General features: G+C 39.9%; 2 long non-coding RNA genes across 2 annotated transcripts; both read left to right on the top strand.

The window, feature by feature from the left end:
- Window positions 1-14,642: 14,642 nt before the first annotated feature.
- LOC144899478 (uncharacterized) lies at window positions 14,643-53,677 on the top strand. Its single transcript, XR_013627604.1, has 3 exons — window positions 14,643-14,705; window positions 51,079-51,152; window positions 51,790-53,677. It is a non-coding gene; the product is annotated as an uncharacterized LOC144899478 (long non-coding RNA).
- Window positions 53,678-55,900: 2,223 nt separating this feature from the next.
- LOC131101338 (uncharacterized) lies at window positions 55,901-57,988 on the top strand. The gene is made up of 3 exons (XR_009119188.2): window positions 55,901-56,050; window positions 56,128-56,192; window positions 57,674-57,988. It is a non-coding gene; the product is annotated as an uncharacterized LOC131101338 (long non-coding RNA).
- Window positions 57,989-59,800: the final 1,812 nt, after the last annotated feature.

The raw sequence follows: 59,800 nt of genomic DNA, 5'->3' as shown, positions 1-59,800 counted from the left end.
GTCTATATGTGCCCTGTGATTGACTGGCGACCAGTCCAGGGTGTACCCCGCCCAAAGTCAGCTGAGATAGGCTCTAGCACAGGGGTCAGCAACCCATGGCTCCAGGGCCGCATGTGGCTCTTCAGCTTCTTTGTTGTGGCTCCCTTTGCAATGCTCAAATATTTAATACCCGAATTTGTTAGGGGCCAGAGTAAACATGTTTGTCAACAAACATAAAGAGTTTATATTTAATTTACACAGATATTTATGTACATTTATATTCTATATTAGCAAGATCCGATACTAGCAAGAGTACTCAATGAACTCCGCTTTTTCTCCTCTGAAGTACTTTGATACCCCTTTTTTGCTTTTGAAAGTTTATAAGATATTGTTTATGAATTGTTTTGCGGCTCCAGTGTATTTTCTTTTAGTGAGCGAGGAGGTAAAATGGCTCTTTTGATAGGAAAGGTTGCCGACCCCTGCTCTAGCATACCCCTGCAACCCTAATGAGGATAAGCAGTAAATAAAATGGATGGGTGGATCGTAATGAACAGTCCCATAACTTAGGGAATTCCGTTTTAACACACATGGAGGTAAGAACGATTCAAACTAAGTTGGATTTGACAAACTGTAGATGTTTCATTAAATGGCAGTGGCTCCGAAGTAGTAACCGTGGCTCCTAGGAGAGGGTTTAACAGCCGACAAAAGTCGTTATCAACGATGGCAAAGGGCTGGTCATCCAGTGGCATCATCTTCATGATGAAATGATAGATTGCTTTTAGCCTTCATGTCATCTCTGGCAAACTGTTTGCACTTGTCAAATGCTGCATTAATAGGTACAAGCTTTGTTGTGATGCTGATGTTTCAGGTGGCTGATAAGGTTTGATGTGTTGAAGCGCAATGATTTCTTCCATCATTGCAGATTTGGCAAAATGTCTTTCCCTGAAAGAGCGAGACGATGGAGGCCATGTTTGTTGAAGCAAAGACAGGCTAAGGAGCGCTTGATTTGCTGATGTTACAGCAAAGTATGGGTAATCATAAGCTATTTTTGGTATGACATCATATAGAAGCCCCTACTTCAAAGGTACATCAGAAGTGTATAATTCAAAAACCTAACTATGGCAAATCTTATTGCCCATAAGGCTGGTTTTGCTTGACCAATTTATGCTAGATGAAAGACTCATATGGGGTCAAGTCCGCACTTTAGACGTGAATTGTAGCGTAGTGTCTGTCTGGTCATGAGGCTGTGGACTCCGATTGAATGAATAAAGTTATACAGCATTTAGAATATTGTATAAAAGGTTTCCTGCCTACATAACCTCCATCATGTGCCTTCAGTTGTGTTTTGATTTCAACTCCAACATGCATGTTTAATTTGAACTATTTGAACAAATGGTTATTTTTGCTTCACTGCTGCTTGTTCAAAATCAATATAACTCATAGTCATTTGTTACCTCACTTATTCTTGTGATCAATAATCACAGCCTTTGGAAATGTTGAGGAATCTCTGTTGACAATTAGCTGGGCTCATGAGGATACGAGGAAGAAGATAGATAGTCAATTACCAAGCTTCCATCCGTAATTGTGTGGGGGGTTTTCTTTGTTATAGAAGGCGATAATTGGTGCATTTATGGAATATTCAAACGCTCATAATACGGGGTTTTGTCGATTTAATGTGCTTGTGGCTTTCTGCATATTTTGGAACTTTTTTGTACAATGTTCAGTGAAGTTCCTGTATTTACTGTAGGCACGCAAACTTACCCTAACGGCCTGCAAAGTAGTTTTATAGTGCTACAAATCTGTCTTTTGATTGGACGGGTGTTACTCTTTTAAATTGTTCAAATGTAAATGATGATGCAGTGGAGTTCATTTATATAAAATGTCTCATATTTCACTGCTGCATGAAGAACGGCGGTGGTTTTCCTATTCACCTTGAGTCATACACACAGACAGGGGTTCTGCGATCCTTGTCATTATCGCATCACAATTTAGAAAATTGCTTTTACTGATTATTGCATTGAATTGCTTTTTTATTACATCGTGGCCTGTGTGCAATTTGGTTTCGTCCTGGGGTTATCGCTGTTGAAAATGAGATTATCCAAGCCTCCTTCTCAAGCTTTTGACCTTGACATTGGGTAACCTTTTTCGGATTTTACAAGCCGGAGGTCTGATTATGTTTGGGAAGAGGAATGAAACTGAAACATCCCTCCAAATAACACTTTGGATTGCTTTATCTTCCTTTTTATTATTTCTCCAACATGTGTAGCTCAGTCAGATGCTGAGGTGAGCCAACAGCCAACGCATTCTCTCGAAATCAGGCTGATTGCACATGCAAACCTCATTTAACCTCATTTCATAGTGCTGCTGGTTGATAATCAAGAGTTATGTAATGACCATGAAGTTTATAAAATGGAGATGTTCATTCATTTTGACAAAGTATCCGCTTCCATTAATCCCAACGAGGCCAGAGTTGATGCTTGGTGCTGCGTAATGGGAGAATAAGCACAGTGATGTGGCTGAATGAATGATGGGTGGGAGGGAGGGGGGCGACGGACGGAAGGATGGCCGGGCGGACGGGTGTTAACACGACATGGCTTTAAGTAGGGCGACTGCATGCGGGGGAGCTGACTTTAAAGGAGATCACTCCGATAAATACGGTTGATGAGGCTGGATGGTTGAGCGTTCCCGGCATGGGGTAAGCGAGCTGAGCCGTCACGGTGGAGATTCCGCAGCTCTGATGAACTAGAAGGGATTATGACATTAGGTTGGGGAAATGTCTTTGATTTTTTTTTTTTTGGGGGGGGGGGTGGATTTAGCACTGCATTTTGTGTTTTGGCTTGTACATCCAACTTGTAAGTCATCTTTAATGGCTTTAAAGGGGATTTTTACATGCGGCACATTGGCTTATTAGGACCCGTATGAGTCATACAGTATAAAGTCACGTATGATTAAAAGTACAGCATAAGTGGAATTTCAGACCCTTTATATTAACGCATAACTCGTCAACTTCCCAAAAACTGCTGTACTATTTATCCATTTTTTCCCCCACTTTATTACTATGATTATCATTTGGTCATAATTATTTGTAGTTCAATGATTGACTGCAACATTGACTATTATTTTTACATTATTTGATTGTTAGCTTCCCCAAAACTGCTATAAATACACAATACATATACTATGATTGTATAGTACAAATCGCTTCACGGTTGAGAGTGAAGTGGCTGGGATGAGAGTCAGCCCCTCCTGGAAAAGGGTACCATCTCCGGGTTGAGATGCTGCCCCAAGCGGAGAAGTTAAAGTACCCCAGGGCTCCTGTTCATGAGTGAAGAACGCAAGATGGACAGGCAGATTGGTGCGGCGTCTTCAGTGATGCGGATTCTGCATCGGCCCATTGTGGTGAAGAAGGAGCTGAGCCGAAAGGCAAAGTTCTCAATTTACCGGTCCATCTACTGTGCGTTCCTACCCTCACCTTTTTTCACAAGGTACAAGAAGCTGCAAATAGAAAGAAAAATAGATGACAGTTGTTACCTTGTGGCAAATTTAACACGCAGCCGAAATCTTTTCAGTGTGATGAAAAGCCCATAGTGTCACGTAAAAAAACAAAGCTATGATTTATCTACCAAAGACCGCCTTTTGGTGCACATTGATTATTTCATTAGACAAAAGTGTACATCAATAAGGCCCGAGATTGACAAAGTAATTTAAATTCCAAGAATTTACTACATCTTTGTTAATAGCTTTGCCTTTGCACTGCTTCGAGAAAAATAATCACACTCAAATGCCACGTCATCATGACAGGTCAATCGACTGGCGAATTTCGGCATTATTCACACATAATCACACGCCTCTGTTCATTACCATTCATTTGCTCGCCGTTTAATATGTGACCCACAGGCCCTCTTTAGCTACAGTGATTCCAGGCTGACACTGGGCGCTTGTGCGGCGTAATTGCTTTGCAATGGGAGCCAAGTGGGGCAGCGTGCAGCAATGCTGTAGGGTCAAATAGGGAGAGGGTCACCCAACTTGCTCAAAGAAGTAATGTGACTGCTTTATCATCAACTGTCACATAGGCAATTATTCACAAATAAAATATCTCAATTCTTATAAACGGTAATTATATGGTGTTTTATGTCATCTTTCCATAAGCGTGAGACAGTCTGAGTCTAATAAAAAATGACAGCCTCAAAATATGAAAGCCTGCAGTTTTTCAGTAGTTACATTTCTCAAAAGATTTGTGTCCTTTCACTTAGTCAACGTTTACAGGCATTCATGTATTTCACTGACATCCAATATTTACCACGTACAGTCAAAGAATTTGCAGTACAGCCAGGGATTACAAAGTGTCGCCGAGATGACTGGATATTTGCCACCTTCTTTTTGGTCTTTTAACCTTGCTGTCGCTATTGCTTTCACTCCCAGAATACCTTAATGCTGGTGGACATGCTGGCCTCAAAGTGCCCTCTGCAAAAGAAGCTGAATACCGGTGGATGTTTGGATGATATAACCAAAAACGACTCTTGCATTTAAATTCTTTGACTGTTCATACAAAACCTGTCTGGAACTGACGTCCATCCCCAAATGTTCTCAGGTGGACTTAGATCAGGGGTACAAGCACAATGGTCCAACAGAATAAGTCCTTTGTCAGGTAGGCATGGTGAACTTTGTGAAAAAGCCAGTCATTACCACACAGACAAGGACTTTTAGTCACGAGGGTTGCCCCCCTGTGACATCGCCAACTGCCATTTGACACCCCTGCACAACCTGAAGCTCCATTGTTCCGTTGAAAGAAAAAGCACCCGGATCGTCCTCCACCCTAAACCCCACATGATGGATAATATCTCAGTTGGGATCTCTTTGTCATGCCAGTAATGGTGGAAGCCATCTGAATTTTTTGAGCCATAACCCTCAGGATCTTTGAAAAAGTCTTACTTCGTCCAATGGCATGCCACGAGGCCTTGCTTATTCAGCTCAAAAGTCCGACCACGTTAAAAGAGAGAAAGCTTTTTTGCCTTTGCCATCAAGAGATCATGACAGTGTGCTGACCTGACAGAAAATGATATTGAATCCACAATTACCCCCAAATTTTGGCTTGGAAACGCTCTACTTAGAATCTCTTTAAGAACCAACAGTGCCAAATGCAAGTTCCGCACTTAAAAGTTTCAAAAGGAGTGTATTCTTGTGCAAAATAACGACTTTGTCTTGTCATGTTTTGATTTTATTTTGACTTGTTTCTCTTTTTGTCATAAAATTCAGACTAAAATGTACTTTTTCCCAAATGTCGCTTTTTACTTCAGGGTGGCTCCATGGAGAGGAGTACCTGTAGGGCACTATTTCCTTTCAAAAGTTGTTAAAGTTTGGCTCCAAAAGTTGTCTATTTGCACAATAGATGCTTACTTTGCACCCGTCCTATCATTGTTTGCTTTGACAGGCTCTGAAACAGACAAGCTGATGATGTGACTTGTGCAATATGTGTGCTTAAAGGAAAGAAATAAAATATGAGGGGACTCAACCCGCTATTTCCCCTACAGGTTATCTTTCAACAGCCCAAATTCAAAGAGAGCTCTTCTCCCTTGACATGCATCGGTGTCTCAAACAACGCTGGAAGCCTGTACAAATCCCAAATCACAGTTCCATTAAAACCTTTTGACTGGGCTTTGAAGATGGCTGATTTGTGCCACGTTTGTGAAGCAAAGTGTTTTAAGTCATGTCACAACTCTTGCAAAGAGGGGAAATAATTGAGAAGCTGCTATTTTATGTCATCGTCATCCATCTTGAACATTTGCTTTCATCAGATATCTTTGACTTTGACTGAGTTGTATTAATATTGGAATTGATACAATACATATCAGTCTTAGTTACACAGTGGAAACGGTGTGCATTTACTCAGAATTCTCAGCACAATGTACAACAGGAGATAATGGGCATGATGGCATCTCTTGTTGTTCATTGGGAAAGTTGCACTGAAAATTATATTATTTTGCCACAAATCAGCTTTACCCCTCATGCAATGCAACATATTCACATAGAGTTGATCAAGATGTTGATTGCGGACTGTGAATGTCGCTCCACTCTTCTTCAATGGCTGTGCAAATTTGCTGGATATTGACAGGAACTGTCATTCCAAAACCAACCATTATGAGTCAATGAAATATTTTCATCTATACCATTATTAGAGCCCTATAGACATTAAATAACACCCCTACAGTTATGTTTACACTCCTATTATTCTTTATTTAGCCACAATAATCACAAGAAATGGTTTAAAATCACTGGTCACTATATTGACACTTACTATGGTACCCATTATGTCATTGTATGGTCATATCACCTTGTACGTCGGTACGAGGTGCATTATTAAAAAAAAAAAAAACCTTAAACTGTATTATGGAAAGCAGGAAGTGAACAAATGTAACAGTTACTGATTGTAAAAGTACCAGATGGAGGGGTAGAATTTAATAAGCTTCTTCCTACTCCTTTTGGACATGTGGAACTGTGAACTGATTATGGGATGCACTCAATTGTAATCTGATGCATGTTCAAATGAAATAAAAACCATTACCATTACCATTACCAAAATGGTGCCAACAACTTACCACTTCCACAACGGGTGAAGGACTTCTAGATTATTTAGTTATTATGATCACTCCTGCAACACTCGCAAAACATACAATAAAGTGGCACATTGTGGAGTGACCTTTTATTGTGGCCAGCCTAAGCACGCCTGTGAGGTAGATGGATTCTCTCTGCAAAGGACAAGAGCTGAATAAGGCAGATTGTTGAAGAATATTTCCTTTTGTTTACAGAGAAAAAGTTTTAGATCATCGAGTTCATGAAAGGTGGGAGCAATAACAAGTATTGCATTTATTCTGTTTTTTGAGCGTATTGAATTTTTCGAGGGCCTTGAATGTTGATTGATTTAGTAGGTTGCTAGAATTTGTAAGCATTCTGTTTCACAAACAACATATTGAAGGACAGGTGGAACATTCTCATGTGTAAAACGTTTTTTTTTTTCACTTTTCAAAAGCAAGTTTTTGTGTTTTGCTATAATGTGATGTTTTGTGAACAATTGTTTCATGACATTGGTCACACTGAAACTTTAACTGACATACTGTGATATTTTTGTGTGTGACATTAGTCATACTTATCCAATGGGATCACTTCCTCTGTGAAGGAAATTCATGGAAGAAGAGCCATTCTGAATTCGGAGCGCTGACAATGCTACTGATTTGCATCTCGGCAAATGGGGTCTCTGTCAATAAGCCAAGAACAAAGTACAGAAGATCAGAACTGATTTGACCTAAGCACTATTGCCAAAAAAAAAAAGACAGACACATTCACAAGATTGCTTTCAAACTCACTGGTCACTTCATTTGGTACACTTGTGCAATCTATTTGTCAGGGAAGCATTGATTTAACATTATGTGTGACTGTAGTTAGCTGTGGTGTAGAACCGCTGAAGTGTGTTTCTATTTTGGTTACCTTATTTGTCTTCATAAGAAGGGTAGAATGCAAAACACCTTTCGGTATGCTGCAGTGAATTTCCCCTCCACTTCAATCTACAACCACAACAAGAGCATTTGTCCTGTACAGTAGGTGGTAATATCCACATGTATACTGCTAACACAATTGAGCATACCTCACAGTATCCAAATTGTGTCCAGGTAGTTAGTACATTTATAGTACATTTATACTGCTATGCACGCCATACACTGACTATGCACGCCATACACTGACTACCAGTCGATTGGGATCGACCAGTCGATTGGGATCGACCAGTCGATTGGGATCGACCAGTCGATTGGGATCGACCAGTCGATTGGGATCGACCAGTCGATTGGGATCGACCAGTCGATTGGGATCGACCAGTCGATTGGGATCGACCAGTCGATTGGGATCGACCAGTCGATTGGGATCGACCAGTCGATTGGGATCGACATAATCGACACTTCTGGTGTCCCAACTCTAAAAGAATCACTATCCATTCTTCAGAGAAACCAAATCACCAATGCTTTGTATGGACACTCGCTGACATCTGTCGTTTATTAACTCCATGTGATCAACCCACATTACCTTCGTGATCGACCAGTCGATCGGAATCGACGCAATCAGCACCCCTGCTCTAGAGTGTCCCAATTCTAAAAGAACCATTATCCATTCTTCACATAAACTGAGTCACCAATGTGTAGATGCTTTGTATGGGTACTCGATTCCGCATAACAGACTAGTTTGTGAAGTGCACTGTTTGGCCGTACTATAACTGAGATAGGGTAAGAAAACTGAGACTTATCTTCCACGATCATTTTAACAAAAACCTAGGTACCACTGTAAATCCAAGTATAATTTCGCTAATCATGTGTCTTGAGATGATATCCTAAAAGTGGTTTAAGACGGCTCTTCCTCTCACTCCTCGTAAAGAACCTCAACTCCAAATTACAGGCCATGTTAAAGTTCAGGAGATGGACTGATGAGCAATCAAGCTTCCAGAGTGTGGCTCGCCATCTGAGGATAGATACAATGGAATTCTGCACCATGACATTTTGAAGGCAGCGGGATTGCAACCAAATGTAGTCAGATGTGGTTGACTTTCACACCCACTGATTTCTCTGCTCAACTGCTGAAGTGGGTGGCAAAGAAAGAAGTTGGAAGGACAAGGAAGTATCCTGTCTTCTGAACCTGCAACTGTGTTCACCTCCTCACAGCAAGAGAGTAATTATAATCCTAATCTCCAACTGCCACTTCAAAGGAGGCCCTCTGACATCTGCCCATTGATATACAAATGAGTGATTGAAATGAGAGGCAAGTTCTCTTTATGAAAAAAAGATATGACAGTGTGCTGATGATATGATCCTTTTTCTCATTCATGCGTATCCAGATTAAGCAGTCGGCAATGCGATGGCTGTCAAAGCTGCCTTTTGATAACTACTTTTTTCTTCTCTTTTTACTATTTACCCATCAAAAGGGTGCAAAACATCGCCAGTAATGAGCTGCTCCTCCCTTTCCAAGCATAAAGACCCCAGCTGTCACGGCGAGCGGCACGTCCTACGCTTGTGCCTGTGCCTCCCGTATATGGAGGCTGATGTGTGGATGATAATACCATCAGGAAGATTAGTGTCTCCGCAGAGAGCAGTCTCCCCGCTGTTTGCATCGTTCCCCATCGCTTCCACTGTTTAACTCGCGTTAAAACAAAGCCTTGCTGTGGAACAGATGACTCAGATCTTGTTGCCTTTGATGTAAGACTTGACTCAGTGACACTGACATAACCAGGTCTTGCTGTGTTTGTCTGGTGTTAATTTTGCAATATGTTCAAGTTGCATGCATTTGGTGAACATACCAATTCCCTCATGCAGCCTGCTTTTGTGTTGCTTTTATTAGTTGTGCTTTTTTTCTTGGCTTCTAGTCTTTCTTTCACTTCTTGGTAATATTATAGCCCAAAGGATGGGGTCTACGTCTTTATCAGATGCCTTGCTTTTCAGTAAAGGCGCACAGAATTGAGTTTGACGTTTCAAAGACATGGAGAAACTCCATTGAGATCATAACTTAAGATACTCTCTGAATTAAGCCTATTTTTACACTGCTAACATTGAAGTTTTTTTGTTAATTTGAGTTAAATATAGTAATAGTTTTTTTTTGTATTGTTTTATTATGACATAACTTGAGAATTGGTGTAATAATTGGGATCAGGTCTGGACAATATTTCATCACATAACAAGGCACTTCTGCTTCAGATTGTGACAATAACAGAGTGAGGGATTGTGTATAGTGAATACAGGAAGTGGACAAATGTATTAGTGATTGTTGTGACATGGAAAGGGGGTAGGATTAACTAACCGTGTAACTAACTGTGCTTCTCCTACCCCTTTATGGACATGTCTAATTGTGAAACGCTAAATCTAAAATGTACTCCAATGTAGTCTTGCTGCGTGTCTGAAATAAACCAAACTCGACGATGTTAGAATTTATGTTTCCCTCAATGAACCGCAGCTGCCCAGTGCCAGCAGACTCAAAATCATCAAACGTATGTCAGACCCAAATGGGCTTCCCGTCTTTCAAAGACCAGCAGCCGCCCCTGGACTTCTACTAGAGGCTAAAACACATCGAAAAAACTAGTCAGCTAAATCTTAAATCGACTTTTTGACACATTCGCATTACATTATCAGGTCTTAAAATGCAACCGTGCAAAAGGTGTCCAGGCTGGTCCACCAATAGTCGAGACAGTTGCCATGACAATAAATGTCAGGCTGATGTTCTTATATGTGCTAAAAAATGTTATTTGAAGGTAAATTTACCACATATTGTTGCTTTAACTCTGTTCAGCTCACCGCTTCATCACCAGCTCTTTCTATTTCCTTCATTGTCCCTCCATTGTGGCGCTCTCGTGATTGATTAATCTTTTTTTACCAAGTCCTGTTTGTGTGGATGGCAGCCCCCTGCCTATACTTTAAGCCCCTGACTGCTCCCTTACCTTGCCATGCCTTATTAATGTCTCTTTCTGTGACAGCGCTTCTTCCACACAGATTAGATGTAATTAACCTTTTAAAAGACAAATGCCCACCAGCCATTAAGGCTTTCAGGAGCTGCCACCGCATTCACCTCTGCGGCTGATTCGAAATCTCTGTCTTTCATGTTTCCAACACAATTACTCCAAGCTTGATTCTTCCCCGACTCCATAACTGACATGAGAACCATCTTGACGTCACTCTCCTAGATGTTGCTCCAGCGTGCTTCTCTCACTCCTGTCTGTCTCAGCCGCTCTACCGCTGCATGAATTTTTTATACGTACCTCACATGCCAGCCCTAAGCAGCAAGGCAGACAAACGTGGCTGCAACAAGCTCGGGACCTGCAAAGAACACAAGATGATGGATAGATGAGAGACACTCCAATTTCCTGCCAAGTGATAAGCGTGCCAAAGGGTGTAATGGAGTAATTGCTAAAACCGATTGACCTCTAGAGGCTGAACACAGATCAAAACATAAACTCTGACCTCCCGGGGGTAACCTTGCGGCGGTGGCGCTCATGTCTCGCGGCACGAGAGTCAAGAAACGAGATAAAGCCTCACCGGACGTCCTAACGATGGTTATTTCATACATAATGTCGATGTATATCACTTGTGGCCCTGGTGACACATTTTGCATTTCAGCAGTCGTGAGCAGAGATTGAGACGTCAGGGTGGGGATAATTTATGTGTCCTGTGACAGGAGCTAATCATGCTACTGTCATGCAACAACATGGAGGTGACACACATCACTGCTGCAAGCTTACACGTACATTACTTACGTACGTGACCTTCAAGATGTACTCTTCATTACGGTGGAGATTCCACTAAGGCTTTGGATAAAATAAACCTTTGTGTGATTATATGTTAGCTGTTAGCATGTCTTCATTCAGGTTCAAGCAGCACAGTCGTGGCCAAAAAATGTCAATCTTGGTGCAGTTTGAACCATGAACCATGTGAAGTGGGTGGAAATGCTCAATGTTTACAAACATCCCTTGATATAAACCAAGGAAAGTGAACGCAAATGATCAGATGAGGTAGAATTGAGTCAACTGGACTTCTTTTGTAGTTGACCATCACCTCGATCTCGACAAGTGGTTCTCAACTCATTTGGACCTTCAACTTACAAGATGTGACCCGACCTTTTTGAACTCAAAACTTCTCAAATATTTTATATTTAAATGTACTGTTTGTAGTGTTGAAAATCTTCTCGAGCAGATATCTGCAGCTGAATGTTGGACTGACGGCGCATTAAAGCCCCCACTCAATGTTCCTGACATAGTTGGCCATAAACACGGTACACACCTTGTGGCAGAATGCGAGGTGCATTCACGGACTTTGAGTCCGTATTTTTTTCCCTTGGCAAAGAGTTAAAAATAACTGACCTAGACGACTGGTTAGCTTCCACACAAGTACATAAAAAGCACTTAAAGTAAAATGGTAATGGTTTTATTTCATTTGAACATGCATCACATTACAATTGAGTGCATCAAATAATCAGTTCAAAAGGAGTAGGAAGAAGCAAAGCTTATTAAATCCTACCCCTCCATCTGGTACTTTTACAATCAGTAACTGTTACATTTGTTCACCTCCTGCTTTCCATAATACAGTTTAAGGTTTTTTTTGTTTTGTTTTGTTTTTAATAGTGTACCTCGTACCGAAGTACAAGGTGATATGACCATCCAATGACATTATGTGTACCATAGTAACTGTCAATATAGTGATATATAAAGCACACCATTTAAAATAAAATAGACCCAAATATAAGTGTTTTCTAGATGGGTCACTTTTGAGACGTGAAACTTGTCAACTTTTCTGCCTGTCGCTCACACTCGAAACTCCGCCACGGCAGCAAACTACTCAAATAATATAGTTCAAGGACTGGGCAAGTTAGCCAACGACAGATGAGGCTTTATGATGCTAATTTGAAGATAATGGTGAGCAGAGTCATCAAGCAACTGTTGAGCAGATAAGAAATATGATATCCCTTTTTATTGCAATCTGTCGCCTGTTATTTCCCTAATATTGAAATTTAGAATATATATTCAGTTTATATCTGATTTATCTTTAAAATATTTAGGAAACATTATATTCAGAGTTGTCTTATATGCACATATTCCGTATGTAATATGATATTCCGTATGCTAACAGCCTAAGCATAATTGATATCAAACCAAACATGTTTAAGGTCACTGCCCACATCATGGCTTATTACACTGGGAGTGTTTCCATTAGGAGAGGCTTATGTATGCATTAAAAAACCTGCAAATGATGTGTAACTCTTGTCTTTATATGCCCCCTTTGCCTCCCAAGTAGCCACTCCATCAGCCCACCCCTGCCACCACAGAGTCCACCCCTTCCCTTTAAGCATCTCATTTCGCACCCCGCAGCTGAAAGACAGAGTGCCCTTGTAGGGCAATTATATTGGCTTTGGTCGAAGGGATCATAAAACTTAAAGCATTCTCATATCAGGGGATTGGCTTTGGGTTTAGCCGCGACTTGTGCTGCTGTGTTTCATGTTGTATCAGGCCTGCAAGCCACCTCGCCCTTACCGTCTTATTTCTATTGCTCCATCATGGAAAATAAATAGGCGGGCAAAGCAAATAGCCTTAAATCAGCAACCTTAGTGATTGCATGTGCTGCTTATCTTATTTACCTGTTTTCCCGGACAGCCGGTCAGGGTGATACTTTATGGCAACATTACGCCTCCTCACCTACCTTTCTGGCCATAACCCACTCTTATTGTTCATCCGAACCGTTATGTTGTTCCATCTTCCCTGTTAGCCAGCCAGCAGAGCGGAACGGAGAAAATGTTCTCCTCCACATCAATAATGGGGAATCAATAACTGTTCAGATTATCTTTCTGCTGCAATTACATTTTACCCCAGCAGTCCTAATGACACCTTACCGGCATTCCTGTCCCTTGTAGTGCCCTGCGGTCAAAATCCTCGTATCCTATGACGACCCCTTGGTCTAATTCCTTCCATGGCTTCCTTCCTCCACATATGCTCTCTGACACGCTTCCAGCTAAATGCAGCATGGCGGCAAGTGCACACTAAGGGTGATGGCTGAGCAATGAGTATGGATTACTTCATTATCTCTTCCTCTAACAGGCTGTTTACAGTACACGAGGCTATTTTAACAAGCCACATGGAGAAACCCCTCGCAGATTATAGCACCCAGAGGAAAATGTGGCTCTTCTCTTTGTCTGCTGCATTGAAAGTTGTCACAAAGTTTTTACTTCTAGCCCCCGGGCTTCTTTTTTACAGTTTTTCCGCCCAACATCAACTTAAAATGGTAACACTTGTCAGAACTCAAGTGTAAACGTGATGTTCCTTAATGCAACTTGTTAAACCTTCTTAACACAAATACAACCATAACCATGACTTGTTGTGAGAGAAGATACATTTCCATGGTCTCCCAACTTTTCAAACAAAAATACATGCTGTTTTAAATGGAAAATATGCTGGGTTATGCAACCGCTTTTCTTTCATTCTGTAGTATTTATGCTCCAAATGTGTCTTTGCTCAAGCATAAATCCAAACTGGTCAAAAAAAAGCATCACAGTGTGTTTCCCTTGTCTCCATATGCTCCACAACAAATTAAATGTATTTTCAAGCTGTTATGCCAACCTTGTAAAGGCTACCTCTACATCAGTCAGACAGTGAGAACTTTTGACAGCATTTGTTCAGTAAATATTCTCAAATGACTCCATCTGGACTTATTAGTTTGATCTATGTAAGATGCGGATTGACACCCGAGTGCACCGCTTCGCTTTATTTGGTTCTGTTATTGCCTCGTGTTTCTTCAATACAACATCGCTAAATATCTGCACACACATCAGCATCACTGTTTCAGGAAGTTTGGCTATTCTGCAAAAATGTTGTAAAGTAGTACCGGCACTGGTTAATAATGCATGGCTGCTGTGTTTGTGAGCAAATCAGCAGGGGAGCAAATCCCTCCCACTGTAGATGCTAATATGTTATTTTATAATCCATAATTAGGGCTCACAGGTGACACAACAGGTAAGTAAATGGGTTTGATGATGTGTGCATGTCACAAGTGGCATATGCAAAGCATGAGCTGCCTGTGAGCGTAGACTGGTCTTGGTTATGCTGCAAAATCGACATCCAGTTGTGTCTTGTGCAGGCCTTGAAAGACAATGGAGTAGAGTAAGTGGGGATGTGAAAGTAAGGATTTCTGCCATGGACACGAGGACACCTCCACAAGGTATGAGAGCATATCTTTCATTTCTTTTTTTACTCACCCCTCTCATGAAAACGCAGGTTCTGAGGTCCTCTTGTTATTTATTTTTTATTTTTTAATAATTATCACTAGCTTGTAAAATGGATTGTGATTGTGTTGAGTTTATATCCTCTGGCATTGGAATGATGTACTCCCAGTGCGACCCCTCCATCCATGACTGACATTGTGACCCCTTTGTCCACTCCATTCAACATCCCCCTTTGTTCCCACGATGGAACTGCTGTCCAAGCATTTTGCTTTAATTTATACGAAGCCTTTTACAGCCTTACAAAAATCACTACAAATTTCATTTTCTTGTTATGTCATCAATCTCTACTCGAGTAGTTAAGCAATGCTGCTCCGTGGTGGATTCTTCTTCGGTCTCCTGAAGCAATCTGTGACCCGTTCACCCTTTTGCGGTGTCGTCTTCGAAGCGTTATCTCTGATGTGATCAGAGTTAAAGTGGGGTACACGTGTTCGGGCGCAATCGCCTGCAAAGTGGTTCATTCTCCACAGGTGACTGACGCTCGGTCAAATAAAGCTACTGCTTTGCAATGTGTTCATACTCCACGCATGTTTGCTGCTATGAATTTATATGTACAACATTTACTAGCAAGCAAGGTCACTTTGGCGTGAAACCAAGTCTATGGTGCATCTAATGTTAATGATTTCCTGTTATGGCAGATGCAACCTTCCCATGTGTTGGCTTCCTAAGCAGGGTTTGTAGAGGCTGATGTGGGGGAAAGACAGAATGCATACTCTTTCTTGGAGGTTGGATCCATCAAGATGTGTGGCACATAGCTATTAGCTTGCATGGACAGTAAAAGCAATGTGTCAATGTGTTGTCACAGTGGTTAATCCCACTGGATCAATAGTCATATGTTTGGACGGAATACTGTGTAGCTTTGCCAACAGTCCTTGGGCCACTCTCCAGTTCTTCTTATGCTTTTTTGCGCCCTTCACCAATGTTTTTCCAAGCATGTTTGCACACACTTGAGTGGTTTGTTTTTCCTGTTTATTTAGACCACACATACACGCGCACTCCATGCTGTCATAAGAAAGAGATTTGTCTTAAAAGCCCTAAAAACAGGCCAGCCATGCAAAGCATTAAAGCATTTTAATTCCTAACGTCTCATGTCCTCATAAAAATCAAATGAGAGGCTTTACCTTTTTTTCTGTTTCCGATGCTAACAATTCTACAACTCTTAATGAATGCAACTTTTCTTCTACTTCCTGGAGGAACAAACTTATTGATGAATGAGGTCCATTGTGTGAGTTAAAACATGTTAAAAGATGCCAGAAATTCCCTCGGGATGCATAAAATATCCACCTGGCCTAACCCTTTTCCTTAAAAATAATGATCCCCAACACGGTATTAACTCATTTGCTATGTTTGATGAAGGCAAATGAATGATGCTTTATGCTTAGCTGCATCCGCCCCAATGCAGGTGTACCGCAGGGCCCAATAACTCACTGCTTGATACATTAAACACAGTTATCACATTAACTCAGCCTATTAAACATCATTTGTGGTGCTGCTCTTGGTTGTTCATTGATAAATCTGTCTCAATGTGTATCATTTACCATATAATATAGTAAACACCTCATTTTTAACGAGCAGACGCACTTATTGTATAATATCATTAGAAAGCTTTTCCATTGGATGTGCAGTCATCAGTTGACCATGCCAACAATCCCATCAATTTCTTATCTCTGTATCATATTAGGCTTATGAAGAAGCCTCAGCGAGGCTCATAATTTAAACATAAATGGATCATGCTTGCTGTATTACACTAATGATAATGCACTTTATGATAATGCACACTCTGTCGCTTCATTCTCCCAGTGCTGACTCATCACTTCTTTGGTGCGATGCAAGTGGGTTAAAATGGGCGGGACACCACGCTGTTGAATTACAGAAACACATAAAACGAAACAAGAGGCGAATATGCGCAGTCATCTTCAAAGTCTTTTTTATTATTCACTTTCACCCTGCTGAGTCACTGCATTATGAATGCTTTACCACAATGATTAAACTAAATCATTAATTCCGAAGTTGAGTTCATGGAGAAATAAAAACAATTTGAATTTTTTTTTTCTTTGTTCTTCTACACACTGAGTCATCACATGTCATTTGGTTCCACATTAAAGCTCGGGATGCTTTTTAGTCACCAAATGATATTTTATGTGAAAAGTCAAATATAAAAAAGTAATACAATTTAATACAAAGCTTTAAAATCCAATATTGAAATGCTCTACTTATCATCTGCAGTCATAAAGATGCGTGGATCAGCATCCAGTAGCTTAATTTACCTCCGGATGCGCTTTAAAATGTTGATTATGAAATATCGGTGTTGGGCTCCTATATTACATATCAACATGTTTTCTATTTATACTATTATTTACATTGGGTTACATTAATATTTATATACATTTAGTATGTATGACCAATGAACTCACACTGTACACAAATCTGTATGCAATATTAGATAATGTTACAGCTATTTTACACTCCTAATGTCCAAGCAAGGTATGCAGGTAGAATGCGCATGGATATTCACAGTTTCTGGAAAAATGGATGCAGCACCAATTATGCGCTTCGTGTGCTTCTGATGCGTCTCAGACTGAGTTGGGTCTCATCCAAACACAGAATGCTCCATCATTCGGGGGTGATGGCTTGTGAATGTGTGCATGCACAAGAGAGTGAGTGGCTGGTGTTGAACAAGAGAGTCTGATACACAAGGGCGATGTGTTTGCTGCGCACGGTGGAAGCAGCCGTCTTTTTATGAATAGCAATTACAGATAGGTGACACAAAAGTAATTTCCCTTTTTTCATTATGTTTTCATCTTACCGCCCTGAATGGACAATGTTTATTGCGTTTAGTCACAGTAAAGGAGCACATTTCATTTAATACGTGAAATATCATTATCCGGGTATTTGAGGAAATATGACATTTGATTTAATCCAATAATGGTCTTGAAATAGAAAACGATGCCTACTGTATTGCAGAGATCTTTCATGTATTTATTCAGCAACAAGTCCTTCACAATACACACACTCACATAGCACAACTAGAGTTGCACAACTCACAGATAACAATAGATGCATTGATCCCAATCACAGAAGCTTAACTCGCTTTTACACACACTTAAGTTTCACTTCATTGAGGGGCGGCAGAACTGCTATATAGTCTTTACTACTTTCATTCTGGGCTCTGGTCCAGCGTTGTAACTAAATATATTACTCTTATTTAGAAAATACAGTAAATAACTCGGGCAAAATTACAAATAGGTATAAAAAAATAAATAAATATTGCTCAACATAATCGACATTACTGTTCTCTACGTCAGTGATTGTGCCAACGGTTAGATCTTTTACATCTTCACTCATCATGCCAAGAGAAAACTAATTAACTGTTCCTTCAAAGCAAGCCCATTGAGGTCTCGCCGCTCTCATCACTCAATGTGGTCCGACAAGACTCCCATCGACGTTTTCAAAGGATGTAGGCCAGAATTATTTTCATGGCCAATTTGTTCATTTTTTACAAACCAGAGCACAAAACAAATGACAGCTTCAAACCACTCATTGTGACCATCATCTAAATCCATGATTGGCCCATCTGCAATGAAAGGCAGATCCCCAAAGGAAAGATCCCGACTCAAATGATACAAAGTGTTCTCATCGCACTTTTAAGTGGCGGTTCAGTGATGTTGTCCTAAAATGAGCTCAGAATCTATTGTAGATATTTTCCCATTTGCCACAAGTATGGGAAAAAGTCCCAGCCATCTGCTCTGCTGAAATATTTAGTCATGCTCCGTTGCAGCATCCATCTCTTCAACTCCTTTACCATGTACAAAGACCAGAGGCTTGTGTGGTGGCTGTGCAGGCAGGCAGGCAAGCAAAAAGCCATGTCACGTGCACATCTGTGTGTGGCACTAATATGTTGATGGAAGACATGCAGCAAAAATACAAATATCTTTTCAACGAATTGACGCCGCATTTCCCTACGACGCCCTCCAACGAAATCAACACGTTACTTGCGTAACTTAAAGTGAGCCATGATTCTAGGAGGGAGGAGCCTACATTAAACATGAATAAATCCCCTTCTTCAAATGTCATGTATCATGTCATGAACATAAAAGTATGATCTGCAGGCTTATTCACATTCAATCCTTGTACCCGCTGTGTTTATGCATGACTGACTCTTTCCCCTCCAATGTATGCACATGTGTGCATGTGTGTGTGTGTGAGAGAGAGAATTTAAATCACAACCCTTTGTTGGCATTTGAACTTGCATTAATATATGCAGTGAGTACTTGGAGGCATCAGTATGAACAGGGGTGACAAAAATAATTATCTCCTGCTTGTCTTTAAAGGAAAACTACACTTTTAGGGGGAAATTTTGCCCATCATCCACAATCCCAAACATGCTGGCAGGTTTTCACTAACAATGCAGGTAGTGCTATTCCATCTATAAAACCCCTTAGGAAAAAAAAAATCCAAAATGTGCAACCTTTATGCGAGAAATGAGGATCCAGAACCTTATCTTTTTGAGCCTGCATATACAGAGGATGGGCTCCAGGTTTTAGAAGAAGAGAGCGTGCAGATGGGGGGGGTGAGAGAGTCAGGACCGACATGACGTGGTGGTGATAAGTAGATCCTCGGTCTGAGCTCCTGTAAGAACAAAGTTGACTAAATTTTGGTTAATATGCAGGTCATAGCACGGGAATTCACTGTTGGCGGTTTTTGGATGTTTTTTACGAAGGCTTTATTCACAACATCGGTGAATTCCCATTACCTGTATTGTTAGTGGAAAACACAGACCAGGGAAAGATACAGGGTGACGTACAAAATGTAAAAAAAACAAATAAAATGCAGTTTTAAGGTATTTAAAGGGGGTTACTTTTTACATGAATTTGTATAGTATAGTTATTTGGCAGGGAATTGTGTGCATATTTCATGAAATCTACAATCTTGAGATACTTTTGGACTTACGTACGTATGCACGTTTTGCCTCTGTCAGTAGATTTGATTCCACCTGCTATGTCAAACAAGTTCATTATGTGTTCTTATTGGATATGTGCTCGGTTTCTTATATTCATACGTTTTTGACGTTTTTGCAATTCTTTCTGATTCTTTCTATATCTGATGCTACTGCAGTCTAAACAGTTGTGTAAATCTGATTGCCATGCAAGAGTTGAGGAAGGGTCCTCACAAATGTGGCCAAAAGTCGAAAATGATTTTGAATTTAAAAAATCTGTGCCAGGTTAGCAGCTCCGGTCAATGGCTCACACATCCACCCACCCACTAAATTTAAATTGCATCCACCTGACCCACTTTGACTAGCTTTCATTGTTTTCTTTTAGAGTATGCCCAAGTGTTCCCTTAATACTTAAAGTAAATGTCACCTAAATGTTACACATCTCCGGCATCTGTTTGATACATCCACCTTGTATCTCTAAGGGGAAAATGCATTACGTGTATGCTCATAAACATGCTGCGATTGTTATAATGAAGCTGGCCATTAATTTGACCCCCGTGAGGTTTAATTACTTCTACATTTCTGCATTTCAACCTCTCGGAGTGTTATTTATTTGCTCTTTTTTTTCAAGGGTGGATTTGCACAAGAACCAAATGTGAAGGGAAGCCGCAATAACACTAAAAGCAGATCCACCAGTGAGACAGACAGCCCAGGAGATGAATGAGAGACGTATTGCTTCCCAGATTAGCTTTGTTTTCCAATCATCTTCTCGCCATATAACATATTGATTAAAACCTAATAACCTCATAAGATGCTGTCCTCCACCTTTCTCATCCCACGCCATCAGTCCATCCCTCCTCCTTCTCTCACATGTCCCCAAAGAGAAACGACTCACCTTTTTTCCTCTCACTATTAAAAAAGCTCTGACAGAAAATCACTCATCCTGACCTCAAAGTTGAGACTTAAGTTGAAATTTTGATGATATCTATCTGTCACAACAAGCATATCCCAAAGATTGGCTGCAGTCCGACTTTCACAATTAAAACCTTCGAATAAATCGCATCACCACACCACATCGCTGTGGTGTAGGGAGTGTCAAGCGCATGGGAAGAATGACAAATAAAACAATCTGGCAGTTTGACATTAGTTTTCAGTGGTGCAGCATTTGGCTGACAAAGCTATGCATTTATGTAAGGGCAAACAACTTGCTGCAAATTTAATCATTTATGTCTGCTTAAAGTTTCATGAGGGGAACCCGTGTGGCACGAGGCGCTCCGCTGCAGCAATTTGTTTGCATTTGTTACTCTATGAGATGTACACCAGTCCCCCTCGTCACTTTATTTTGCAGGTGGAATTGTTGTGATGACATTTGACACCCTTGTCCTTATTTATTTCATTTATCTAATTACTTATTTGCTACAAAAAATATTTTGCACTGCTGCCTGTGTATCAGCGTCATCTGCTTGAGAAATTGCTAAAATCTTTTCTCTTTCTGGTTATTATAGACCACGATAAGTGAATTTCCACAGTGTAGGATTCAGTGTTAATAAATTTAATATTTTTGAAGTTATAGCACAACAAAACCTGTTTATTACTATCTAAATACAATTTTTACCATTATTAGAGCCCTGTAGACATGAAATAACTCCCCTATAGTCACCTTTACACTCATATTATTTTTTATTTACATCATTGCATGCTACTGAGCTGACAAATTAATTTTTTCACATTTATTGTTTCCAAAAATGTACTCAATGTAACATTACAGACACCTAATGACCAGAATACTATATATAACTTGACGTTCAATATTTTTTATATATTTTATTCAATATATAGTTGTTTATTATAACCAGGATAGGGTGATGATTGAACGGCGAGGTGATGGAATCTACAGGTGTAATGCAAATTATATCAAACAGACTGATCAAAAGCAGGAAATGAACTCATCCCTGGGTAACTTTACATAGTTTCATAAATACTTGTAGCCCTGTAAGACATTCTCAGCTCATCAAACAATTACTTCAAGGTGTCTATTATGACTGATGAACCTTTCCTTTTCAAAAAAAATATTGAAACACGGCCAAATGCTTGCTGAACAGCAGGATTGAGAGAGTGTGAGAGAGGCACACAGGAAAATGAACTTAATCTTCCTGTCGGATATATTTTACTGCTGATGGACCTCTATTGGTTTTATTGCCTGTAATGATGAGTTATACCAAGATCCTGCAAATTTCTTCCTTCACTAGCAGTTGGACCGTCTCATGATGCCACTCCATCTTGCTTTTTCCCTCATGGTCACACCTTTCAGCAATCTAATACACCCGTCTTGTGCATGCTTCTCCTTAATGTGCTAGTTTTGTTTCCATTCTAGGCCTTGATCAGAGGAAGTCTAGCTCATTTTGGGATATTTGCATTCTAATGAAAAGGGAGTTGACTTGCTCAGTGGGCGACGTGGCAGGCGGCAACCTTTAACAAAGCCATGACTTTCATCTTGTCGTCACACAGTGTTTGTTGACTTTGCTCTGTTGCCATGACTTCACATTTGCAGAAGTTTTTTTGCTTTTACATTTGCTCAACTGCTCAGTTGCTCAAGACCCCTTCCTCTGATCTGAACTTCTAGTTGTAATGCAATATCAGTAGGGCGCTTCGAATCTGAAAGGAACATATTTTTGGAATTACCAAACATTATGTCCTTTGGAAATGTCTGTTTTCATTGACTGTAGCAAATTTAAAGAGGAGAGATTTATATGGGGAGATCATTCCACATTTTGGGAGCAGCCCCTTAAAGTTTGGTACCCCTGCGAACAGCTGATCATCTGATCTGAGAGTCCAAACTGGACTGTAAGTGTGAAGTATAAGAGACGAAACAAATGGTACGATTAGCAGAGTTGGTTTTAACGGAACGCCGTCAAGAATTGCAATAGCTTTATGTAAACATAGATATCATATGATGGATTTTCCTCAAGCGTTGTCTTGGCAAAGACACGTTTGTAGAGAGACTGAGACTGAACTCCTTCAGAGGTCAGAGATTGTAAGCGAGGTTAGCATCCAGTCAATGTGATCAATACAGGCCAATGATTGCCTGGAATCAGTCAGCCTCGCTTGATAAGTCAAGGACAAATGCAGGAAAAAACACGCTAGGAAGCTTCTTTATCTCTATATACTGTATTCCTGTATAAGTATTTCAACCATTGACAGGTCTAGACTTACTTATTCTACTTATTATAACTTATTCTTTCATGCATTAGGTACACTATGGTATGGAAAAGACAACTTCAGGCGTTTTCGCAGCTCTGTGTGAATGGATATAGTTCTATAAACATAGCTGTGCTATCTATCTGTCTATCTGTCTATCTGTCTATCTATCTATCTATCTGTCTATCTGTCTATCTGTCTATCTATCTATCTATCTATCTGTATATCTATCTATAACAATGGAAAAAAACAATAACATGTGTGACACATATGTATACTCTGTATATGTCTGTGGATGAGAGGGACCCAAGTGGAAGAGTGAGGTTCCAGGGAGAAGAGATACACAAGGTGGAGAATTTTAAGTACTTGGGGTCAACAGTGCCACTGAAGAAAAGACAGGAAGCAGAACTGCAGGTAGCAGAGATGAGGATGCTGAGGTTCTCATTGGGAGTGACCAGGATTAACAGGATCAGGAACAAGTACACCAGAGGGACATTACGTGTTAGAGGCCTTGGAGATAAACTCAGAGAGACCAGACGGAGACAATCCAGTCCATTCCACTTAAAAAGTAGATGCCACCATTTAAGTAGTCCTTCACCTGAAAAGGTTAAAGCAACACTGGTGTAATGTGACGGTTGTATTAGCAGTCAGCCTCCATGGCATAAAACCGTAAAGATGGTGGTCACAAAGAACGTGAGAAAAGCGCTGTGCACTTGTAATTTCATTGAGCTCAGGAAGCGTACATCTCGTCTGGCTCAAAGAAGAGATCCGTCTCTCCCATTTAGCTTAATAAAATGCTTTTCTCATTTTATGGGAAGTGAAATCCAAACTACACTTTGCCCTTCACAAAAGTGGATTGTCCACTTCCCTTCAATCTCTCAGCCATGCACTATATCACTAAAAAAAAAGAAAAAAAAGTGAGCTGGTATTTATTTTATAGTTTCACAGCTCTCTTGTGTGAAACCAAACACACAAAAAATGCTGACTGATGGCTTTTGAGATGCTCTGAAGCAGCGGTGCTCCTTGTAAGGGGCGTGAAATGGCAATAAAGCTGCTCTCCTTAAAGAGCTATTTAGGCACAGGCTGATCAAGCGTGCCTTTTATCAAAATGAAATTAAAAGAGCTGGAAGGGCATAATTAAACAGGACCGTTAGAAACCTTTGGTGTGGGGAAAGTTACTTAGATCATTAAATGTCATTGTAGAAGTGTACTTAAATAAGAAGGAGCAGGATTGTCTACAAAGGGAAATAAGTTTTCCAACAACACAATGATTTTTACAGTGCAGTACTCCATTCAAGAGGAGCTGACTCACACGACTATGAAGCCACTGGGCCGTGAAACTTCCATCGCCCCCCGCCCCCCACATGTTCTTTTTTTTTCTCCAGAAAACTGCAATGTGTCATTCTCACAAAGGAAAGTGGCTACATGGTTCGATAACCAACTCTTGAGGTGTAGACGTGCTCTGAAGTGGAACTCTTTACTTTTCTTAATTAGTTGTTTGGGACTTTCAATTACATTTGTTGTCCAATGGTCAATGCAAACATTTTATTGACCATATGACACTGTCTGTTTGCACTACAGTAATCCCTCGTTTATCGCGGATAATTGGTGCCACACCGGACAGTGATAAGTGAATTTCTGTAAAGGATTCCTTATTTGTGTTTACAAGTTTTTACATAAAGTTTTAAAATTATTAGAGCTGTCTAGACATGAAATAGTCGTCTTAACAAAGTTTCCTCTAAACTTCCCACAGATAAATTCCACATGGAATGGGAGGAGAGCTTTTTTTTTCACTCTTATGTTAATATAATGCTGTGTTGTGTGTGTCTGTGTGTGTGTGGGGGGGGGGGGGGGATACTATGAATATTAGTGCAGGCCTGCCAACATGTATTAATTTGTCGTACTCAGCCTCCAATTTGGCTCTTGAATACCTAACCAAAATACTACATATCACTTCTTAAATATGTTTGACTCATAATTAACTGCAGTCTATCGCAAAACAGCTATTGTTTATCCCCTTTTCATGTATCCCTTTTGCACCTTTTTATGTATTTACAGTAACATCCAACAGGGGGTGCTGTAAATGCTACTTCCATGACTAATGCACGGACATTAGGTACACTAACGGCAATTGGATCTCATTACATACTGGTGACTGGTGTGTATGATATAGCAGTGTCATTATATTAATATATGTACTAGACTGAATAGCTTGACATGAAGAGCTATCGAACAAAAAAAAACTGCTGATTCAGCATAAGCTGAATCGTTAATGTATCAGAGGACTTTAATATGACCATTGCAATTGAGTGGAACTGTTAGATTTGTCATCATACTGGAGTCAAGGTAGTAAGGAGGGAAAAAAAAAAAACACATTAACTTACCCAATTACTATCTCATGGCGATATCACAATGGCTAAATTCACTCATGAAGCTATTGCTAACACATTTTGATTACTTAGCCTTCTCTCCTTAACACACCCCCTTCCCTCGCTCATCTTATTATGCAAAGGCCAAGCTGTAGAATTAGCAAGGTAATAGATGTGATCCGCTTGCTAACCTCAGCCAGCAGCCATGCACAGAATGCCAATGAGGGTCTTTAACCGTAAGTGAACCAGCCGCATGTTGCTGTGCAGCCCTCGCCGACATTGCGTGCGGAGACATCCGTTGTGCTCTTTTTGGGGTGCGAGGGGGGTGATGGGACAATTTTTATGGCGATAATTTGAGTAATACATTTGAATAATATCGCTGACTAATATGAGTACATTTTACCAAGCATAGGCGGCTCCCTTTGTCTTGTGTCTACCATGTGGGAGTAATTTTACTTTATTATGCTTTTATTGAATCGCATTATCGCTTAATACTTGTATGAAAGTTAAAAATGTTAACCTAAAACGTTACCAGGAAACCTGTATTCAATTTCGATTCCAACCCGTTTCGGCAAGTGGGCCCCCAGCTGATATTGACAACTCGCCAATCCCATTTATTATGTACCAACACATATTACGCAGGTTTCAGTGCAGGACGGACATAATGTTCGATGTTTATGTGTGTGTTGTGTCTGCCACTGTGCGGCCCTTTATGCTCTGGCATGCATGTGTCCTTAAAAAATGCTGATTTGCATGCTTGAAGGGAGCCGACTTTCCCATTTTAAGGGCATTCACATTACAAAACGTTGACAGGCTGCACCCACTGATGCATTAATAAATCCCGTGTAAACCTTAAGCTGTCAGATACCGAGAACACACACATAACGCATGGCTGTGTGGAAACATATTTTTTGTGCCATGGATTTTGCTCATTTAGTGAAGAAAAGTTGTTCCTTGTGTCTTAGTCCCTTACAATATTTAGACGAAGATACTGTATCTCATTGGTAGCTGATGGAAAGATGTGAATTCTACATTTCGGCATGCAAAGACGTCCACAGAGAGATGTCGGATGGAGCATGACAAGCTGTAACTTTTTTCACCCATGTCAACTCAGAAAGGATTTCACAATCTGCCAGCTTTTTTACTGCTCAGGACCCTCGCAGCACTGCTTTGCTTTGCTGCCTTATGATCCTCATCAGACTGGAGGAACACTAAGTGGAAATGGGGGGGGACTGCTACCAGACTCCATTGTCACAATTTTTCCCGAACAGCTTACATGTACTGTCATACCATTTTGTTTAAGAAAAAATATTACATTAAAATGAATTTCATTTCTGACTGCCCCCCCCAAAAAAAGCCAAAGCCGTCTTTATTTTCTCTCCCATAGAAAGTAATATCACATTAACAAATAGTAACATAGTGACTAAAAAAATGCAGAGGAAATGGAGGAGCCACCTAAATTGAAAATCTGGAGAGCACTGAACCTGTGGATTGCTATCTGCAGATGGCTGAAGGATGGCAGCAGGCAGTGGGGAGACTTTCTGCATGATGAAGCTCTGAACAGCCATTGTTGCTGTGCGAGCCAGTGCTGATGTGATATGAGGACAAGCTAAGGTAAAATAGAGTCTGTATATGAGGTGTGTCCCTGCAGTGCTCAATATGTGATGGGGACTGAAGCAACTATTTCTTAGTTTTACTGTTATTAATGTGTCATTATAAAAGGCGCATATGATAGAAAGTGAAAAATCTTTGTAAATTTTTTTTCTCTTAATATTTTGATATTATATATTTTAATATTTTGACTGAAAAAATAGAGCTTTTTTCATTTTTGTATTTTTCAAACCATTTCAACTCCTAATTATGACTTATTATTCCTATAATATTTTGACTTATTTTTGTAATGTAACTTTTAACCAAAACAAATTATTATTACTTGTTGTTTTCTTTTTCCATAACATTACAACTTTTAAAAATATAACAATAACTCACTTTAATATTCCAACTTAATGCTCCTAAAATTATACTTTTCCTCTCAATATTATGATTTTTTTGTATATTTTCAATTAGTTCTTTGAATGTTCTTGAATTCGTTCTAATAATTATACCTTGACATAATTATAATTATGACTTAATTATGACTTATGAACTTTTTTCTCGTAATATTTAGACTATTATGGTAAAATTACTGCAGATATTTCCATTTTTGAATTTCATATTATTATTATCATGTATATAGCTGCAAAAGGACCCCGGGCCACACTTTGGAAACCCCTGCCATAAGTAATAATATGTTAATTAATTAAAAAAGTTAATTTCAGATGTAAAGTTGCACAATGTCAGCTTTACTAAGCATATTCTTTACTCAGAGTGTACTTTTTTTCCTGTAGCAAATTGAAAAGCCTCCCCCCAAAACATGGTTTCATAACTACATTCTCAGAGGGGGGTGTATCTTGTCTCAGGAACAAGAACAAGGCACATTAACATTTTCTTCTAAAGGTTATTTAATTAACCATGTCAAACCATGCTATGTCTACTTTACCAGGGGGGCTTTGCAAACTTTTGTCATAGAAACTATACAACAGCAGCACCCTCTTCCTCCCACGTCATTATTTCTCCACTATTGTTTTAACTGCGACTCAACACAATACTGTTGTCATAAATTGTGGACCTAAACTCTGGATTAATTGGTGCATTGTGTCACAAAGAAAAAGACTGCAGACGCAGCGAGTTTGTAAAAGGGCAAACATGCACGCGCCTGTGCAACCGTTGCACGTATTCAACGCCACAGGAGCTTCCTGAGAAGGACAGATGCCCTTATTCAGCATCAGTTAACAGGCCATGTGTGAAGGGCCTCACATTTAACATCCCCACCTTGTCTCTCAGGCTATCCAGAGTTGTTTATCTTCCCTGCTTGATAAAGTGAAGGGCTGCCTGTATGTATGTGTGTGTATGTGTGTGTGTGTGTGCGTATGTGTCATAAGCAATCAGTTAAAACATTTCCCATAGTCCCAAACTAGATCAATTGACCTTCCAAAGGACTTGAGTAATGATGAGTGATATGAAGCTGAGTTCTGGGGAACTGTGAGGAAACAATAGGCGGAAATGTAAGTCATAAGAAGAACATGGAAGAGCGATGAAAGGTGGAACACGAAAGATGATACAGGGGAGTTTGCTGATGTGGCGTGACTCTTTTATTTTGAGTACATCTTCGGAAAGAGACAATACTATCGGAAAGAAGATGATGCGTTCATGGACCGTCAAACAAAGTAAGACAAATCGTCGCTCTCATTCATATCTATATATTCTAATAATTGTGTATTAAAAGAGAAATTCAATGACATTGACATTGCCATTTTGAATATGCTAATAATAACGAAAAATAGTAATAAAAAAGTATGCTTGCTGACTGTTTATGGTTGTGTCCCATATTTCCAAAATTGAAATCCTCGTATATAAAATGTGATGTAGTTATCGTTGTAGTTGCACGTCAAATGTGCAAATGTGATTAATTCTGAGTTAACTCTGAACAAAAATAATTAATCCCAATCAAGTATTTTAATCCATTGAGAGCCCTACTTTTAATACAATGTTTTTGTAAGAAATGGATGGCAAATTAGCTAAGGTTCCCACCCTTGTAAAGGCTATTAGATGCGGGCAGTTTAGGTTCCTAATAATATCTCTTCTTTCCTTGTGCCCAGTGATCTCTGTGTGTTGCCATCGCAGTTAGTGTTTGTAAAATGCACCCATTATTTTGTCAAGATGACCAACAGTTGTGTCTAAAGCACACAGTGGCAAACCAGCGGGTGCTGACACCCAGCTGCTTTTTAAATAGAGAGACCGGACTGACTTGAGTCCTTGCGCTGTTGATGATGGAGGTCATCAGAAAGAAACCCCCTGTAGCAAAATAACTGTTCGGAATAATGAAGACGTTTTAAGACGACCATTTACCTTTCTTGTTTCACCTACCTTTTTTTTTTTTTTTTAAATCAGCTGCTTTCATGACAGGTATGGGAATTGAGGTCATTGAGACCGGCTACATTTATGACCGAGCTGTAAAAGTGAAGCGATAAAACCTTAATCTTGTACGGTTTTAAAAGACTTAAATTTAAAAACCACTAAGGTCGTAAAAATTACTTGTAACTTCGATTAAAGATCCACAACACCCGACATCCATCAATCGTAGGACTATCAACTCACTAAAACACATTAAAGTTCATTTTTTACAAGTCGCACACTTTTAATGATATTGTCCTTTTTTACAAGAGCTGTCCTCGTTTAATGTGATTTCCAATGAAATCTCGGATACTAGGAAATATTCTGCATTTATTTATTCTTCTTCCATTTTTATTATTCTTACCTCTCCTATCTTGCTTTGTTTGTCCATCTATCCATCTATCTATCCATCCATCTGAGACAAAAATGTATGGTTGGACTGTTAAGTTGTTGGTTCCAATAGGATTCCTTCTTAATAAATGGAATGTTTTTCTAGTTATACCATAGCAAACCTGTTTACAAACTTCTAAATATGTTTTTTTTAACATTATAACGCCATCTTGACATGAAATAACACTTGCATAGTCAGCTTTCCACTCGTCTCCTCAATGTAACATGACTGACGCCTCGTGGCCTGTGTAGAATAGTACACATCATGTTTTTGAATGCGTCTTTTGAATGCCTTACATTTGTATTTTCTTTCATTTAACCCTGTTTTTATGCTTGAAAATGCTTAAAATTGATGAATAGTTGGCCGATTTTTCATATTATTATAACACTTTAGTCATGAAATAACACTCCTGTAGTCCCCTTTACAGTCGTATTACCCAAGTTAATAGTTACAATAACAGAAAATAAGCCATTGACCACAAATAAAACATGTGCTCATGTGTGTTGCAGTAAATGTGTTCCGTGTGGAGGACAGGAAGTGACATTGGGGGGGGTCAGAGTTCTGGCTTTTCGTGGGTTATGGCTGCCACAGCTGACTGTGTTATTATTATGATATTTAGACCATGGCTAGACGTGACATATTACTTAATATTTGTTTGAAAAACCACAATAGAGTTAAGCCACCGAATTGTGGTGAGGTATGACTATAGTATAAAAACTGTCATCTTGTGATGGTAGCAGAAATCTGCATTATTAGATGCGACTCAACAAAAATACATTTTTCCTTTGCCTCTGCAGTGGCTTTTATGCCAAATATAGCTCCGTCACTTAAAGCCAGACTCTTGACTATTTGACACCCTTGGGAATAGAAACTTTACCAGACATTTTCCCTGCCTATCAGAGAGCAGGTGACTGTGGCGACAGCAGTCTGAGTGTCGACGTCCTCCACAGCAATGCCCTCCAGATCCTCCTGGGAACCAAGAACTGTCCCCAGCTATAATCCCAAAGCTAGGCATGGGGTCTCCAATACGATGGATGATGTAAATACATAACTATGTAAAGTAACTATGCAGCTGACGAGACGTACAATGCATCAGGATTGGCTTAATCCTGATGCTTTTGGGCTTCAATTCATCACACAAGCACAACTCAGACCCCCCCAACACACACACATTACACACTCACATGTCATATGCTTGATATAAGTTATTAATTAAGGAGGCCATTGTCAATTAGCAGCGCTTCACTATCTCCATGATTGCTGCTACGCTGGCACCGGTCGTATCATTAAGCGGCGCTAAACACAGATTAAGTGTCATACAATGTTTACTTTTTCATTAAAGTGGCTCCCTATCTTCAAAAGGCTATTGTATGTATCCTGGACATTCTTCTGGTGTGAGAAGCTTCAGTCTCCTTGAGCTCAAGGTGAGGCAGCAGATCAACTTGGTTCTTGTAGTGCTGCATTAAGTTGATGTATTTCAGCTCAAGGTGGACATATTTAGTGTCATATATACTGTATAAAATATGTTAAGAAATCAGAATGTATGTCAGCAAAGAGTATTTACTGTCAGATTCACTGGAGGTGAAAAACTATTATAGCAAGTCACACTGAAGTCTTTTTATTAATGGATCGCCACGACTGGATTGGGACTACCTGTTACGTGGCTGTATGCATCATAACTCCGGTATGCATTAAAAGCATCATAGATTTACTCGATAACCAAATATAACCAGTCACAAAAAGTATTCAGAGATCCAGAAAATGCACAAGCCTGGGGAGTGTAGTTTACCACCACCGTGAAAGGAGAGGTGTGGAAGCATGCCAAACAGCCTTTGACTAGCGAAGATGACACAGCCTGGAGACACTCTTGCGTGGTTGGATAACACTTGGCCTTCCTGGTGAACTAATGTAAACCAAGGGCATCCAAAGTGCAGCCGGCAGCCATCGTTTTTTTAAACTTTTAAGAAATGATGTACATGTGCATGTGTCATGGTCAATTTGGCAAATTTAACTTGAACATACAGTTGTCCCTCATTTATAGCAGTTAATTAGTTCCAGATCTGACCAGAAATTAAATTAAATACTGAGATCTAGGATTGAATGCAAATGAATTTTCATAGTTCATAGTTTCATACACCATAGAAAACCTGTTTTTTTAACTTTCTAAGTACGGGTCTTAATATTATTAGAGCCCTGTAAACATGAAATAACACCCCTATAGTCACCTTTACCCTCTTATTATTCGTTGAACAACTCCTGTGACTTGGGACTGAGTTAACCTGTAAGCCTCAAATGTATTGCTTTGAAACTTAAGAACCCAAAATGTTACCACTTCCGCACGGAACAGGAGGCTAATTTGTATTTCACTCTATCATATCGGACATGCCATGGCCGACTCAATGTTTTGTGTCATTAATGCCGGGACCAGAATACAACATATAACTTGTATTTGGTAATGGTAATAGTTTTATTTCATTTGAACATGCATCAGATTACAATTGAATGCATCACATAATCAGTTCACAGTTCCACATGTCCAAAAGGAGTAGGAAGAAGCAAAGCTTATTAAATCCTACCCCTCCATCTGGTTCTTTTACAATCAGTAACTGTTACATTTGTTCACTTCCTGCTTTCCATAATACATAATACATAATATTTCAATATTTCAATATGTTTTTACTAAAAATAGACCATGGTCTACCACAAAACGGCAATCATTTTCTCTCGTAAAGTCTACTCATACAACATTCTGTACAACGCTAACAAAAGTAATAAAGAGAACAAAGAAAAAGTATTTTGTGCCTCAAATAAAGTAAAACAATAAGCTTCAGGATGTCAGTTTTTGTTGTCTCCATTTATTGTTGCTTTTTTTTCCAGACAATGCTGACCAACCCAGCATCATAAAAAGAGCATCAGTCTCATCCATCAGACTAATTCTTAGGCCACCTACACCTTCTCTTTGGTTTTCTTATCAATTTTATGAAAACTTGTTGGAAAATATGTCTGCTAACAATGGCCTTTCTCTCTGGCCCACGGCCCTTCTCGCATGTTTCGACATTTCCCAGCAGTGCTTGATGTATATCTGGCCTTTTGATGTTGTCACTGCTTGTCCCGGAGCCTGAGGCCCAATTAAAACTAACAACCACGCCATCCTTCAGCCCTCCCTTCCACCAGCCTACTTTTTCTCTCTTTAGCTGGATGTTGCCTCACACTGGACTTTTCTTGTCCTTTACACTTTACCTCCACCTTTTGGCAACTTACCACCGGACACCTTCTCCTCCTTGTTTGAATTCTTTCCTCTTCTTGTCATTGATTTTGCCACTCTTTTACTCAAGCTCAGCCAGACCACAACATTGTGTTATCATTTGGCAACAAATGATGATTTACACCCCCATTTATCTTGGACTCCACATAAGTCAGCAAGTCTAACAAGAGTGTTATTGGTAAGCAAGTGCACCAAGCTCCCGATCTCATTCCACATCACTGAATCCTCTGAATTCACAATAAGAATATTCAAAAGGGTGGCACGGCGGTCAAGTGGTTAGCGCACAGACCTCACAGCTCAGAGACCAGGGTTCAATTCCACCCTCGGCCATCTTTGTGTGGAGTTTGCATGTTCTCCCTGTGCATGTGTGGGTTTTCTCCGGGTACTCCGGTTTCCTCCCACATTCCAAAAACATGCTAGGTTAATTGGCGACTCCAAATTGTCCATAGGTATGAATGTGTGTGTGAATGGTTGTTTGTCTATATGTGCCCTGTGATTGGCTGGCCATCAGTCCAGGGTGTACGCCACCTCTCGCCCGAAGACAGCTGGGATAGGCTCCAGCACAACCCACAACCCTTGTGAGGAAAAAGCGGTAGAAAATGAATGAATGAATATTCATTAAAAAAAAGCACCAACAAGGCTGCTAATTCATCATTCTGCAGAGATGATCAACATTTAGTACAAACATGCAAGAATTGCTGTATGTGTGTACCTCTTATTACATTTTATATTTTTCATTCCACAATATACGAGGTACCATCATGTACTATTTTGTTAGTAGTTAGTTTATTGGTTGTCATTCAAAATCATACATTCAACATATGCTCTTTAGCAATAAAGTCCGCTGTAGACTGTAGACTACGTTTTAATAAGATAAAGTGTGCAAACCACACTGGTTTTATTAAAATATTTGTCATGTGATGAGATAATTCAGGACCAAGGGTAGTGAGAGAGCGCTCATTTCTACTACTGTATATTTGTTTACTCGTGGCGGGATAGAAGCTAGTGGTATTGTCATGCCCTTGTGACTTTTTTGCACGAGCACACCCTTGTCTTCTTTTATCCTTTCTAAAAAAAAAATCCCATGAGTACTGTAGAAGCCTGCGACAGTGCTTAATCATTAAGCACTGAATTGTGGAAGTGTAAACGTGTGCTAATCCTCATGTCCAAAACAAATGAATCGTTACCATTAAAAGGGCCTAACCTAAAATCTTCAGGGCCCCAGAATTTCAGACCTCACACTTATGTAAGCACCTCCTATATAATACTACAGGTTCTGTTCAGGAGGAGGCTGACTTCTGGCGCTGGTCCAATGCGGAAAAAAAAGCGCATCGGGTCTTTCTCCACCGGGTTCTGGCCTGCTTGCCTGCTCCTTTCTGTTCAATAATGCATGGAGACAGGTGACCCGCCTGACTCCTGCTGACAGCCATGTTGCTGTATCTGGAAAAATCACTTGATCGCCGAGAGAGAAGGTCAATGCGCATGCCATGGCGACATGCAAATGTATACATACGTGCAGTCGATTATGTAAAGGTGTGTCACAGATACGTGGCTTGTGTCTTTTAAAGTGGAGCCCTGCTGTGAGTTTTTTTTTTTTGGTTATGTGTGTGGTAGTTCTGCAGTAGCAGACAGGATTAAACCACAGGGGTTCTGCTACGCTTGCTATCTTTGGCTAAATCTCAGCATTGCTATCGCTATACTGTCAGGCCTAAAAAAGTTTTTTAAAGATCATTCACGGAAACTGGTGCCACTAATATTTCAGTTTTAAAGGATGTGGGAAGATGCCTGCCAGGCTGCTTAGTATTTGGCTATGTGTGGAACCTATTTGTGAGATTTGTGACACGGTGTGACTTGATTCCCAATTGGTACCCTTGAACAAAGACTTCTTTGGAAGTTTCACCAATCAATTTTCTTTTCATTACATGCAGCATGCACATACCAGCTTTATATAAATGTATAATGTCGGAATTTATGTGCTTTTAAGTGTGGCTTTGGAACTCCGTCAGGTTTGTTTCTGTGTGGGATACATTTATACAAGAAGTTCTAGGCCTCATCAACTCCTGGGATTCCACAAGGTCTCATTCATCTTGTCCTGCTGCGTTGTGGGAAAGTGTTTTGCTGAGTTCAGTGGGTGAAAATGGAGTTCATAGTTGATGGATGCCAAAAACACCATTGGTGACAGTCTGTGCTTCTCGGGTTGGTGTCACAGGGCAACTTCATATGGAGCTGGGATAAAATGTCAAGGGGGTTGATGAGGGCGTTTGAATCAAGGGCACGTGCTGCTGTATGACCTCAAACTCTTCATACATCAGTGCAACAAACCAATCTCTTTTTGCTGTTGCACTTCCCTGTAAAGACATACAGGCCGTATAGAATTCCATTATACCGAAACACAAGTACACACAAACTCACAAAAATGAGTATCCCCAAGGGAGGGGATTGGCAATGATCGGCAGCACTCATGCAGCCCCAGATGTTGGCATGACTTATGAATTATCTTATGAATTATCTTGGTACTCCCTTTTGTTTCCACCTATTTGGACAACAACGTCGATGTGCTGTTTTCAGTGGATAGTAAATCTATACAGTAATCCCTCGATTATCGCAGTTAATTGGTTCCAGACCCGACAGTCATAAGTGAATTTCTGCAAAGTATGATTATTTATTTATAAATGTAATATTTTTGTAGTTTAGTCTTCCAAATACAACTTAATACATTATTGGAGCCCTCTAGGCATAAAATAACACCCCTATAGTCACATTGACATGCATATTGCCTAATACAGCAGAAATAATAACAGAAAATACCACATACAGTAGAAAACATAATGTAGACTTGTGCATTTTTGTTTTTTTACTTGCTGTTCAATACGGTACTTCCTGTGGTGGCTATTGTAAATATAGATGATTTATTAATTCATATAGTTTTTAAAAGGCATGGCAAGGATGACTGTACTGCCGTACCAGCTGTACAATGACTACTCCAAAGTTTTATTTAGCTCTCACTGAGTGAGCTTTGTCACAAGTCTTGATAAGCCTCTTTGAGGGAGGAAAAAAAACCATGAACTGCCACATGCTTGCAGATGTCAGAGATGTGCAATTATTTTGTGGCCTTCTCCGCACAGGGGGCGATGGATATTGCACCTGCACAGACCTCTCTTGTCAGATGGTGTGTGGTTTGTCTAATTTCCCAAGATGTCAAACTCAAAGCTCTGTAGACGCAGCCTTCACTCTGTGGTATAAGCTACAGGAAGTTGACATGGCAACTGTGTTTGCGTCGTTGTAGCCACAAATTATTTGACAAAATTTGATTAGGCCCTTTCAGTTCATTCTGCGTGATGCAGCAGAGGATTTGGAAACATGATAGCGTCGTAAACATGCAGAGCAAGTACACACTGCTGTGGGATTGGAGGTTCCTTTCATGTTCATTCTTATTTATTAAAGGTAACGTGTGCAATTGAGCTAAAAGATTGGGGCCATGTTTGCAGACGGTAGTTGTCTGACCCATGGATTTTGTAATCAGGTCTCAGGCCATGTCTTTAAGGCCACATGCACGGTCGCTTTTATGTTCGCTTTTATTTTCCATTATTGTGTCTACTACATTGGGTAATATGAGTGTAAGGGTGAATATACAAGTGTTATTTCATGTCAAAATGGCTCACACAATGTTAAACTGTATTTAGAAGGTTATAAATAGGTTTTCTATGTTGTAACGACAAAAATATTTCACTTATAAACAGAACTTCACTTATTACGTTCAGGTCCTGAACCAATTAAGTGCAATAAATTGATTTCTTTAATACTGATTTCTGATTTCTTTGGTAAAATCGTGCAAATGAAATGCATGGGTGGTTATGTACTATAATACTGTAAAACATGTTCTATGCCCCTGAAATATCCTGCATGCTAAACATGAAATGTCTTGTGCAGCTTCCTATAAATGAATGCATTTTCTTCCATATGTTCGCCTACAGCATTGGAATCATGTCACCATACTGTCTCAGCTCATTTGCACAACCTTCCTTGTTCCATTACGGAGTGAAGCTTTGAAATCCTAAGGTGAGAGATAGATGGCGGGGGGGGGGGGGGAAGCAACCCAAAAAGAATCTTTTGATGTTGTCTTGCTAAACTTCAAAGCTTCGCATGTAACCAGCTTTGAAGTAATTAGGTGCTGAAAGGTTGATCCCCGACATCAGTTTTTACATGATGAGGTCCTGCTGGTTAATGTTTCGCATGCTGGCATCCACGTGGACTCCATTAGGTGAGACAATCTCTCTTGATGTATGTTAACTCAAAGGCATATACATGCAGAATGGACATGAAGGCAGGGTGACTTACGTATGGAATCAGCAAAGCGTATACAGGGCTATGTGTGTGTGTGTGTGCTCCTATTGAAATAACTTCAGTGTCACTAATGAACCTCCAGGCGCGAGCGGTATTGTATGGGAATTGATGTGGCCGGCGCTTATGTGTACACGCGTGTGGGAGGTCACATCTAAGAGCGGTTCCTCTATGTGTGCAATTCGTGTGAGGTAGAATCGTCTTGTGTGGCCGGCGGGGGCTAAGGAGGCTGCGAGATGGCGATAGCGCTGGCCTCTGTTGTGCTCCAGTTAATCTAGTGAACTGAGAGACGCACTGCAGGTCAAGGAGAGGCCTCGTCCTCTCTGGGAGATCGGCCTGGCGATCGACAATGCTCCAAAGCTTTGTGTGGTCTTGTTCATCCAGCAACATGGAAAAAAATATATTATGGGAATGGAAAAAATATATATTATGGGAATGCTGTGCAAGTTTTATGCACCTATTGTTCAACTTTTTTGTGATGTTTTGCTGTAGGTTTGGACCCCAGACGCTTGTCTAAAATAGTCTTGCATATCTTACCTTTGAATATCATCCATCCATTTTCTACCGCGGTATGCTGGAGCCTATCCCAGCTGACTTCAGGGAAGAGGCAGTATACACCCTGAACTGGTCGCCAGCCAATCACAGGGCACATATAGACAAACAACCAGTCACACTCACATTCATACCTATGGACAATTAACCTAACATGCATGTTATTGGAAAGTGGGAGGAAACCGGACAACCAATTTATGCAAAAACAATAATTTAATATTATATAATTGCACATGTAAAGGCACAAAAAAATGCCCCCCAAATTTTAACAATGCCCAGCCCATTGTCTTATTTTGCCCCATTTTTGTTGGTTCTCTAGATGGCTGTTAAACTTTTCTATCAAACCACCAAACCGTGAGTCCCAAAGGTCTACAGAGTTGTTGCCCTTCTTGAGAAAGTTGGGCTTTCATCGTCTTATTCAAGGGCACCTTGACGTTGGTCCACAGTGACTCAGAAACCTACAGCTCTCCAGTCTAATTTACCATCGACATGTCAAAGCTCCCACCACCACATTACTAACAGGAAAAAATAAATTCTGACTCAAGCCTTTTCAATATAACACTAAATAAAGGCCTTTAATCATTTTCCGTGAAATACAAACACAGTATTCATGCCACTCGACGACACTGCTATGTCCATGAGTATCCTGTCCTTAAGTAGTCTTATTCGCTACATACTTGATGGAAGAAGAGGCGTCTGCAACAAAGCACTCGAACAACAACCATTAAGCCACAAGGTTGAAATCAATCAGCGTAATCCACGCCTGCCCATTTGGCCACAATGTAAACTGTGCCTCCAGTCATTAAAAGGTCTGTAATTACTCCACTGGTGTCCTTAGACGTATGTTTCTTTATCAATGTATACGAGGGAGTGAGGCTGTGATAATGTTGCTAGTCAAAGGACATTTACAATGAACCAGACTAATCTATTGTTAATGCGAAAGGTCGTCAGCCATGTATTTGCAATCAGACAAATATAAAAGGGCTTTGACTGAAGTGTGCGAGCAAAAGCATTGTGTCAAAACGGCTTGTTTGTGTCGGGACACATTAAGATGGCAGTTAATGTACATTGCTGGCTTCTGTTGTCTGCTCAGAATATTCCCAGCAGCTGTGTTTGTCTGCGCGCGACAGGGCTTAGTTGCAGAAAACATTTGCTGTGTACCAACCCACTTCTTCTAATGTGCTTGTGTGTGTCTTCTAACATCAAACCAACTCAACGAATGCCAACTGACACACATTTATCCATAAACGATTGTATGTACGTATGTATTTGTGTGAATACCTCATCCTTTTTTTGCAGGGGATTTGTTTGAGTAGCACTGCTGTAATATTTGCCATCATCTTACAATCCCGCCACACAAACATATCATTTACATAATGAGTGTATAATGCACCGTCCACCTGGCACTGGCAGGTGTTTGCATCCCGAAACCACATCAGCATGCAAGAACACAAACTGACTTGCATGCCAATTTCACGTTCTGCAAGTGTGTAAAATTTGCAAAATATTTGCTTAAGGATGCCTGTTCTATATTCACAACTCAAGTGAGCCAATGAGCACTGCTACTTAACTAAGTTTTTCCTTATTTAAAAAAAATATATCTGTGCACATAGCCCGTTTGTTTGTGTTTGGAAAGTGGAATAGTTAAGGGAGGTGGACTGTAGGGGGTTGTTCATGGATGTAGTTGGTATGTTTACAAAGTTACTTGCCGCACTGATCGTGTTTCTTTGATATTTATGGATTCGAACTAACCATTGGCCTGGGTTTGATTCCCCACTCGGGCTCTGTGTGGAGTTTGCATGTTCTCCGCGTGGGTTTTCTCCTCCCACATTCCAAAAACATGCATGTTAGGTTCATTGGCAACTCCAAATTGTCCATAGGTGTGAACGGTTGGGCCCTGTGATTGGCTGGCAACCAGTCCAGGGTGTACCCCGCTTCTCACCCGAAGATAGCTGGGATAGGCTCCAGCATGCCCGCAACCCTAATGAGGATAAGCGGTATAAAAAAGGATGGATGGAAACTAACCCTTAGCCTGAACCCTAACCTATTCAACATTTTATAGCTTTTCCTCCTGTCTCTCACATACAGGACATCAGTGACGTGGAGCAATACAGTCACAAAATGGAAAAAATGCTCTTTAAAAGTCATTTAATTGATATTGAATAATGGTTCATTTTGTCTTTTTAATCTTGAAAATCTTTTTCCAAATACGGGTGCTTTTTTTTTAGTGTGATGTATTGCTAATGTTGGTGATCATCATAATACAGTTGGCACCCTTAAATCATAGGGAAGATCAGCCTAAAGCTGACTCACTATAATTTTTGCAGAAATGAAATGACGGCGCTAAAATAAGTAGACGTTTCCGAGGAAATGTCTTCCTTCTTGGACACGGCTCTCAAATTGTGTAGAAATGGCTTTTTTTCTGATATACTAGCTTGCCTCTCCTCAAGATATAAGATTTATGATTCTCAAGGAGAACAAATAATGAGGATACAACAGAGAAATGAGATTGCGTTTTAGCTGTCTGCCCGCTTTTTCGCTAACATTATTGACAAGAGGAAATTAACTGTTAAGTCCTATTGAATTCTGCTCAGCAGATAAAAACCAAAATGGGCTGTGGTTCTCATAAAACAGATAAAATTCACAGTGTTTGGAGGAATAAGCTGGTTGCATACTAATCTTAACGGGTGCTCGCGTTACAATGAATCCTGTCAGCGGGTGGGGAGGGGAATTAGATCTCCAATAACGACGTTATGACACTGTAATGTATTTTAGGGTGTTAAAATGTAATTTGAAGATTGATTTTAAGGTCACCCAAGGACGCATTCTGGAGGCAGGAAGGAGATCCGGAAACCAAAACAGGCATGGGGTGAAATGGGCTTTAGAGCAAGGCTAGTCAACTAAATTGTTCTGGGGGCCACATGTTCAAACTCCTGTTATCCTTGCTTGTGTGTATTTCCATTCATGTAGGTTATTGTATTCTGAGGGCACGGAATTGATCACAACTGGACTGTTCAGGTTTTCCTCAAAGATGTTTACATCGCACCCGAGCAGGCTTTATCTGTTCATGCTCAAGACTCGACAGCTAGGACAGCTCTAGTCTGAGATGTCCTATCTAGTCTTGAGCATGAACTAGATAGGACACCTCTAGATTAAATAACAGATTGTCAGAGCATATCTCCACTGTACGTTAAAAAGCACGTATTGTCCGTTATGCATTGCCAAGGAAACATTTCTATCATATCTGTTGAGATATTGTTGGCACGGGGCAGATGGTCAGCGTTTGAATCTCCTGCTTGTCAAGCCCCATTGTCAACTTGCTGCCATTTATTTTTTTCTCTCTGATGCATCATCAACCTCTATGTCCTCACTTTAATCTCCCAATGCCCTGTCTCCTCTATTTTTCTCTCCTTGAAGTCCTCATCCCCCGCATGCATTTTCTTTCCCCTTTCCTCTCATTAGTATAATGTCTAAGTTCTGTACAAGATAGGAACATGGGGGAACATTTAACCAGTGACCGGCAGCAATTAATGCTACTGACCTGCTGTGCCCAACTCTGCCCTTGAACAGATTTTAGCGCACGTCGCGCCGCGTTGCAAACAAACAGCAGATGGAGACCGGGTGTTAATGATGGCATGTTGTGTATGAAGGTGAATGCATAACGGCATTTTTCTACAGCTTCAGAGTGGTATAGCAGGCCCACATATAAGTAAACGTGTGCTGAGTGGAAGTCGCAGAGCCACCAGCATTGCATTAGCGAGCTGACAAAGCTCATTTAGGTCTGCCGGTGATGAAAGGACTACAGAGCCCCATCCCACTGAGCTTTATGAAAACGTTGTGACAACGCAGAGTGATCCACTTAGGAGGTGCATAGTGCCCCTCGGGGGGTGGCAGCCCTCTTTGGTCACTCCGTGTGTGCCTTTGTGGATGCGAGCAGCACTCTAAATACTTCAGCCATGTCCATCCATGCTCCTCAGTGCTGGTGCGGAGAACACCACGCGAATGTACATGCTGATGATGCATTGTTAGTTTCATGCATGTTTATTGGAGTATACCATTGGAAACACATGCAAAAACAGTCATCAGCCATTCTTTGGAGAAATAATAGCTCTGCTGTGCTGGCGTGATCTTGATGACCCTTTACCACATTAATGAGCAGGCAGAAAACATGCTGACCGATAGGAATGATAGTGTTTATGCAACACCATCTTGGATGGATTCATGCTCTTCATGCTGAGTTCCTACGGGTAACAAGGTGATCTGGTTCATCATGAGGCTCTCTCATTACATTGACGTGTCCGCATGGCTCGTCACGCAGACTTTAAGGAATACTGAGCCACTAAGCACTGTGATTGGTTGGTGACCAGTCCAGGGTGGACTCCCGCAGTGGGATAGGCTCCAGCATACCCCCAAAACTTCTTTCATTACAGATTCAATTTTGCATAGTAGTAGAGCTTAATTTGGATATTAGATATTTAAACCACACACATGCTGTAAAGTTGATATATTATAAAGCAATCTTCTACATTGAGTAGAAGATGTATGTATGACATGTATGTAATGCCCATGGGTGTTTTTAAATAATGATTGGGTAACTTCATGCTGAACTGCATTATGTGACTTAAACATACACTGCTCCCTGTTCAAACACAATACTGTCTAATAAACAGTACACTTCCCTCTGTCTTCCTGAAAAAAATAATTAATTACATTTGTGGCTATACTGTACTAGCCGAACATCTACATATTGTCGTATAAGAAGATGATTCTCGCCTTCTCTCATCCTCCATCTGCATCTTTGTACCTCAGGCTTTAAACCTCCTCACTTTATTCCCTCTGATTCATCTTCTCAGCCGCATCTTTCTGTGTACACCCCTACGTACAGTAGCATACAATATGAACATATAGATTGTTTGTGTGGGTGTTACGTTTTCCATTTGATTTAAAAAATAAAATGTTTGGTTTGGAATTGTAGCACATTCAGAGGACATTCCATTCCGGTGCAGTATGACCCCTTTATTTGACCGCCTGATGGTCTTGGCAATTCTCAGGAAGTGATCTCCTCTGCGTTCATCCTCTTCTTCATGCATCTATCCGTGCTACCTTCTTATCTCCTCCCCAAGCATTATTGATCGCGTCGATTGTGGCAGGTGATGGCAGAGTGTTTTTGCCATGGGATAATTATCCCATCATTGGTTCCCACCTGCTTGTTTAATTATTACTGTGATATGTCACCTGACCCCCACCCCCCCAGTACTCAGGACTGTGAAGGAGAACAACTGCATTGATGTCCCTTACCACTTGGTCATTGACTAAGTCAGAGTGCGGAATTCTGACTACAAATCCACTGATGTGGAAGACTAGTTTGCACCCGGGGAATGTGCTGAGATGATTTTTATTGCCGTAATGATTGCAAGAATTGTGGTGCTGCATCGACTCAAGCTGAGAACACCACCTTTATATATATACAATATTTATACATCAATATGTTTTGCTCTGCTAACTCATGCTGTGTTTTTGTTACACAATAGTACCCATTAGTTTGTCTTGCTGTGATAATACCTTACTAGATCTGTATTGATAGGTGATCTTTGAAGACGATAAGAGGCTTTGTCAAGTCACAGTATAAAAACTTTTGATATTTAGTCTGGAAGTTTCTTCAGAAATCAAAATGTGGTGCTGAGGTTGGCCGGCCAGGCCATTTCCCACTCTGTCATTGGAACTCTGGTTCTCAGCCACAGTCTAATAATGCAGTTTAATAATGTTATTACTCTATTTCCATGCAGCTTTCATAACATAAGTTGAATTCTGTGTTTGGTATTTACAGTACGCAGACTTCCCCTACTGAACCATTGCACACAAGGCCATTACAACCAAGCTAATACAAGAGAAAAACGGGGGACAAAATCATATAAAACAGGGCTCCATTTACGTCAACGTTTTAAACAGACAAAAGTTTCAGACAAACATCACCTCACATGACTCAGGTATTGAAAGTATCAATATTTTGATTTGAGCATCGATTTCAGATGAAGAGCCAGTATTGATAGTTGAATATCGTGTTTGGCCATATCACAGCGGAATTTAATGTACACTCTCTGAGGACTGACCTGCGCATGTCTGTAAAATTTCAGAAAGATTGATTGAAAAACATGGCTGCCATCAAGTGAAACAGCTACGTAACACTTTATAATAACACTTTATAATAAGGAACCTAGTCATCTCTTCTATTTTTGTGTACCTTATCATAAAGTGAGACCCATTTATGTGGGTGCACGGGCAGGACATATTCTGTATGTAAAATAATGTCAGAAGTGGGAAACTTAAGTTTAGTATGAGTTGGAAACAATCATGCAAACTTTGCTTGATTTCCTAAGCTGTTAAATAAATGAATATGAATGAAGCTGTGCATTCTTTCCCGTTCAAAGGAAATGTGCCAGTATGTAAATAGTGGTGCAACAAATCATCATATTCGTTCATAAAACATATAATTCATACTTATTGATCTCATGTTGGTCATTTAGATGTTCTTTCTAAATATATCATGCTAATCTTCTGGCAGTGTATTCATTATTTTATCTTAACACACACGCTGTATCCAGTTGGATCCGTGTCATTTTGGAAATGTATTTTTATGACCCTGTAGCTAGGGACGGAGGGCCATGAAATAAGAAATAAACTAAATGGGGAAACATTTCCCATCTGCTTGGCTGATAAATGAAAAATGCTCCTGTGGCACTCGCTACCATTAAGGCTCCCCAACAGCAATACATATCCCAAAAAACAAAACTCAGCTAATGTCCTCGGGCAAAGTACCGTACCTGACAGCTGTGTCATAGTGACGACAGATACATTTGTCGTGTATTTGGAAATCACACACGTCTGCTTTAGAGCTATAAAAATCTACATGTTCTCAGGGGGATGTACCAGGAGGGTTAAACACAGCAACACAAGGATACTGATGCTTGCAAACAGGGTGGACCGACTGTGTTGGGGATGCTACAGTCTACCTTTCTCAGGGTACAGTGCATTAGTTTGTCCAAAGCAAGACAAATAGACCTTATTGGGCCAAGCTAATGAGATGTTAATGAACTTAACTTCCAGGCGACTTGTACTATCCTTGCAAGAAACATTCATTCATTTTCTACCTCTTATCCTCACAAGGGTCGTGGGGGTGCTGGAGCCTATCCCAGCTGTCTTCGGGCGAGAGGCGGGATACACCCTGGACTGGTCATGAGCCAATCACAGGGCACATATACATAGACAAACAATCATTGACATTCACATTCATACCTTTGGACAATTTGGAGTTGTGTTGCATGTTTTTGGAAGAAACATTTCTAAGCAATTCCAAAGTAATTTAGTGGACAATGACACCTTATTGATGGGTGGAAAAAGGTTGTTGTTCCTGTGCAACAATTTTGTTCTCATGACCCTCAACCATTCACAACAAACCCTGTGGTGACTCCTGTGTTACATCAAGATCCCAGCCAGGTTAACGTAGCACTGTCATTAATAGGCATGGCAGGCTTGCCGCACCAGCTCCTGTAGCAGTCTTCTGAAGCTGGGTTGACATCGGGACAGAGGTGGTTAGAGACGTGGAGAATCCTCTCGTCACCAGTTTAAGTGGGTAGCTCACAGGTTCCAGCCTACGGGCTCCAACGTCTTGGAGACAGAGAGATGGCCCAGACCCCTGTCCCGGACGAAACCGAGGGGTCTAAAAGAGGTTTCTCAAATTGAACCAATTGTTGATCACAAATTGACCAATAGGTAACATTTCATAGACAACAATAGACAGGAAGGAATTACAGTACACAAGCAGAATACTCTTCTGACCAAGAATTTTTTTTCCAAGATTTTGCAGTATTTATTAGTGCTTGCTCTGAAAACATGTACAGTGGATTGTAGCTGTTTGCCAGGGTTACCATCCGAGATCACCCGTGACTGTGAAGCACAAAAATGTCAGTTTTGTTTTGAAACTGAAAGAGGGGTTGCTGTCATCTTATATTCAGATCAAGATGACAATACCTCTATGTCGGCATCAATTACAATTGATGATGTATCACTCTCATTTTATTATCATGTAACTCTGAATATTTTCCTTTGTTGACTTTATAATGGTGCCATTGAACATCAGTCAACAGACTGATGCAACCACAACTGAGCTGCTTTAAATGATTACCCTCAGGGATTCTGTTTATGTCCATGACAGTTGAAGTTTAAATTATTGATTTATTTTCACACAGCATTAAAAATCCAAATCGTCAAACCCAATAGTGTCAGTAGCTCCTCAGTAAATTTACATATATTATTATTTTTTTCCAATAAACATATTTACTCTTCCGTTTATAATGATATTCTCACACAATTTTATCCATCCATCCATTTTTTATGCAGCTTATCCTTATGCTGGAGCCTATCCCAGCTGACTTCAGACTGCATACCTGCGACACTAGTGAGGATAACAGACCTGCCGATCTTGAGGGTACTAATTACTTTGCTCTATTATTACAGAAACATGAATTAGTGATGATTAGTGATGAGTTGTAAACTTTATCACAACCTCCAATGTTCCAAATAAAGTCTATTTGATGGGTTGACGAACCCTGCTGTCCAGGATTATAAACATAGTAAAGCTAGTAAGGCTTTGGCTGGGACCTGTTCGGTTTGACACTATTGTTTATTGCTGTGTCCCTGCACAAGATGAATGGAAGGAATCATCGTGGTATAGTGCTTCACATAGCTGACGTAAGACTCTGACCAGGTTAAGCAGAACATAAAGTACTTCATAGTTCATATCTAATCAATTAACAAGATAAAAACAGTTTTCTATGTATCCATTACACATTCATTATATTAAAAGGGCAAGTGACAGAATTGAATTGGGTTAATACCGACTTGGGTGTCAGCAGCCACATTGGTCGCCATCTAACCAATGACTTCGTTAAAGGGCATGAATTAGAGACCATGCGCCTGTCAGTGTGAACAGCATGCACTCAGGTGTCATTCCAACTCCAACAGAGCACTTACTCTCTGTGCAAGTGCAAAATAATTTGTTTTGCAGGGGAAAAATAGGAGATTATGTGAGCACGACGGACCCTTTGTGTTTTTGTGCTGCAAAATGTCACCAATGAACATAATTAAATGCCAAGTTTTAAAAGGACTTTTTTTTGTCAAACAGCTTGTATTATATTACAGTGCAAGCCATCTGCCCAGCAAATCATTCATTGGCTTTCCACAAAGAAACTAGCACAGCTCACAAATTATGTAGAAATGCGAACAAAAACGTTTTACTGTGACAATTCGTGGAACGCACTGCACTTTCTGCAAGAAAATGCATAAAAATGACCCATTTGGAGTGCTTTTTTGATAAATTAGAGGTAGTCTAGATTATGGTTAGATCATGACTATGCATATCATGACTAAAACAAAGCTTTTCAAATAACCATTAAAGTTTAACTTATTTTTACTGTGTTCTGTCGATGAACAACAACACATTTTAACTGCTTGTACGTCCTTGCAAAACTATCCTAATAACATTTTCACTTTTTTAAATCTCTTGTAAACTCTTGTAATTCTACCGTGAAATAAAAGAGTATGCAGTGTGATGAAGGATAATTTTGCTACCATTGAATATAACATGGGGCTGCATGGTGAGCGAGTTGTTAGCACGCAGGCCTCACAGCTAGGAGACCCGCGTTCAATTCCACCCTCGGCCATCTCTGTGTGGAGTTTGTAAGTTCTCCCCGTGCATGTGTGGGTTTTGTCCGGGTACTCCGGTTTCCTCCCACATTCCAAAAACAGGTAGGTTAATTGGCGACTCCAAATTGTCCATAGGTATGAATGTGAGTGTGAATGGTTGTTTGTCTATATGTGCCCTGTGGATTGGCTGGCCACCAGTCCAGAGTGTACCCCGCCTCTCACCCGAAGACAGCTGGGATAGGCTCCAGCACCCTCTGCGGCCCTCTTGAATATAAGCGGTAGAAAGAAAATGAATGAATGAATATAACAGGCCTCATACTAGTCTTAAATCGTCTTTTTGCACCTTAAAACAGCATCAAGACAAGCTTTTTGTGAACTCGATTTGCCCCCAGAACACATTTTCTAGCTTCACGGCCTTAAATTATTGCAGATTAATTCAGCGTACTGCATTTCAACTTCCTCATTTTAACGTCTCCATGGCACATACCCCTCAATTTGTCACTACTCAACCACTTCACTGATTTGGTGCCTTCACTGCAATCATTTAGATAATTGACTGTTAACACATGATTATTTGTCAACATGCAATCAGGAAAATGAAGTGGAAAAATTGTCTGTGAGCTTGATACATAAGAGCGCCTTTTGCAAATCGCGCTAATTATGCTACAATATGCCATTCAGCAACATGCTCTCAATGGACCTTTTAGGTTCAAATGTTCCATTTTGGAGTTCCCTGTTGCTGCCGAGTTTACAATAATGACAATAATGAAGGCGTGACCCGAAAAGGGGGTGAATATCACAGGTTGTCATTTTCAACGCAATTAAGTAGACGTGCGTTAATTGAGCGTGAAACATCACATCCCAGGTGACATCACAAGCCTCATTTAGATCAACGCTGACACATCGGAGCTGTGTTCTGTTTTTAAACACATGAAAAATGTATCAAAATGTAAACAAATTTAATGGGAATATCAATTACTCATGTGTTTTTGCCATTCACTGTTGGTGACTAGAAGATTAAAAAAAAACACAAATCAAAAGTTTGGGGACATTTTGTATCCGATTGAATGACAAAGTGTCTGCAAAAATTTTACTGCTCTTTGACTACAAAAAAAGACCAGAATACAATTGGCACATCAGTTTCCATGAAAGGATGCAAGGACCACATGCATGTATGCTAATACGTTTTATACAGTATATATTTCAAGGGAAAAATGCATCAAACATTTTATTTTTTATTTTTGCTATTTTAACTTTATTCACAAATAATTTTGGTCCCTGGGATTTACTTTGGACTTATTGCATCAACAATAACACATTTTTCCAACAATAGAAAAAAACTGCACATGTCACTGCAGCCTATTTAGAAGCGCGTGTGGTCTTTGCTCTTGACGTTGCCTCGTAGCGACAAACTATCACACTATGACTTAAAGTTACAGACTTGTTTTTCATCCCCTTTGGTGCAAAACTGGAAGTGTGAAAGACTCCAAGCTACTGTCATTCAACAATACACCCCCACTGAGCCCGTTGTGACACCAAGAAGCTTAAGCTGTGCTATTTTCTGCACGTACAAACGTCTGCTCTTATTATTATGATGCAGGCTAATGCCAGCTCTTTCTCCTTCACATGACTGAGATGGACAAAAGGCAGAGCTCCTCTAATTTTTGTCAAATTAAGTTTAATACCTAACCCGGCATGCAGCACCCAAGCCACTAACGGATCAATGACCTCTGAGCCTCCATAATCTCTCTCATCGATCGCTCACCTCATTGATCATTACGCCAGCATTAACTAATCAAACACCTCTGCAGTAAACAAACACCAAATAGACACATACCCGAAAGTTTGGTCCCACAGGAGGGACCCAAATGATGTGGAGCGAAATATATAAACTGAAATCCTCTTTGGAAGAGAATATCAAATCATAAGAGTGCTTAATATTTCACTGACTTGATGAAATATGCATTGTAGCCCAGAATGGAGAAGGGTGGGGGGTGGGGGGGATGCAATGATTTGGATGCATTATGTATGAGAGAGGTCCTCTGGCAAAAAATGACACTGCACTGTTGAATAATCACTATTTCACCGCTGCACTGTGAGATGTTGTGCTACGCATCACTCTGATGACAACAGATTTTTATTTCTGTCATTGAATGAGTTGAATACCACGTTAAGACACAAAGTACTATGGGTGAGCCTTTTAATTGATTCATCATAAATTATTATCTTTGTATCAATCAAGAATGATGCTGATTGTCAAGACCAATTGGAGTGCACTCATTTGCTGTCCGAAGAGGACCACTCCCTATGGGCAGCATTATTTTACCCAATATGCAAAATTACATGGAAATAGGTGTTCAGAACATTCAGAGAAATTCTGATGAAAATGATGAATTAATCATATGTCCTTGGATTCCCTTACAATGTGTGATACACTGTCGATCGATTTAAGTTATGGATATCAATATGATTTTAATTAAATGCCCATCCTCATACATACTTACTACCATTACTGTTATTCTTGGACACTAGCCTGGTTTAGCAAGACCAGGGCTCTCCAAAGTGTGGCCCGGGGGCACTCTAGCTGCAGTTTATTGGCCCTCTGCACATTGTGAAAATACAATTGTAGAAGAAAATGTCATTAAAAAAATACAGCTAAAATGGGGGGGGTAGAAATACAAAAATACATTTGAATATTAAAGGAAATATGTCATAATTGGAAGTTGGAGTTTGGCAAGTTGGAATTTTTAGAAAAACATCCTATGATTTTTAAGTATGCGGCCCTCGAAAAAAAAGTTTAAACGCCCCTAATAAAGACCAGATATTTTGGATGGAATGTTATAATATGGGCTGCACGGCGTTCGAGTGGTTAGCGCGCAGGCCTCATAGCAAGGAGACCCCAGTTCAATTCCACCCTCGGCCATCTCTGTGTGGAGTTTGCAATCAGTCCAGGGTGTACCCCACCTATCGCCCCAAGACAGCTGGGATAGGTTCCAGCACCCCACACGACCGTCGTGAGGATAAGCGGTAGAAAATGAATGAATGGATAAATGGATGAATGGTTATAATATGGTCAACTCCCAGCCTGAAGGTTGATGGTTTGATCCTCAGTCCCCTTGTGACCGCATCAAAGTATCCTTATGCAAGCGCTCCTTCATCAGTATACATGTAATAAAGTGCTTTGAAAAGTAGCAAATCACCATACAAGATACAAGTGAAAATCAATTTAGCAAAGTGCATTTAGTCCAAGGTGGAAACACAGATTGTGATAGAAGAACAGGTGGATACAATGACATTGGAGCAAAGATCAATTTATAAAGCGCACTATTCAATCTGAACAAAAGTGGACTTCAATTGGACTTCAATGCTGCTTCTCAGCTCGGTGCTAACACAAAAACATATCATGCAGAAGGTTCACACAAACATTGTTATTGAGGTGATGTGCAGTGGGGAGGAGTGTGATTTGATGTAGCAGGTCTATCCTTGGACATGGCCCTGTTTCTGGGACAGGTTTCCTAAAGTGCACTTCTCAGTGTTTTACAAGGGTGATTTGCTTTTCCCACAGACTCAGATAAATGAACTTGTCTTGTTGCTTGCTGCTTCCTGGAGCCTGAAAGAAGCACCACAAGGGCTTGGGAGGCAAGATGCCCCTATCAAAATCACCGCAAAAGCATCTAAATATGAATGTTGAAGAGTTTGGTCATTTACACCATGCATCCAGATTGTTCTCCTTTTGAAGCAGGACACAATACGTACTTAGCACACTTAATTTGTATTCCATGTATTCCATAAATGCTCCAATTGATGCCCCATTTAACTGCCGAATCTCCTATAGTTGATGGGTGCATGGTGTATCAAAGCAAATAACCTTTAGCAACTGGTCAACATGGCTGTTGCTGTAGGCAACCTCCTGATGTAGTTTTTCTATTGGCGCCACAAGAGTGTGTCATGAGTGGTCCATGACATCCAGCAGCTTTATCTACCTCTACATGCACTTTAAAACCTTGATTGTGCTACACAGGAGTCGCTGTGATGCTCAAGCTATATAGTTTTTTACATTAAATACAGTACATTCATTTATCAATATACTGTTTTTCATTCATTGACACATTCCAAGCAAGCTGAAGGTACACAAATTAACAAAACTAAATAAAACTAAAATAAAGTCAAATTAAAGCCAAGTGATGACGACAGACAGGGGCTACAAAAACAACGGGTGCCATATTGAAAACCTTGGCCTTTCTTCTCTCACATTTCTTTCTTTCTTTCTTGTCAGTCGCTGGGTTCTTGGAATTGGAATTGTCCTACCTTCTCCCGCCCTTCAAAGTGCCCCTGATGACAGACATGATGGAAACGGAACAGGAAGGTGTTTGCCAAGCGATCGGTTAAGTGTCTGTTCGGAGGCAGCATAAGGTCACATTTCCTGCCGCTTCGGTATGACATTGACACCGCAGTAAGTTCCATTTTCTGTTCTATGGTTATCACTGCACTTTTAAAACACTTTTGCTAACTGCCAGAAGATCCATCAACTCAACGACAAGCAACTGACCACGCATTCCAAATAAAGTTTTACAAAAAGTAAGCTTGACTGTACAATAAACAAGCAAACTTGCGCTTTGGAGATCAGTGACTTCTGACTCATGCTGCTTTCTCCATGCTGGGTGGCTGTTTTTCAACTATGTGTGTGTGTCTGTGTGTGTGTGTCTATATATTGATATGTGTGACATCAGAGGGGGACTGAGATCTGCCTCATTGATATTCATGAATGCATTTGATGTCACACTGTCAAATATTTAAGACACTTGAGGGCAAACCATAGAAAGGAAATGTGTGCAAAAAACAAAGATGCCAGATTATTGATTGATTATCCTCACTGATGCCAATTTGCTGTGTGGCGCCATCCGGCAGCCACTTGTGCACACGTTTGTGGGACTGATTAGCTCTATGTGTACACACTTGTGAGTCAGTGTTTGGGTGTGTGTGTGGATGACACGGCGGAAGAGAAAGCTCATAAATAACGATGTGCGTGCGTGCTTACACAAGGCTGTGTGCTGCATCACTGACATTCAAATAAAAAATAATAAGGCGAGGATTACATTTGGATGCCGTTTGGATGACAGCAAAATATTGGCTTGGCAGTGATGCGCCTTTTACGCTGTCACTTTTATGGTTGACAAAAAATGGAAACTGCTTTCTTGTTTTCGATCCGAAGCATAAATAATTAGTTTTTTTAAGTAATCTTACCCAAAAGCTGCAATGAAACTTTTTTTGTTATACTAAATCTTATTTTTTAATTGAATCTATGCTAATGTTGCGGAAATCTACCTAGATGTAGCAGAATCTGCCAAAGCTGTCTTCTGTACAGTAGACTGCAAACTAAAGACGAAAGCAACAGTGCCTCTGCTGGTCGCAGCCAAGTATTGCAATGAATGTATTTGGCACGTGATCCAATGTATGGAGGACTAAAACTGCCAAAATAATAAATAAATAAATAAATAAAAGTGGAAATAAAAACAAAAATCAAAAAAAATAATCAAAAAATTTAATACAAAAAATAAATATAAATGGAAATAAAAACAAAAATAAAAAATATATACATAAATAAATAAATAAAAGCAAAAATAAATACAAAAATAAAAAAGAAGATTCAAAAATTAAAAATAAATACAAAAATAAATGTAGAAATAAATACAAAAATAAATATATAAATAGAATTACATATCAATAAATAAATAAAAGCACTCTGCTCTCATATGTATTTATTTCATGCTGCAGACAATGTCAGCTTGAAATGCAGAAGGAAAAACTATTCAAATGAGGGGGCGGTCCTAAGTGTGTCTTGGGTTGAACTGTTCGCCTATTGGTTGATCGACATGTGAGTGCAAAAATCGACTAGGTATGCCTGCAAACAGCCACAGCAAGAGGAAGTCACCACACCACTCTCGTCCGATTTGTCCGAAGTTGAAGCTTGTGAAAGCAGAAAGTAAAGAAAGAGTCAACACACCTGAACTGGAATTAAGTAAAAGCGTAACACATCAGCTGTTTCATACTTACCACGTTCCAAATCATCCAAACGATTGGCAGAGAGCTGAGAAGCTCGGACACCGACTTCCTGGTGGACCCCGCCATTATTGTCCCGGTAAATGTATACTTTTCTCCCTGTATATTTCCTCTTGCTGTGGCCGTTTACAGGCATACCTAGTCGATTTTCGCACTCACATGTCGATCAACCAATAGGCGAACAGTTCAACCCAAGACACACTTAGGACCGCCCCCTCATTTGAATAGTTTTTCCTTCTGCATTTCTATGAGGACCACAACTGCCAAAATAATAAATAAATAAATAAATAAAAGTGAATATAAAAACAAAAATGAAAAAAAAAATCAAAAAATTAAATACAAACAAATAAATATAAATGGAAATAAAAACAAAAATAAAAAAAATATATATATAAATAAATAAATAAATAAAAGCAAAAATAAATACAAAAATAAAAAACAAGATTCAAAAATTAAAAAAAAATATTTTTGTTTTTATTTCCATTTATATTTATTTTTTGTATTTATTTTTTTGATTTTTTGATTTTTTTTTATTTCCACTTTTATTTATTTATTTATTTATTATTTTGGCAGTTTTGGTCCTCCATACCAATGCAGCAGCATTAAAATTGTCTCTTCTCTATACTCATTTTCGAATCTATTGCATTGTGCGCATGCTGTAAAGTACTGTATGTTCAAAACAAATAAAACCTTCTGTTGGCTCTCATAAGATTGTGCACACCCAATGTTGAGGCCAATAGAGGGGAAGCTGTTTGAAAGACATCAGAGATGGGGGAAAAAAAAGGGTCAGCCGGTCTAATGATGAGATGTCAGAAAAGAGAGAGGAGCTTGAGATTGAAAAGTGCGTATTGGCTGTAAAAAGGCCCACGTCCACCTCTTATTCCCCTTTTTTTGTGTTCCCAAAATGGCTCTGCTGAACCAGAAAATGCTGCAGCGCTCACCTCTCACCCCAACACAGATCAGCGTGCCAGGGTTTGACACGAGCAAGTCGCCTTTGCGTTTGTTCATTTTGATTCATCAGCGACTTCTGTTGTTAGCCTTGAACCTGTAGCGGCAGAGCTGCCAACAGAGCGGGGCAAATACGGACGAGAACATCCTCCTCATATGATGCATCTATGCCTTCCAAATATTTCATGAAAAATATATTTTAGAATACATTACCTTTCCTAAATATAGATAAAGATAGTTTGTCATTGTTAGAAACGTTAATATCCAAACTTGTGACAGGTACTGTATACGTGTGTGCCAAAATCCTTTCTTTGTTACGTGATGGCTGCAAAGTTGGATTTTCTGCTCCTATTTTGCCAGTTGATCTCAATCTTTGAAGTGGCTCACTTTGGTCTTTTCGACAAAACTTTGTGAGAGCCTTTTACTTTTTGGTAGGAGATTAAATTCCCCCCACATAATGGAGGTGATGATGCCCTTTTAACATTTTGGGAAGAATATAAAAGACTTTGGATTATCAAGCACCCCCTCTTCTCTGCTCTGGTCCACAGGCACTTTGTATGAATACAATCATACATAATCCCCAACACTGTATAAATGTGTTAAAACATGTTTTTGAAATATTTAATAAGATCAGAAAGCAAGGAAAACAGTTGATGCTTATTTAAATGAATTACTCTCAGCAACAGGACACATGGCCATGTTGCTGTGAGTGCCATTTCTGGTTCTATGGTTATCATCACACTTGCAGATGCATGGTAATTGTTTAAGCTTATTTTATTTGGAAATCATATTTTTTACCTCGAGCCAAAGTGCTGGGATTCGTTTTTTTGTGGCAAAATAAATAAATATTTGAATTTTCTGTGTGTGCAGAATGGCCAATATGTTTTATGTGTTAGGAAGGTTGGTAGTCTGCTTTGAACACATGAGAACACACTGTGCCATGCAGTGTCATGCTGTCAGGGAAAGTAGGTGCCAAGATGAAAAATACCAAAACAAATAAGTAAATATAAATATTTGTCCATTGAACTTTATTATAAATTGATTTTCTGTGTGATTCAAGTCCTTACTGCCATTGTTTCAGTAAAAAAACACTGAATTTGCAGATTTACGAATTAAAAAGAGGTTAGAAACCTCCTACTGCACTCCGAGTTGGCTCATGGCGCATGACAGTTTGTTAGTCAGCATGTTGCTAATAATACAGTATAATTGTAACCCAGATAGAAAAAAACAATTTTTATTATTATTGTTGTTGTTGTTGTTATTATTTGATTAAATTACCTGTGCGTGATGTCAAGGCGTTGCTATGCCACCAGGTCACGTGGTGGTGCGCCACCTGGTCACGTGACGACGCGCCACCATTCTGTGCGGAAAGGCATTAGACACGGATGGCCTTCAGGGACAAGTTTGGGGAAAGTTGCTGCAGGTATGTCACGAGGTCACGATGTCACATGACAGTGCGCCAACAATCAGTGCGCTGTATTGTCGGTAGGGGATTCCACACCGATGGCCGTGAGGGAAAGTTGCTGCAGGTATGTCGAAGTTGTCCGTCGTCGTTATTTCACTATCTCAAATTCTGAAAAGTAATGCATTCGTTGTCGGAGTATAGGGGCCGTCCACCGGCGCGACGCCGCATTGAAAGGAGCAGGTGCTTTTGATAGAACTGCGGAATTGGTGAGTGTTTGCATCCAATTACTAACAGCATTAGCATCGTTAGCTTTTAATATCAAGCCTGTTCTCTCTGAATGTTCCATGGAACGAAACTACTGGTTCAATTGTATGACAAACGTAATGTGGTCTGAGGCATTGTAAAGCCCATCTTTTGAACAATAGTTGGTGCCATTTCACTTAATACACTTGGATGCTCATGCTGATCATTCCTAGTAACTTTCTGCCATGCACTGTTATTTATTGCAAGATTACTTTTGATTATTACAATGAATAATTTCATATGATGATTTATTACAAGAGGATTAGACTTTGTGAACATATATTGTACAATACTGAAGTTATGATTATGATATGACTTGTAATATATATTGATTATGTTTTATGTCCACATTGATTCACACTGAACCTATTTTACATAGACCATGTTTATATGGCGAGCTAGGAACTTTGCACTAAGGCATGAATGATGGATTATATACCCAAGCTCACCAATAAGTGATTCGGGCATTTACAACAAAGTATCACAACATCTCCTGGAGACTGAAAGGCTCAAATACAAATAAAGGGGAATAAAGGTATCTGAAAACATTTATTTAATCAAAGTGAATTATTAACCTCAATTTTTTGGTTATCCTCTTAACGAACAACCTGTATTAATATAAAAAAAATGCAAAAGAGTTAGTGGCTCACCAACCATAAACCTCTCTGCACATCACAATTGCCTTGTCATAGTCATGAAAACGATTAGGAACTACTCATTGATTACTGACATTATCATTAAATCATTAACATCTGCAGGTTTTTTACCACCTATTGCCAAAATCAAAGGAATACTAAGACTGATGTAATGAGACTAATCCATGCGCTTGCCCCCAGCAGGCTAGTACTGTACTAGGTTCCCTAAACCAACTGCAAAACAGCTACAGTAGATCCACAATGCTGCTGATCCAGTCTTGACTAGAACCAGGAAGTACGGCCATATTAGTCCTTCGATTTCTGCACTGGTTTCCTGTTGCTCAGACAACTGACTTTAAAACAGCTCTGCTCATGTACAAGTCTTTTCATGGTCTAGCACCCTAGGAGGCTCTAGGACATGTTAAAGCCACATGAATTGTCTCGGGCAATGAGAATTTCAGGGAATGGACTCCTGCAGGTAGTCAGAGTCTGGACTAAAAGCGGGGAGGCTGCATTTCAGTTTTATGCTGCCAAAATCTAGAACATCTTCCAGGAAATGTGCAACAATCCTCAACTTTGGCAACGTTGAAAACGCTTCTTTTCATCTGTCCTTATGACAACTGAAAGTATTGCATCTGTACTCTTTGCTTTTTAAGTATTTTTTTGCTCTGTTGAGTGATTGTATGAACATTTTGGTAATACTTTTAGAATTCTGTTTTATGAAATAATTTCACCCTTTTTCTTACCTTGTATACGAATTGTGCTCTATAAATAAACTTGCCATGCTTTATTCCTCCTTCTCACTTAAGCTAACCAGCATGTCTACACATGAGGTTCACTGTGACACCTCCATATCTCAGCTGCAGGAAGAAGAGGGTGGGAAAAACAACAAGTGTGGAGCTGAGGGAATACAAAGATGGAGACGAAGGCTATGGAGTGAAAGTAGAGATGAGGGATGATCCTTGATTGTGCTTGTCTTATGAGGGGCATCCATCAAGATTGACACAGGGACAAATAACATTTGTGCAGCACATGTGAGACTTAAATTTAGCATGACTTTTCCAGAAATAGTTGAATCTCATAAATAGAATTGTATTACACACAGGCAGTTGCATATTACAATTTAATGCAGTTATTGAAATATAAATAATATTCAATGAAGGATTGAGTCCCCGTCTGGAGGGTTTCGCAGAAATGATGATAGCATGTTTGAATTACCTCAAAAACACACTTTTGGAGTAAATATTTGAGGATGTAATCAGGAAAGCAATGGGCCTAAAAATATGTATATGTATGTCATCTCACATAACAGTCTTGCCAAGCTTCAAGCTGTGAGAGGACTATGGGTGGTCTAACAATTAGCACAACAGGGTCTTTTAATGAGATAGAGGCTGTAGCTAGGTGTTGGAAATAATGGCGGTCTCCCAAGGATTAGAATGACTCTTCCTTAGGTACAGTTCAAAATGGGACCGTATATGAGCAAATTGGAACAAAGTCAGTGGAGTTCTGGTGGGTTTTAAATTGCTGGTGGGTGGGCAGTGAGATTAAATACGTGATTAAAAGGGGGAGACCCAGAAAGTGCAGAATAAAAGCAATTTGCACGAGGAACAAAAATGGGGGAATCAGTGTTGGTTTAAAAGACAAGTGCATGTCAATGAGGAGGAGTTCCAAGGTATTCCTTCACAGATTGCTAGGAAGGGTTTGCAGCAAGCAAACCCAATGAATAAATGAAGAGATGAGCTCAGTGAACTGACTGCATGTTCAGATATAGAACGGAACCAGTGTGCAAAAAATATTTTCAGGAAAACCTATTTGGATAAATTGCTTTTGAGAAACACCTACACTGCAGTATCACTGAAAAGTATCATAAAGCCAATTGTTATCTTGTCACGCAACTGTGGGGGAGGTGGGTTACTGCCGCTTAGTCTCTTGCTGCTATTCATTTAAAAGATAGCATTCCTAGTACAGAACTGGAGTAAACTTGATCCAACACATCAGCCATGGAAGCCAAAATGTTCAAAACTTGGCAAGATGCTCTTGACAAAGTGATAACGCGCAACAACTAATTCCCTCAAAGACATTATGGTAATTGGTGCAGTGAAACTCCAACCGCTTGTATCCAACTTTGTTTCAGTTACTTTTGTTGAATGTAACTTTTGGAATAGACCTTGGCCATCACCTAAGATCTGTGTCTTGGTTCAGATATGTTCTCTGAGCTCATTTCGTGTTTATGGACAGAACTATTGATTCATTGAGTGAGTCATCCACAAAGTAACAATATGCGCCCACCTCAAAACCAAATTATAGATTTCTCTCATAGACCTTCTGGTCCCTTGGGTGGTTTCTTCCTTTCTGCTCCAACTAATGAGAGACCCTCCAATTTATGCCTGTTTAAAATATTTCCAGCCTTTCCAGTAGACTGGATGTTGGGCTATTAATTTCAACAACAGAGGAATGTACAGCCGTCCCTCCCTCTATCACAGTTTTTGATAAATAATGACTGTTGGTGACTATGCCCTATTAGTCACAAGTCATATATAGTGTTCTGGTCACTAGCCACCAGTAATGTTAAATTGAAGAGATATTGCCTTGTATTACATTATCTTAGCATACACAACATGGAGTCATCCAGGGCATGTCTGACATGACATTATGAAAACAACATTCTCCTCCCATTCTGTGTGGAAGTGGTAAGTTTTTGTTTCTTAAAAACTTCTTATAAACTATCTTGCAAAGGACAAACGTCTTGCCCCACTCCCTTTCTTAATTTTAAAATAAATTAACTGGAGGCTAGCTAGTTGGCTCCATAGCATGTCAATACTTAAAGCGGTAGCCGTGTCTTATGTCTCTGCGGTGATTTTGTAGTCTCCGCGTTCCAGCTGTGCAATGTGGTGTAAACAAAGAATAATAAAAGTGCAAAGATGATTATAGGGGTG

The sequence above is a fragment of the Doryrhamphus excisus genome, linkage group LG7 (assembly GCF_037039965.1).
Source record: "Doryrhamphus excisus strain RoL-2023G ecotype Guam linkage group LG7, RoL_Dexc_Guam_v1.1, whole genome shotgun sequence".
In the NCBI taxonomy this organism is placed as follows: Eukaryota; Metazoa; Chordata; class Actinopteri; order Syngnathiformes; family Syngnathidae; genus Doryrhamphus; species Doryrhamphus excisus.
This window is presented reverse-complemented; position numbering and strand designations above follow the sequence as displayed.